The 71,815-nt window shown below is 45.9% G+C and overlaps 1 protein-coding gene across 1 annotated transcript; it reads right to left on the bottom strand.

Annotated features, from left to right (window-relative positions):
* Positions 1-5,184: 5,184 nt before the first annotated feature.
* GATA4 (GATA binding protein 4) lies at positions 5,185-29,002 on the bottom strand. Its single transcript, XM_088534349.1, has 6 exons — positions 28,477-29,002; positions 9,921-10,087; positions 8,145-8,270; positions 7,286-7,373; positions 6,843-6,985; positions 5,185-5,744 (listed from the first exon to the last, which is right to left on the bottom strand). The coding sequence occupies exons 1-6, from the start codon at positions 29,000-29,002 to the stop codon at positions 5,562-5,564; spliced, it is 1,233 nt and encodes a 410-aa protein (XP_088390475.1). The 3' UTR covers positions 5,185-5,561.
* Positions 29,003-71,815: the final 42,813 nt, after the last annotated feature.

Here is a 71,815-nt window from a genome sequence, read left to right on the forward strand (position 1 = left end):
TGGCTGGACGGCAGAGCTCAGAGGGTGGTGATCAGCGGTGCAGAGTCTAGTTGGAGGCCTGTAGCTAGTGGGGTCCCCCAGGGGTCAGTCCTTGGTCCAGTCCTGTTCAATGTATTCATCAATGACCTGGATGAAGGCACAGAGTGCTCCCTCAGCAAGTTTGCTGATGATACCAAACTGGGAGGAGTAGCCGATACCCCAGAGGGCTGCGCTGCCATCCAGAGGGACCTGGACAGACTGGACAACTGGGAGGTGAAAAACCTCATGCAATTCAACAAGGCCAAGTGCAAGATCCTCACCTGGGGAGGAATAACCCCAGACACCATTACAGGCTGGGGACTGACCTTCTGGAGAGCAGCTCTGCGGAGAAAGATGGTGGACGACAAGTTGCCCATGAGGCAGCAGTGTGCCCTCGTGGCCAAGAAGGCCAATGGGATCCTGGGGTGCATTAAGAAGAGCGTCTCCAGCAGGTCGAGGGAGGGGATCCTGCCCCTCTACTCAGCCCTGGTGAGGCCACATCTGGAGTATTGTGTCCAGTTCTGGGCTCCACAGGACAAGAGGGATGTGGAGCTGCTGGAGAGAGTCCAGCGCAGGGTCACAAGGATGATCAGGGGCCTGGAACATCTGCCCTGTGAGGAGAGGCTGAGGGAGCTGGGCCTGTTCAGCCTGGAGAAGAGAAGGCTGAGAGGGGACCTGAGCAGTGTCTAGAAGTACCTCAAGGGAGGCAGTGAGGAGGATGGGGCTGGCCTCTTTTCACTGGTGGCCACCAACAGAACTAGAGGAAATGGCCACAAACTGAAGCACCAAAAGTTCCACAGGAACTTAAGGAAAAATTTCTTGCCAGTGAGGGTGCCAGAGCACTGGAACAGGCTGCCCAGAGAGGTTGTGGAGTCTCCCTCTCTGGAGATCTCTAAAACCCGTTTGGATGCCACCGTCTGCCACGTGCTCTAGGTGACCCTGCGTGTGCAGGGGGGTTGGACTAGATGACCTCTACAGGTCCCTTCCAACCTTAAGCATTCTATGATTTTCTGGATGTGCTGAATATGTGCTCATTTACCATGAACCTACCCCAAGAAGCTCACCAGATCAGAGACAGACAGAAACCATCTGGTTTTATTATCATTGTTTTATTTCCATTAGTTCTAAAGGTGTAGAAGTTACGTGGATTGGTAGACATACTACTTCATAATATATATTTTTTACATCTTTAAATAATTACAGCTTGTTCAGTTGTTTGGTTGGTTTTGCCCTCTCCCTTACAAATAAGTGTTTGTTTGTGAGACTTTCCCAGCTGCTCTGGGAAGCTTCAAACTTTATATATGAAAAAAACAAAACAAAACACTACCCCTGACATAGTCACAGCTTCAGAGTTATATTAAGAAATGTTGATCGTTTTTAAAGCTCCCTTACAATATTCCTGAGCTCCTCCGGACTGGAGAGGGTCCAATCAGCCCATAAGATTGCAAGTGAAATATGCAACTCTGTTGATCAATTTTTATATAAATAACTGAAGCGATTCAAGATATTGCACTTTCGCAAAGAGGAAGGACATTTAGAAATGGTAAATTACCTTTCTGGCTCCCCATCTCACACTAGTGACTGCTGATCCATAGCAAAGGTTTGACATGACTGTTTGGACAATCAAGCCTTGTACTAAAAATCTTCAGGCATCAATGTGTGTGATTAATGGTGAGCTCTAAGGGAACAGCTCTGTCAAGGACATTTATATATGGGCTTAGGTGTTTTGCAGGACTGTCCCCTTCCCTCTGCTCAAAGGTAACCCCAAATTTTGCAAGGTGAGCCTCTGGGTAGAATGAGCTGAATACACTGAAAATGATAGCACTCCCATACCCTCACTTTGTCATATGTCCTGTGAGTATCCCCAGGTCTGTCACTTCTAGTATTTCTCATCCTGTGTTGGCCATTCCAGCTCCTACCTGCTCAAGGGGCTCTGTGTTACTCCTGATTTGCAGTCAACGTTCAGCATCCTGCAGTAAGGACTCATTATGTGGGATTCTGCAGCCTGAGCAATAAATTTCTCAATAGTTTTGCCTTTTGCTATTGACTGAAATGTATTGGGGAAAACATTTCTGCCATGAGGGTGGTCAAACACTGGAACAGGTACCTGGAGAGTTTCCATCCTTGGAGATATTCAAAACTTGACTTGAGATATTCAAAAACAACCTGATCTAGTCACTTCTGACCTAAATTGTTCTCTAATTCTGTAACTGTAAGCTCCCTAAGACAGGACCCATCTACTACGGTTTATTTGTATAGCACCAAGCACAGTGGTACCCCATCTGAGGTCAGTTTCTCGCCATCTTAATATCATTGTTGTCCAGAGTGTGGGTCAAAAGTTCTGGGTCAAAAATAGGCCTGCAACACTTTTGTGTGAATGAAAGGAATAGCAGAACCAGGAGTATCTGAACTTCTGTTGTACACAGTGGAAAAGGAGGGACAAAAGAGCTCATTTCTATCACTCAGGAGAACCAGACTGTCCTCAGAGCTCCAGTGTTTCAAAGCAGATGTCCGTCTCATAATCAGAATTCTTGTAAAAGCTCCTCACTCTTTTCCAAGAACCATTTTTAAGTCTACAAGGAAGGCTGAGAATCAGTTAATAAAGCTCTGCTGTTGTCTGGAGAACCTGAGGTGGCACAAGCCAGGCAATCACCAGGCTCATGTCCTTGCATTTCCAAAACACTTCCTCATGGCACCTCAGAGAGTGTGTTAAGGGCAGGATAAAATTTCTGCCAAGGCATTTGGCTTTGAGGGCTGTAGGAGGAGCACAGTAATAGGGCAAGGTAGACAGAGCATCTGGGACCATCGACACAGAAAGAGAGATGCTACATGTGTTTGGTCTGGATCTAAGCCCCTTCTCCCAGAGGTTACCTGTTTCCCTCCCTCTCAGATCGTCTGCAGCAGTGGTATCCCAAAATGCGAGCATTTAGCCAAGCGGCACCTGGGGGGAAATCCTGTCACAAACAGGAATTCCCAGCCAGATCCCCAAAACTGTAGTTGAAGGAGAAAGCTGGCTAAAAACCTGCATGCCTGGGAACAAATGCCAGTTATGCCTTCACCTCAAGTTTATATTCTTCGGTGGTGTTTCTCCCCACGTATTGAACTTGTAACTTCTCTGAAGTGAGTTTCTTTTCATTATCTTTCCCTTACTCTTGCTCTTAATTAAGTCTCCAAGGGCCTGATACAATAGTCACGCAAGTCAACAGAATGTTGAGTCATATCCTGGCTTCTTCTCAAAGGCCTACCAGGCCTCAGCAGCATCACAGCATTTCAGGATAGTATTTTATTCATGTTTTATTGTCTCTTTGTTATCTGTAGTAAGCACACTAATGGGGGTAGATCCCACCTTACCCTCAGTAAGACAGAACAGAAACTCTGTGGGCATCTTAGCAGGGAGGAATTGAAAAGCCTCCCAGATTTTGGAGTCCCGTAAGCCAGTGAAGGTCACTTGTTGCCAATGTTAGGATGGTGCTTCTACAGAGAAGCCCACCAGAAGACCTTCAAGGTGTAAACATTGTCCTACAAGGCCCATGGCATCACTGCCATGCTCTTCTCTGGGAAGCAGAGATTCCATCACCCCTCCAGAACCCTGTGAATCCGAGTTACTGCTCAGAGCAGAGATAATGTGAACGATCAAGTGTCTACTGTGATTCCACTCCATGTAGTCCTGGTCACCATCAAGGCAAGTCCAGCTGAATGCTTCTCTGTAAAAAAAGCATCTCTACCATCAGGAGAGAAAGGGAGAGCTCTGACAAAGACAATACAGTCCCATTCTTTTGCATCAATCGTGTGCATGGCTCTTCTCCCCAAGTCATGTGCCCAGGTACCTTGGTTGGGAACACACTTTCTAGAAATGTTCAGTAGAAAGAGAGGGAGGACTTCATATACTTCAGGACAATTCCTCTTCTAGATTTTCACCTCGTGGCTCCATACTCACGTTCTGAGTGCAGAGAGGAAAGAGAAGAGCTGAGAAAGCAAGAGGAAGCATAAGAGAGTCTGGACAGAAACAAGAATGGGGAATCATGCTTCGATGAGAAGTCTCCCCAAAATTCTCTGCCTAGAGAGGCAGGCCTGGCCCTCCTTGAAGATGTTGGTGAAAACATCCTAGCAAACATATAGAGAAGCACTGGGAAAGATTGCACAGGGGGCTGTGTCATTTGCATTGCTGGAGTTTGTTAAGCATGTGCTAGACCATAGCAACCAGGGATAGCTTAGGTAGGGTTGATCCCTTTGGGACAAGGGAATAAGCCAGTGACCTCTCAGCATCCCTTCCAACTCAATTTTCTAGGATTCTGTGGTTGTTGGGAGCATTATGAGCAAGAGGGAACACCGGTCTCTTGTTTAATACTCATTCATAAAATTAGTTGTGCTTCTTTTGTAGGCAAGCAAGTCTGAGCACATGTTTCAAAAAGAAAATGGTCCTTGCTTGCCTCCATTAGAGAGCTGAAGATCCCAAAGTTGAAGAATCATGTTGTTTGTTGTGGAAAGGGTTATACATGGGGAATGGTCATGGCCCAGTTGCTGGGAGCAAAATGGCACTCATAGTATGCCCAAAAATAAACAGCAATTGGATTTCATCAATGGCAACAAGAATAACAGAAAGGGATGAAAAATAGTTAAGTTAAATGTCTCTAAAACAAGGGCACAGCAGCATTAGAAGAGCAACTTGCACTTGCTGTGCTCTAGAGTAATCTCCAAGCCTGGCTTGTAGCTATCCCTAAAGCAAGAGTCAAACAATTTCCTTCAGGATTTGATAGGCAATGTTCTTCTACCTGCTTCCAGAAGGTTTTCTTTAAAAATCCTCAGACAGACAGACCTTCTCCAGGCTCATCTAATAACCTTTTGGAAACGCAGTTCAATGATTTTGTAATGATAAATAGGAAAGGAGTTATTATTAAATATGGGCATTCATTATGGTTTTGAAACCATTTAGGAAAATAAAGGCACACTCTAGACTTGTGAGTTCATTTTTTGGGGGCGGGGAGGAAGGTGGTGGTCTTTTTTTCTTGCCCTAGATTGTCTTATCAATTCCATTAAATCCGCCACAGCATGTCTAGTGAAGTCTGTGCAAGGAACTGGCTCCATTGGTGGAAGATCACTGAGTTTGGATAATAAGATGATAGTGTTTTCTTCTGGTCAGGAAACTAATGGATGGTGAGAGAAGAAAAAAAGTGTCTCTGTGCCACCACTGTCTGAATCATCAATGCCAGATGTTTTTAAATAAACAAAACCCAATAACTGTGTCCATCTTTGCTGCTGGCCATTTCATAATAGCTGGTGAGAGTCAAATAAAGAGAGGCTTGTTTAAAGGGAAAAAACTGCTTCAAATCCATTAGCTACGCTGAGATTTGAGTCTTCTCTGTTTTGTAAGAGCGCTCCTGCACCTCCGAGAAGTCCTCTTTACCTCTTTCCTGGAACATCTCACAAGGGGAGGGAGGTCAGGAGAGCAGGGGAGGCAAGAAACAACATCGACTTGATTATTACTTGGCATCTTCTTCGTCTCTCGAGCAGATCAGCCCAAAGTCCATGGGAGGAAGACCAGCTTATGCAGTTATGATGTCCCCATGGTTTTCAGCTAAGACCATGCTGTTCCAGGAGTCCTGTTTGGAGCTGGTCGGTGGAGACTGGGTGATGGCTGATTGGTAAGCCTGCGGGGAGAGCTTCAGGGCTGAAATCGCAGGGTGAATAGAGGATCCATGCCCAGACATAGCAGAGACTGAGAATGCCTGTGGAAAAATGGAAGATCCTATAAAAAACGAAGTTTCAAAACATAGAGGACCCTACAACTCCTTTAAGTGAGGCAGTGCTTTTCTAATAACTAGAGACTTGCGCACATAGCTGAGAAGTTGCTAAAGAGCCCCAAATTACAGTTAATATATGATGATTTAGACAGACACTTTCCTTCTATTCCTGCTCTTTCCTGTTACAGCTTAAGGAGGATATTGTTCTTTTCTAATGACAGAAGTGATCATTTTACCTCCAAAAGCCATACAAATGGCCTCCTGTAGATTTTAGGACATGTAACAATGGTGCAAAAGGGTGCAGGTGCAAGATCAGTCCAGCCCAACACTCAAACACTTATTTTTTCATCATGTGGCATGTTATTTGAACACTAGAATTCTGTGTTTGAATCCAAGAGGAGACAAACTTTCTTGCACCACTGCATCATCATCTTGCTGTGATATGGGGAGGCACAGTCAATAAAGCTGATCACACAGATCAGCTTCCAGACTTGGGTCTTGCTTAGCAGGAAATGCAGCTTGTGTGGATGCGGTGCTGGTCTCGAGACATCTAGTGGTGGATATGATACGGAGAATGTGTCTTTGCCCTGCTGCTGTCTTGCTGGCCTTGTTAACTCTGCAGGGACCCAGTCAGATTTGGGCTGTGTGACTTTATTTATCTACATACACACCACCTTACACATATAACCTTACACATGTCTAGCCTTTATTGTGAAAGCAGATGACAATGCCAAATTCTGCCTTGTCCAGGTCAAATCAAGTCATACAAAAGGAACCTGCATTTTTTTCTTATGTCGTGATTATATAGTTGCCCTGGTAGGACTTTCATGTTTTCAACAGGGTGGCTACTACTTGATGTTCATTTGGAACTACTGTAAAAGCCATACTGTGCTTGTAACACAAAATACATACTTTCATTCCATCACAGGGAATTCACAGGTCTCCTACTGTGAATTGCTAGATCCCTAGGTTGAAAGTTGGTAGCTGTTTGCTACGTAGCAGGTTTTGAGGATGTTCTCCTCACCATGTCTACCACAGTACTGCTCCCATCTTTGTCACATCTCCAGTATCTCCCCTCTGTACCTGAGAAATTGGGCTGGGGTGCCCATAATGAGATGAGAGCCCTGGTTCTGTTTTTATGGGGCGCATTTCCTCAGTGGTCGTGGCACTGCTGCTGCTACTAGCGGAGCTGGTGGTTGGGGTAAGACTCTCGCTGCTGGATGGACCTGTGAGAAAGAACGTGGTAATCCAGGCTCTCTCCAAAGAGCTTTTAGTACAAAACTGTACCCAACCACCCAAAGTTGGTGTAAGTAATAAATGAATAAGTAAAACAGTGAGCAGGGCTTTCTTACTGCTGATAGGCATTCAAAGACATTCCCCATTTTTGAAGAATCAGCCTGTTTTGTGTTATGGTGTCTGATTCATAGGGCACAAGTCCAAATTTCCTTTTAAATGGCCACATGGACAAGTGCACACACACACACACACACACACAAGCAAAATAAACTTTATTGTGCAACGCTTACCTGCTGGTGTCTTTGATTTGTTAAGGTTCTTTGGCTTACGCTTCCTTGTTTGAATACCTTCTTTTCTCATTGCTAAAGGCCTTGGGACCTGTGGAGCCAAATATAAAAGACGTTGTTTTCTGTATGTCTAAAAAGTCATCTAGGAGAACTGTTTTTGAGGCCAGGATGGAACAACAGCTCATCTGGCTTGTTTTCCTATGTAACTCAAAGCAGAAAATTTCTTGCTGGCTAAAGCCTGTTTTCTGGGAAGATATAAAGTCTATGTGGGAAGACATCCCTTCACCATTGATCCCAATGAGATAGTCACTCTCATAGTCCGAAGCATCCTGACATGACCAAAAGGAATTTGTTGGGTTATTTTTTCCCCTATCCACCTTCTCTTCCAGCATTGACCTGTCTCTCATGAATATTACTCCATATACTCTTGAAGCACTGGAAATCTTTATATATAATATGTATATGTATATATATGTCTTTATGTATATGATCTTCCCTAGGAGCTGCAATTCCCTAAGAGTAGCAATAGGAAGCAGAACTAGGACTTTGTTGACTACAGCCAGTTGTTAGCTGGGATCTGGCACCCCATTTGGAAAGGCTGAATTTAGCTGTGATGAATCTGGGCCTGATTTTTTGGGATATTAGGACTTTGATGGAAAGGGTATCAAGTCAGGAATGCCCTGCATACGTCACCTCTTGGAAGCATAAACATGACTTAATGCTAGGATGGGGGACACTAAAGCCCAGAGGGACAGAAGTAAAAGCAATTCCGGGAAAGCACACAAAAAAGTACAGCAAAGACAGTCACCAACTCATTTCTACCAAGAGCCCTGAATAGGAGTAAGGAAAATAAACACTTTACCCCATGGAGCTTCATGTAGAGTCCGCAGGCGTTACAGACTGGTTCTCCCTCGGCATTTCTGCGCCAGAGCGTGGTTGTCGTCGTGTGGCAGTTGGCACAAGAGAGGCCAACACGGCGGGAAGCTGACTGTGAGAAAAGACAGGACAAAAATGCATCAATCCTCCACTGCCACCACCAGCAGCATCTCAAAGCCCAAGGAGTCCAGCTCCAGGTCCCAGACGGTTGATGTGTCCCTCCTCTGCTACTCCTCACTTGTCTCTCTTCTTTTCTCATCCTACTGCAGTGTGTAGCACATCTGCCTTTTTTATTTTTCCTCTTGTCTTTCAGCTTCTGTGTCAGTGGTCCTAGCTTTCCATAGGCCCTGTGTCCCGCTTGCCAATCCTAAGCAGGTATTTCCACTATCCTGGGGCATCCCACACGGGTGGCTATAGAGCTTCAACAGGAGTGCCATGCACCATGCAATTCCCACCAAGATTTCCAGATCACCAACAGTCCGGCTAAAGGGCAAGAGTGCACGTCCAGATCCACGCAGCTCATGCACTTGTATTTTTCAAGGAATCTTTATTTTGCCACAGCTGTGCAGAATTAAAAACGTGTGTTGCTGCTTGCTATCAAACACCAGTTCTGATACCTAACGGGCAGTTCCTGACTACACAGATGTGCCCAGGCACAACAAGCACACCAGTAAATGAAATAAGGCAAGGACCTCGGTGCCGAAGTGCAGACGTTGACAGTGCTACTTTGCTCCTGGCCAGTCCAAAGTGCAGACGTTGAGAGTGCTACTGGCCAGTAATGTCATATATCCTGAAAAATTAATGAAGGCTATGAAGGAATTCAACTGTAAGGGTAACTCAGGCAGGTCAGCTTGGTCCAGTCGCAAACTGAACTAGGTAACCGGATTCAGTCAATAACCTGGCAGAGGTTTTCACAAGAGGGCGCTGGGTGACTGTGGCTGGTGGCAGCACTGAGACTAATGCTGTCATTTTTGGCACTTGCGTGGGGACAGCTGGGTCTGAGCACAGACTTGTCTGGGCTATGCGAAGAGCGGTGCAGGTTGGAAATGGAATATCAAGAAAGATGTAGCAAAGGGCTCCTTGCTGCCTAGGGATGGTGGCACTCATGACAGCCCTCTGTTCCTGGGGCATGGACACAGGTTTCAGAGACAGTCCCAGAAACCCTCAGCTGAAATAGTCTGAGAGAGGCAGGATATCAAAACTGAGCTATTCCTATCCCTCAATCTGAGCTCCCCATCTTGACCCCATAGGCCTTGGGACACCAGGAACTGCCCCATTGCCTTCTCCCACATGCCCTGTGCATCAGTTTGGCTGAGGCAACAAGACACAGGGTCTCCAGGAAAGGTGTGAAGTGAGATGGGTCACCCAGTGATGACCTGTGGGATGAGGACCCTGAAGGTAAGAGAAGAAAGGCTGCTTGTGTGGTGGAGCCAGGAAGGGTTTCCATTTGTTCTAATATCCTGAAGTGGTCCTAATGCAAAGACTGGCCTTTTGTGCAATGGATAGCATAGTAGTGCTCCTGTGTCCTACACATGCCTTACTCCACGTGACCCATCTGGACAATGCAAGGTCATGCAGTGTATCAAGCATAGCATCATCTGTCTTATTTTGGAGATCCAGACCAAAGCCATTTGGGTGGAGCAGATGGGAATAGTGAATCCTAGGAGATGAAAAACACATGGCACCTCCACCTACCCAAGCCCTTTTCACCTCCATCTTGCATGCAGCCTTGCCCCGCATGCACTGTGTGACCTTTACTTACCAGCCTCCTCTGAGGTTTGAACAAGGGTCGGTTGATGCCATTCATCTTGTGGTAGAGGCCACAGGCGTTGCAGAGGTAGTGCCCCGTGCCATCTCTCCTCCAGAGTGGGGTAGACATGGCCCCACAGTTGACACATTCTCGACCCTCTGAATAATCATCAAAAAATTCTGCTGCCATGATGGGAGAGAAGGAGGAATACTTGGTCAATTACAAGTCCATACATTTAATTTCTGCTCTGGTTCTTGATATATAGCCCCAGAAGTAATATCAAAATAAAGCATAAACATTCAGATTTTATAGGGTGTACAAAACACCTCTTCCCTGTGAAAGAAGAGCAGCACCCTCCATGATTATTGGGAATAGGAACCCCTTTTCCGGCCATACAGCATTGGATGGAAGGATTTATGTAGCAGCAGGTATGTTCTGGGACACAGATAAAAAGGAGACAGAAATAGAAACCTTCCCTTCTGCTCTGACGTTATCCAATTTTCAAGACTGGGCACAGCCAGGGCAAACAGATTGGGACAGGCAAATAACCATGTTTACAATTAAGACAAATTACCGGCAACCACAGACAAACACAAGTCTGGACCCACAGAACTGTCCAGAAATCAGACAGTTGCCCAAACTTCTCTTGCTGTAACTCAGGCAGGCGTGGGCAGAGAATAGGAGGGAAGCGTGTGTCTACCTGTGCATCATGCTCCCCATAAGGCAGGGTAGTCTTCCTCATCTGGTCTATGCCAATTGCCACCCAAATCCCTCTGCAGAGGGGAAAAAAAACATGGAGCCAAAGCACAGAGACATTAACATGTTTTCAGCCGATTTCCTACACAAGAAGCAGCCTCTGAACTGCAAGAATCCATGTATGCAACTCCAGCCCTATGCTGTCAGCTAACAGACATTGGCCTTGGGCATTTAGAGGACACTGCTCTTCCTGATGCAAATCTCTGTCTTTCTTGACGTCAGGCTCCAGGGCCTGTTCACCCTCCTTGACGTCACACTCCCTGTTCAGCTTCCATCAGGACCAAGTTGTGACATGACATGAGAACAGTTACTCTGGGCTGGGGCGGGCTGATCGTTCTGCTATGGAAGGTTCATATCATCTGCATGGTAGTGAAGAGCCAATACAAGATGTTGTGACTGCATCAGCATTTGGAGATACGCAGGTCGGTCACACTGCGTAGAAAACCCTCAAGAAGGCAAGGTCTAATTTAATATGGTGCACTTTGCCTTATAAAATTGGATCATCTGATATGGCCCTTGCTGAGATATAAATATAGCTGCCTGCAGTTGGCATGGATCTGGAAAAAACATATTTCTAATGCTAACCTCACCTAATAGATATCATCTACTGAGGTCAGTTTAAGGATGCATTTCTTATGATATACCAAATTCCTCTGTGTGGCTCCCCTCTGTACCCCAAAACAGAAACCAAGGCATGCACACATTCTGTTGTGGGCACCACAAAAGAAAGATCATATTATACAATAACTGTGGAAGCTAAGAAAAAGACCAATAACAACAAAGGACTCTGAAATTTTCCATAGGCTGGGAATAAAACAGGCTGCTGGATGTAGGCTGAGAATAAAACAGGCTGCTAGAAAAGCCTGATTCCCAGCACATTTGTAGCACACAGGAGACTTCCAGAGGATGGCACCAGAGCCTTGAGCCATTACAGAGCAGTGTAATCTTAGCTCTTAAAATATTAGTGCATATCTCAGCACATTTCATGCCTGTCCATCTTTGGCTGTACGAGAATCTCCACTTTCCCCTGGAAGTCAAGTAGTTTGCTAAACAGCAAGCCAACAATATTTGGCTTCCTGCAGATCTATGTCCCAAGGCTGTGTAGATTCTTTAATACTTGGTGTTCAAACATCAGTCTTATTTTCGCCCGGTTTTGTAGGAAATTGTAGGAAACTAGACATGAAACAAAGAGTTTAAAAAATGCTGAAGTGTTTTTGATAAATGAAGACTCAGAGAAATAGCTTCATGTGAGCTTAGTTTCCTCCAGAAAACCTTGCTAAAAATGGCAAGAGATTAGACCCTGTGGCGACAGGGAAATACTAGAAAACAGGAAATGAGTGCACCTAAAGGGCTCTGGAACCAAAAAAGGGAGGAATCCAGTATCTTCCTAGAAGCTTAGAAAAATCTCATTATGTTTGAGCAATTCTTAAAGTTGAGGCAGAATGGGAATCCCTCTAGGTGATATTTTTACATATGTGCTCAGTGACACTATAATCATCATACCTTACTTTCCTTTTTAAAATCAGCATTGAATTATAGCCAAAGTCTAGATCAAATAAACTTCCTTTGAAAAGAGAAGGAATTGGAATAGTTGATCAGGAAACAACTCATTTCCTTGAAAAATCTCAAGAAAGGAAAACATTTCACTATTTTTTAGAAGTCGTTGAAATATTTCATTAACTTTTTCCAAAAGACAAATGAAGTATTTTCAGAATAATGTACATGCTGTGAGAAAATCTCTTCTTTGAAAATAGTTTAGTAAAAGTTGTCAACATGATCTCAGAGAATTTAAGAGAGTAGAGTAAGTCCAAAGTTAACAGTTAAATCTCTCGACTAGTGTAAGTATTTTCAGTTACTAATTGCAGTCTCTCTGTTCAGGAGTATTTTCCACTAGAAAAACAAATCTTGAAAGTTTTTAAGCAACGAGCAAAGAAAAAAAAAATCATAGTAGACCATCAGAAATTGTAAAAGCTGGACTATCTGTTGAATATGAAAGTCCCTCAAATGGGTATAAGAAAAATGTCAGGTATGGAAATCTATTTTTTTTTAACCTAAGGGGAAAAGTATGTTGAGTTGAAACCGGATTTTTTTTTGTTTTCTGGCAAAAATCAGATTTGCTAGTACATACTGAATATTCTTTCTTAACAGCTTGTGTGAGACTCTGCTCCATTGTCCACACTCTCTTTAGTCTTGGCGTCTCCCTCATAAACTCCCATGCAAATCACCTTGAGACCCTCCTTCTTTGCCTTCTCATTCACTTGTATTTGTTCTCCGTATAACCCTCACTACTTTATTTTTCCTCTGTTTCCTTTTTATTTTTGGTTGCCAATGGTATATGAAGTAGAAATTTTCCCTTGACAGGCTTTGACTGACAACTTTCTACCAAAAAAATAACCAGAACAACTTTCTTGCTTCTATAGCACTAACATTTGTGTAATTTTACCCTCAAGGTATAGACAAAGGTTAACCAAGTGCACATTAATAAATAGGAATACCTGGTGAAGAACAGACTTTATTCCCAGGGCACACTGAGGCTTCTTACAGTGCGTGGCTCTACCTAATCATAGCCCATGTCAAGTGATACCAATTGGGTGTATCTCCTGTTTTACACCACCCAGTGCTGAGTCAGATATTAGAGGAGTGTAATCTCATAAAACACCAACCATTCCTAGAGCCCCGTCAGAGCAAAGCAAACTCCTTGGCCTCAAGTGATCTCACCTGAAGGAATAATTCTCTCCTGCTTCAGGGTGTGCTTGGTGATGGTAAATTCCTTTTAACAGGAATGTTCTCTAGAAGGACATGTCCCAGACACAGTAGTGCCTAAAGGAATTCTGAGAAGACAACTTAAGCTTAACATATTCCCATTACTGAATGAAAGGACCACTCATTTTGGCGCTAATGAAGAAATGAAAGGCTAGAAATCATATTTATTTCTAAAAAAAAAGAGCTGTAATTTCAAAGCATTGTTATATTTAGTTACCAAGAAGTCGTGAAGACACTTTCTGACTCAGTTGAGACAATCCCATCTGCTCTTGAAAAGTTTGAGGTCTATAAGATAATGAGAAAGTATCACCTAAACAACTGCAGCTTGGATTCACATCCTTTCACATCCCTGTCACATCTGCTTGTGCCCTACTTGGTGTAGCAGGGTGCTGCATCCATCTCCTCAGCTGCCCTCCAGTTTGATTCACCCCAACTCAAAGAACTTCAAGAGTCACAATTCTACTTTTGTGTCTGCTACAAGTTTCTGCCAATCTTTTCCAACAGACCTGAGCTTTAACCATTTAATTATTGAGTAACCATGCTTGAGATAACTAGGTAGGAGCAAAGTGAACAACCAGAATCTACAGAGCCATGTTAGGAATTGGGTAAGGGTCCCTTGAGCCATACGGAGTCTATGAAATGCAACATGGGCACAGCCAGTATTCGAGATCTAGGAAATCCAAATTCTGAAATACCCGCTCACGGTCGAAGATTTGTGCCATGGCCTGCCTTCTACTCCAGGGTTATAGCTGGGGCTGAGGCTACCTCCCCATGCCTGGGCACTCCTCAGAAGTTAGCAGCATCTCCAAGTTCGTGCCAAGACAAGTTAATTCCCAGTGCTAAGAGCCCACAGTAACCATGAACCACCAGCGCATTGAACTATACCAGGCAGGGAAGCTGTTGGGTTTCAAGTGCACTGTTTAATCTGTCCTTTTTGTTAATAACAGGGATTAAAGCATGGCTGGAGACTGGAGACTCCCCGGGAGCAGCAGCAAAGTGCTTTCTTGGCTTCTGTCTCAGGGCTGGAGCTCTAAATCCCAACATTATGAGATCCCTTGACACTTATTCTTTCCCTTACCTTGCAGTAGCAGCTGAGAAAGGAAACATTTATTCAGGCAGCAAATTGCCTGAACAGCTCCCTGCGGGACCCTGAACAATGGGAATGAAAGGAAAGGCTCCCCCAGCCGCACTCAGGGCAACAATTTCCGTTTCATGAGCCACAGGAGCCACTGCCTGATAATGGAGATTTATGGGTCCGTCCAGTGACCTCTCTAATAGCCTTTCGGCTGGAAGGTACATCAGGGAAGATTTACTCCTTCTCTCAAAACCAGGTATGGCCAGCACTAAGACAAGATTGAGGAAATTATAATGTTTGCCAGTTAGGCTAAGCAGGAAGCAGGCCCAAGGTTGGAGCAGGCTACTTCACCGCATGTACTAAATGGTCTATTGCTACTCTTTGAACGTACAGCTCTCCTGAGTGACTTTGCCCGGTCTTTATCTTAGATAGTATCAGTCTTTTGATCAGTCGTTCTTTTTATGGGTTGAGTCCCTGGGTCTGACACTGACTAATGCTAATGGCTTTCAACTTAGTGCTCCACAAGACCATACTCTTAAACCATTAGGTATCTCACGTGAGAACACATCATGAAGTCATGCTGAAGGTCTGTGGAGAAGGTAGTGTGAGTCCTGTCCATGTGCTGGCCAGCAGCTCACTATGTAAAAGGAGAGCTCTTTCCTCTCACAGCTACCGTTTACGTGGACTTCAAGGTCCCCAGGGCACGAAATGTCACTTGTGTGTTGCACAACAGTTTCCTAATCTTGGGTGAGGCCTTGAGCATGCTAATTTCAGAAATACTTTCCACAATGGGACATTCAGTCCCCAGGGAATCAGGAATGACTCCCAAAGGAGGCACTGGGACCTAATTGACAAAAAGAATTCTTAGATATGGCTCTTCGTGGCTTAGTCATTCAGAGTGGTCCTTTACATCATTGGCCAAGTCTACAGAGATCAACTGGGAAGAATAATCCAAGGTTCAACAAGCAAATGGATCTGAGGGCTACCAGTGAGCTCACACCTACTGACACACTTGCAGCATGGCCAGCATATGACAGCATCTATTTCCACAGGCATGGCCAGCCTCAAGCCTGGCTATCCTTGTCTTTCCAACAGGAAGGATCACAAAACACCTTGCAATCAGGTTAGCTGGAGGTCAGGAGGAGGTTAGATAGGGCCTGAGTCTGGAGGAAGACTTGAACTCCCTTCTTTGGGTCCTGCTAACATCCTCTTCCAACATCTCAGCAAACTGCAACTGGGCCAGCCTACCAGCCTATTGTGCACCCATTCCTAAGTCCAGATCTTCTACATTTCTTTGTGCTCTCTTTTAGTGATCTTAAATTGTTGAAGAGACCATCTTGAATGAATAAGTCCGAAGATTTGGGACCCATAAGCATGGTAACAGCAGAAGAACCTCTGATAGAGATATTGAGACCATCAGTTCAGAGCCAGCAATTTACAAGTTCTGTTCCCAAATCAATCTTTGGAAGGAGACAAAGAGCATTCCCTGCCCTGAACTGGGTCAAACCCAATTGTGTATGAGAAACAACAAGGTTGTCTCCCTTCTTCTGCCCTAGAGCCACCTTCTGCCTTAACCCCCTTCTCTCTATTTGCTAGACAGAAAGAGACTTCCATTAATACAGCACTGGAGTTTTGTTTACAGATGAAGGGATATTTAATATCAACATTTCCCCCTGCAGAAGTGTCTTCTCAACCCAGTGAAGGAACTCAACAAAGGAGAAGCTGTTCTTCAAACACATCTAGGCACTTATAGGCTCTAAACAGAGCTTGAGAGTAGTTCTCCCTGTGGAGAAACATTTCCTAAAACAATTTATTCTGATAAGAGGTGAGAGACACAATCGTGTGTATACACGAATCCCAGATGGACTCTCGGGGCACTCACAACTGAAGCAAAGGACATCAGACCCTCCAACATGTGGGCACTTCAAGGAGTGAGAAGGTCCCAATACCATCACCTCCTGCTTCAAGGAAGACCCAAGACAGAAGGGCAGGAGAATGAGATTTACTATTCCCAGCTGCTCAAGGTTCCCAAATCCCAAGATTGTCTCAAAAATCCCAAGGTAATAAAAAGTGACCTTGTAAACCCTTACTCTTCAAGCCTTCAGTGCCTTTTGTAAGCATTTTGCTGCAGCAACCAGAGCTGAAAGTCATATCCTATATTTCTTTTAAAATAGTTGAGATTATTCCATAAATTACATGATACCTGGACAGAAGCTTTAAGGTAAAACCCCCACCAAATACTGAAATATTTCTAGTCAAATCATAACAGTTGTAAGTGTTGGTTGTTCCAGTATTGTGGCAAAGCACGGCTGAACTGGAAAACATAACAGAAAGCACTGAAAAATGTGTAGAAGCACATAAATATGAAAAGCAGGAAAATAAAAGAGCCTAAATGTATGCCTTGAAAGATCTGCAGCCGGGTGAAAGTTGTCTGTGAGTCTTTCCTTTTTTTGATGGGGACATCATCGACTTGAAATGCACACTGGGATCACAAAGCCCATGCACCATATCTCACCCATCAGCTACTGGAGCTGAAAACATACTTGTAAAGACAAAATCCCTGTGCAGATTGTCCCTGTGCAAGGCAAAGAGAACATTGCGTCCTTCCCCTGCAAAGCTCCCTGCTCTGCCAGTAGCAATCCAAGGCCATGGTGCATGCCACTGCCAACAACCAAGCATACTCCTTGCCTTCCCGCATGTGTTTTCCCCAGGTTGAAGGACAGTGGAGGCGAAAGCAGCCAAGGAACCAGCTGAGATCATGGAAACAGGTGTGCAAGAGGAATGTGACAGGCAGATAGGTCAAATCCTGGCCCAGGATTTGAATTCAGTCTTGGATCTGCAATAAGCTTTCCTTGAGCAGGTCCTTTCATCCTCTTATGATGCCATTCTTGCCCCACAATCAGGAGAAGAAGGCTCTTCTGTGCTCACTGAAGGGAGACAGTAGGAAAACTTCCAAAGGTTTCAGTGATGTGTTCAGAGAGAAGCAGCAGACAGCAGAATTGTGGGTGGAAATGGGCTTGATTCTTCTAAAGCAAATTCAGATAAAGTGCATAAAAGTACCAAGGTGCTACCTTCCAGAAAAAAAAAAAAAAAAAAGAAAGAAAAAAAAGAAAAGAAGAGGTCCTTTTTTGCCAAGCGTCTTCCAGAGAGACCAACCTCAGAGCAGGGTGTTATGGGAGAACCTGAGCCCACCTAGCCACCGAAAGGGAAGGCAGAGAATGTTCAACCGAGGACCCTGGGAATACTTTAGTGTCTAATTCTAGGAAGTGGCAGGAGATGGTCTAGGGGGACTGGTCAACCTTGCCACTTGGAAATGCAAAGACAGCTATCCATAAAAACATAACCACCAAGCCCCAAACCATCAAGCCCGATGGTCGAACCAGAGTTGAGTGGAAAGATTGTCTACCTGCATGGGCCATAGACCACCTAGATGGCCATTGTCCACCTACATCAATCTACAAGTACCATAGTCTGCTGTAGAGGAGGCAGGACACACACACCCTCGAGGATGAACTTAAGGAAATTTTTTTTAACAGTGAGGGTGCCAGAGCACTGGAACAGGCTGCCCAGAGAGGTTGTGGAGTCTCCTTCTCTGTAGATCTTCCAAACCCGCTTGGACGCAGTCCTGTGCCATGTGCTCTAGGTGACCCTGCGTGTGCAGGGGGGGTTGGACTAGATGATCTCTAGAGGTCCCTTCCAACCTTAAGCATTCTATGATTCTATGATTCTGTGATTATGATGTAGGGCCAGTATCTTCACAAAGGTTGAGGATTTGACAAGCACTCTTCATGCTACTTTAGACACATGCCTTCCTTTTCTCAGCCCCCCACCAAGAAGGCCAGTCACACATAAGAAGCTACTCAAATACATATACTTGCAAATCAGGAGCTGTTATGATGACAAGCCGACTAGAGATACAGCAAGAGTCTTACATCCCAATTTCCTCATGTGGCACAACCCCAAGATAAAGTCAGAAGAGGCAGATCCCTCCTTGGACAGAGGCAATGGATCATCTCAGACACAAGCAGCCATGTTTGATGTACCCACCAGGGACCACGAGCAGATGTGCTATGGAGGGATGCCAATATTCCGCTCTGCAGCTGAGCCATGGGAACTGGCCTTATGGCCACTCATTAACAGGTGAATTGTCCATGCTAATGACTGCAGAGTGTGGTCTGGCAGGTTCCTGTGCCTGGGAGGTGGCACCGTTTTACTACCAAACATGATACATCCTTGGTGTGCTCTTGGCCCTCTCAATGCAGTTGATGGGCTGTAACTCCTTAAGCCACAGGAACCCAATGGTTTGTGTCCATATACCCAGATGTTCCCACAGCATCTGTCTGTCTGCCTAGAGACCTCTCCCTGGCATCTGTCCTTCTCTAGCTACACAGGGTTTCATACTCCTGCCCATCATGGGGACAATTCAAATGGAAAGATGAACTAAGATGTTTTGTGTGTCCAGTCTGGCCTGTAACCATCAAAGCAGAAGAGTAAGGTTGCAGACCCCTTGGCTATGTGCTCTCTGCAGGATGGAGAAGCCACTACCTAAAGGGACCAAAGCCAGTGCCAGTTCTGGGCTCAGGCAGCTGTGCTGTTTGGGATCACTTCAAAGACTTCAGGGAGAAGCTGACAAGATATATTTAGACAACAGATCCAAACCCTTCCTGGTGCCAGGAGGCAACATGGCAAGGGGCAACACCACAAACTGCAGCTTAGGCTTTAGGAAAAGCTTTTAGCTTGGGAGATGGTGCGACACCAAATTGGGTACCCAGAGAGATGGGGGAATCTCCATCCCTAGGAGTTTGAAACTCTAAGATGAATTTCAGCCATGGCCGACCTCATCTGGTGTTGGCAGTAGTCCTGTTCTGACCAGGAAGCTGTATTAGAGATCCACAGGTGTCCCTTGTAATCAGCAATATTTATGATTATTATTACCGTGTGTGTATATATGTGTGTGTGTGCCATATACATAAACATGTATGTACATATATATGCATATATCGTGTCCTTAATAAGGAATGGTATTTCACCAAGCTAAGATTCATCACAACTTTGCTTCTGCTATTAAAATCATTATTCTGTGGTTATACAGAACAGAACTGTATAGAATCTATATATGTAAATGCATAAATATATATTTATACACACACAAGTAACAGATATTCTTATGTAATATATATATGTGATTTTTTATAGGAACATTTTGGCTATATGTAGCTCCACATGCCTAAAAGCCATCTTTGAACCGGAGGGCATAGAATCATAGAATCACAGAATCATAATGGTTGGAAAAGACCTTTAAGATCATCAGATCCATAAAACAATATTGACAGTTATGTGCATATTCAAATCCCTATCCCGTTTTGCTTTTGTTCACTGATTCAGATATAATCTCTGAGTCCGGTTTTAGCAAACACCAAAGTTACGCCAAAGTAAGATAGGCCAAACTCTGGCTTGTGTACAAGAAAACAGCCAGAGACAAACAGAAAGGTGTTTACTCCAATGCACAATGTTACACGGGACAGTTGGTTTGTCTAACCCCTGGCAGTTCTTTTTTTCCTGTTTTATTGGTTATTCTGAACGATAAGTCAACTCAACCCCCAAGAGGGGCAGGAAGATAGAGTGATTCTCCCAGCCACTGATAAAGTATCTGAAAAGGTCAGTTCAGATTTCAACAAGCACAGAAACTGCACTCCAGGCCAATAAAGCGGCGAGTACCAAACTTATCAGGGCAACCTATAACTTGCAGTTTTTCTAACTCAATTGATTGGACTTTTTATCTAAAATAACTGACATTATAAGATAGGCGAAAGTCGAGATAAGGAGCAAAATTGAGTAGTCTTGAATCAGATCAGCTTGGGGACAGGTTCAAACTCCCACACCTGCCCTGGAGGAATCAATGAAAGTTTCTTGGCATTGTCCACTCATTTTGAAACGCTGCTCAGGTTGAGTGAACTTTGAGACGGCAGCGTTTATTCTGTGATTATAATTAACCTGCTCACCCGTTGTTATTGATTTCACATGAAGGGAGGTGACAGAGTCTGACTGGATGTCGGTTTAGAAATATAAATGGTTGGGAGGGGAGGCAAAGAGGCACGCAGAGAGCTCTGCTCTTCCCTGGCTGCAGCGAAAGAAAAGAGGGCACGACTGGTCACACTCCACCCAGGGGAGTTGCTCTGGCTTCTGCTTATGGTCCTGTTTTTGCTGGGAACAGGAAAAACCTTTTGGGACTGATTTTTGCATCCGCAGAGCCCGGGTAAACCTCAAGGCTGAAGATCAACCCCATCTCTCTCGAGACACGAGGGCTGAGAGCACGAGAAGCCTGAGAGAAAATCCTTGGTGCTGCTCGGGTTGCAGGGCAGCAGAGCATCCCCCCAGCCCCGGGGAGCACGAGGAAGATGAGCTCCCCCAGCCAGCTGCCTTCCTCCTGCTCCACCACGGCATGTCCCGACTCCGCCACGTTCCCGGCTGCACGTCCCCTGGGCAGCCAGCTCCCAGGACCGGCGCTCACTGCCTCAAATAATCTCAGGCATCTGGGGCCAAACATATCACCCGGAGGAGCCCCGATGTCTGGGGCTCACCTCCTGGACGGTTGTTACAGCTCCAACATAGCAGGCCCTGCACCGTCGCTCCCTTGCTTCCAAGAACTTGGCTTAGAACCTCACAGAATTTAAAATAATAAAAGATAGATTGTTTTTATGCCTCTCTTGGAGCTTGAACATTTAGGGATCAAATTTTCCCAGCTTTCCTCCTGTCCAGTAAAGCCTTTTCCCTCCTCTTCCAGCAAAAACAGAGGTGCATATATAATAACACGACTCCAGAAGCTGGAGCTTGAAGGAAACCAAGGCACACCAAAGCAAAAGGGCCAGCAGCAGCTGGAGGCAGACAGCTAAGGGATAGACATGGAGAAGATGCCTCCGGCACTGTTTGGAGATAAGCAGAGCCAGAACAGACAGCAACCCCCAAAGACCCATCTCCACTAGCCCAAAGGGCCACGGCACAGATTCAGCCACAGATCCATCCAAGGACTGTTCCCAAAGGGCAGCAGCGACAAGGCCACCAGCTCCTGGAGCGATGGAGATGCCACTTTGTCCCTATTACGCTTCCTATTACAGATGGAGCAGGCAAGCTCCATGCAAGCAGAAGCTATGAAAAATAAAGTACTGGCAAAATATTGCTCGTGGCGATGCCGTTGCCCACTCCACCTCTGTTCGATGTCTTTTCTGCCATACTCCTATTTTAACTTTTTAAAAGCACCTAATGGCTTGGCATTTGTGCAACAACAGACGCCTGGACACATACGCCAGAACACCATAAACACAGCGTTAAACATCCATGGGCTGTCCCGAAATCTCTCCCCTTATCGGGACAGCGAGACCACGAGCCGGCAGCCGCGTCCCGCTGCAGGACCTCTCCTGAAATGCTCCCCGGCAGACACCAGCCTAATTCCTGGGGATTAGGAGGGAGCATTTCCACCCTGCTCTTTCGTTATCCGGGATTCAGAAGCGTCTAGTACCAGTCGCTGGTGGAGACGGGAGAGCAGCCCCGACGGATTTTGGATCTGGCCGCCCTTTCCCAGCCTGTGCTCCCAGTGCAAAGCCGCTGCTGCTTTCCCTTTGCTTTCCATGAATTCTTTTTCCCTCCTCCACGCACAAATGGAGCTTCTGAATTTCCCCCGAAAACTGGTGCTAGCTATTCGCGCCCAGCTGGCTCCGATAAGGGGATCAGCAGCTTTAGAGGTCACTAAAAATAAAATAAAATTTAAATTTAAATAAATTAAATAAAATAACGCAAATCCCTTTGTGCGGCAACTGATAAACCCAGTGGCCACTTTCCAAAATAAGAAGGAAAAAAAATAATAATAATAACACTGGCTTTTGAGGGTTTTCTTCTCCAATGAGATATTCGCCTACAGAGGGAAGCTGTAGATCTCCAAATAGTTTTCAGGGGGCTGCACTTCTTCCCTACATATCTTCCGTGTCGAAGCTTCTTGTATGGGCCCGATCCTGAATTGGCTCCATTTTTTCCATCCAAAATGGAATTTTGCATGTGTATCCATTAATGGTTATTTCAGTACAAGGGAGATGTGAGAAGGACACAAAACTTTGTTTGCCTGGATGGTGAAATCCTACAGGAGCTTTAGGTGCACAAACTGGCCAAAGCTGATTAACCAAAAATATCTCTGTGCAGGCAAATAACTAACTAAAAAAAAAAAAAAAAAGGAAAAAATCACTGGGCACTTTTAGGAGAAAAAATATTTTTGCTGCTATTTGACACTATCCCAACTTGGCCTTAAAATCGAGTCCTTGTAAAAATCAGAAAGCTGAAACGTTTCAAAGCTGATGACAGGGTCAGATCTACATCCAACTTGGAAACTCTCTGCCCAGATCTTCTTTCCTAGCACGGCCGCTGGCTCTCCACTAGGGTCCAGCTGCCTGCGATTTTTTGGATGAGAAAAATCCAGCTCCATGTTATCATATTTAAAGAAAAATTATAACCAAGCTCACCGATTGTTTAAAAATAAAAGAAAGGGAAATAACAAGGGAAATACCATGAATTTGACTCTCTGCAAGGGCTCCTAATCCACATTAGTTTTCCAAAGAACACTATGCACGGCCCCGGTTTTCCAAGCAACAACTGACCTCATGAAATACTGCCCCACTGTGCAGAGAAGCCAAGTCCTGCTATCACGTAAGTTACAGCAAGTTCTAATAGTAGCAACTATGGGATTTTCTGAGTTTTTAATACCAATTGTAGTAATCACTGGGAAGACACAGATGGTTAATTTTTTTCTGACTGTTGTGACGCACATATAAGTGCCCATGTATAAAGATCCCACTGCTCTGGAATGGCAGATAATTGCTTTTAATTTGTCATTGCAGATATTTTTACCACTAGGACCAACAAATATGAGCAGTCATCTCGACTTGTTAACATTAGAGCCATTTTAGTGTTTTAGCACCTGCATGTTTAATATACAATTTTAATGTAAATTTGTCCCAAAGGGGGTTTTGGTTTTGTTTTCATCCCCCAAATAAGAAGATCTCCAACCAACATTATAATGAGGTTTGCTCTTATAATTTGCTTTAATTTTGGATTTTTTCCTCACAAATCTTCCTTGTTATTTAAGCAGTAATTCACAGTCACACGTAAAAGGCGTATTTACACCTTACTGCCAGACAGTCAGAAAACAACGTGAATTAAAGACCCATCTACAAAGACGAATATTTAGGAGACAGTGAATCTGGCATATCTAAATAGCAATTCAATGTGCATAATGCAATATATGTACCCCAAAACAACATCTCAGCCTTATTTTAACGAAAGGTGCCTTTGTTGGGGACCGCACGTCGCTGTAACGCTGCCCGACGTGGCCGACCCTGCAGAAATCGGCGTTTCTGGATCTGTCCTACAAACATGGGCAAAGCTGGCGAGTTTAAGGCTGTGGTCTATGCCACGGACACACGGCATCAGATGTGTTCTAGGGTAGATGTAACCCCGAAAGAAAAGGCAAAAATTTCCCATGGCTTTTTTATAAAGTGCCACAAAAAGCGCGTTCCACACGAAACCTTTGGCTGCTTCCGCCTTCCTCTCCTCAGTGCCCAAAGGGACCATTTCGAAGCGGGGAGAAATCCCCAATCCCCCAGAAAATCCCAGAAAAATCCCCCAGAAATCCCCAATCCCCCAGAAATCCTTAATAAGGAGATTGTAGGAAAGGAAGTCCGTTGTACCAGACTGGAACAAAATCTTGCTCGTCTTACTGCACCTCTGCTACTTTTTCACTCCATTTGAGGGTTTATTTCATTTTTTTTTTCTTTTTTGAATAGCGTCTGTTTTAAAACATCCTTAATTTTACAGCCTTCAAGAATCAGATGCCTGTTCAAAATAACCAGCTCCCTTCAGGATAACCAACTGAGCCAAGATTTCTCCATCATCAGAAGAGGACTGTGGCAGCAGGATCGGGTCCAATTTCCTTTGGTAAACACCACCAGATAAACACTCATCTCTTTCTACAGGTTTAGCTTCTTTCCCCAAAACCAATGGAAGTAAATACAGAGAAAACAAAATCTATGCTGTCCTCTCAAATTAAAAAAAAATAAATAAATGACGGTATTGTTATAGAAATGAAGACATGCATATGTATATAGGTGCAGAGAAGAAAAATATTTTATCCTTGCTTAATAACGCCTTAGATTGAATACCACTATCCATAGCTTTAAATATTAGCTTTAAAAAAAAAAGTCCATATATATTAGACCATGCCTGTTCTATGTAATATTTCACATTATGGTGGCTGATAGGGGATTAAGCACAGTCACCAGTAAAGGTATGGTATTATTAGTGATGATGATGTAGCCCCGTTGATCATATTTTTATTATTGTTGCTTTATATCTCATTTAAAATGCACCCTTTAGGGTCTCCCTAGGTAAAAAGCAGTTGTGTGTTTGAGCGAGCTCGTGCATTTCTGTGCCCAGGTTCGACGGGTTTTGCCCCCAAGCCCCACAGAGCCAGGATGGGGCCCCTCAGACCTCTCCATCCCAAGAGGGGGTGAGAAGGGGCAGGATGAGACCAACGGTGACAATTAAATTAGGCTTTACAGAAGGGCAGTTTGCAACCCATGGAGGGAACAAAGCCCCAGGCCAAGGCGAGTGCTTCCAAACCGGGTCTTGATGACTCTCTCGGAATGACCCGCGGAAAGCAGTGACGCACCAGACCTGGGGACAGGCCTCAGTAGTGCGACCTTCGATTCTCATTTTGGGAAAAGAGGGCTGCAAAACGTGTGTTTGCCCTAACGGCGCTTTGTGCACCCGGGAAACGGGAGCGTCCTGGGTCTCCTTTCTGGAGCCTGCACCCCTTAAGCGCACGTGCAAAACACACCTCGATCCTTCGGCCTCAACGCACTGAGAGCAGCCAGAGCAGAGGTGCCACGGGCCACCCAGAGATGCCTTTAGGACATTTCCCCATCTGTTTGCTCCAGGATGCAGATCCCTTTCCCTTAGGTGTGCGGGGAATGATATGGGGCTGCTCCGAGGGTAAAGGGATGTAACAGATGCTGATGAATCACCAGGAACGGCAGCCTGGGGATGCTACAGAGAAAATCTCTTAGCATCCCTATGGGAAACCTTCAGATCTGGTTCAAAATCTCTCTCCCCTCACTACACAGCAGTAGAGAAAACATTTTCCTACGGAGTCTGCTCAGGGCTTTGATCCAGGCGCCTTTGCAGGGGGTCGTAAGTGGCGACGGGCTCGGGCTGGGGGCAAAATCCCCCCTCCTGAGCCCGGCTGCATTCCCGCAATCTCCCACCTGGGAAGGAAGTTCGGCCGCGTCGCACGCGCACAGGTTTTGGGGACGGAGGCGGATTTTGGGAATGGCAGGGAGGGCTCCCGGCAGGAGCCTTTATGGAGCAGCTCCTCTCATGCCTCATTAGCCCAGGGATTCCTTACGAGGCTGCCTGAGCCTCGCAGCAAGTTCACGGCCCCCATACGAAATCATCCCCCAGCCTTTTACCTTGAAAAAAAGCCCAGATGAGGCATTTTGAATGGAAAGAAGCTTTTCAAGCAGGCCTACATTATTTACGCACCCATCTTCTCCAGAATTTTATACCACAAAGCTAAATTTGGCAATTTTTACCCAGGCCAAAATTCCCATCATTTGCATGATAAGCAAGAAATATATAAAATATATTTTAGCCTCATTTGCTAATCACCTCTGGAAACAGATTGCTTCAGTTTCATTCCCAGAGGGGTATTTTTGGTGGAAAATAAATGCTATCCACGACTGCTGAAACTACATATCTTTGTCTAGACACCTGCCCAGACCTGATCTTCATTATTTAAAAATAATATTTTTAATATTGCAGTGGTCCTAACAATGCTCCAGAATTAGCACTTTAGAAAGGTGGGAGTGTGTCCAGGAGGAAAAAAATAATTGAGGAAGATGAAAACCCTGCAAAAGCCCTAGGACTTCACAGGAGAGGCTTTTTCTACCCAGAGATTCCTCATCATGGAGTTATAAAAATCTCTCTTTTTTTTTGACCCAAATCCCACTGACAAAATTTGCGGGGGAAAGGAGAACAGGGCAGGTTTGGGCCCTAAATACCTGAGCTTCCTTTATAAAGAAATTCCCATTAATGGGAATATTAATATTAAATGGTTCCACTTTCAGCTGGCTTCTTCTTCTTTTTTCCTGTTTTGAGCACTTTATAATTAAAACCTAAGTGTTGTTTCCACGTTCAGGGTGGAAATCAGATCCCCCAAAACAAAACCCACGGCGCTGGGAGCAGACAGGATGCAACACCTTGAATTCAGCCACGGAATCGGGATGTCGTTTTAGAAAAGGTCCTGACAAGTAGCAAAAAACAGCCCCTGAATTGGCTCAATGCATCTGATCTACCTGCTGCTATAAAAAAAAACCCAGGAGAGGAAAGATCTTTGGCACCAAAGCCACAATCTGACTGAGGGACCTCAGTAAAAACCACTGCTTAACGCGGGTCTTGAAACACCAAAATCCCTGTGTAAAACAGCCTAGGCCTTAAAAGCCGCTGAGTATTTCTGTAGACAAAATTCCTCATTTGCAATATTTTATTTTCAGGCATTTTTGTTATTAAGGGTCCATATGATACCCTAGCAAAATGACTATATTTATATACATTTTTCCCCAAGGAAAAGATTATACGTTAGCTAAATTCAAAATTACGATCTCTTTCTCGATAATATCCAATAATTACCGTTTCTCTTACATATTCTGCCTTTGCAATGCTTCTCCAAAACATCGCCTGGTGGTCCCAAGCTTATTCCTTAACGTCAGTCTCTGCCCCATGTTAAGGAAATTCTAAAGCCCATGGAAAAGCAAAGGGCACGGTGAGGACCAGACTTTCACCAATACCCAACTTTCATTTCTGCAACTTGGTTAAATAATGATAAAGGTAAAGAAAAAAGAAGGGAAAAAATACATGCCAAAATGCAAGATAAAAAGTGGCATCTTAAAATACATTTGCTGATAAATCAAAGTCATTTTCTTTTGGTGTGTTTTATTTTTTAACTCCGACCCTGAAGCGAGCGCAAATACATCCATAGAAAGAGCGTGTGGAGCAAAAAAACGATTTGGGAAACTGCAAATCGCCGCATTTCTCTCCCCCACAACACCTCTATTCACCCTACTTCTTCCTTTCCCCTCTGTACAAAATACAGAGCAACATTTTAACCCTTTTGGGACAGTTTCTGGGCGGAGAACCAGAAGAGCTTGATTAAATCAGTGCGTCGGCTCTGAGAGCTGGAGCAGCACCACAGTGTTCGGGGTTGAGAATTGGGGCAAAGAGAGGCAAAAATTCAAGACCTGCATGTTCAAACGTGCTCAAACACTTGTGAGTCCCCCCAAAAGTCAAAATTCGGCCAGTTCTCTCATGCAGGACATTGTGATAAATAAGAATCCATTTATTTTTTGCTTTCGCTACTGCCTCTTCCCCATTTCCCTTCGCTTTCCTGTGCTCCTATCCTGTCTTGCCTGACCAATCTTTCCAAAAGTAAAAGGACGAAAAGGACGTAAAACAACCCAAACACAAGTCCACGGGACGGACTTCCCTTGTGCCTTGGACCCCTTCTGAGCCCTTTTTACCCCTCGAGTGACTCTGGGAAGGGGAGACCTACGGAACATCGTCCTTAAACACACCACAGTCATTCCCGTTGCGGTCCCTAAATGTCGGAGCTATTTCCCCGGCTGGCTCCCACCCGGAGCAGGGCCTTATATGGGCGTTGGGCGCGAGATTTCTAGCTAGAATCTTTTGAAATTGGGGCATTTTTGACGGAAACAGCCCCAGCGCTGCTCCATGGGCCTAGAAGAGCATGCAGGGAGTGCGAAACGTGCTGTGAGGACGCGCGGCACGGGTCTTGCAAAAACGGTCCCATCCTCACCCAGTTTTAACCAAAAAAAAAAAGGAGGGGGGTCTCCACAAGACCCGTTGGCCATCACTCACCGATGTTGGCATGCCTGGCGGCGCCGGGCGTCCCTCTGCTCTGCAGGTTGTGCAGCATGGGGCTGTCGAAGGGCGAGGAAGTCCAGGTGGTGGCCATTTCGGGGCTCACGTACGCCGGGTACGGGCTGGAGTAGGAGGCGCCGAAGCCCCGGCCGTACTGCTCCCTCCCGTTCGCAGAAAGGCTCAGGGAGCTGCTGTAAGCGGCCGCGGCCTCGCGGGACGAGGTGGCCGGGATGGGGGTGCTGGTGGAGAAGGAGAAGCGAGGTGACACGGGCGGGTGGGAAGATCCCGCGTTGTAAGCGGCGCTCTCGGCTCCCGGCTGAGTCCAGATGGAGTGGCTGGAGACGGGGCTGCCTTGCTGCGACGAGCCGCTGCTCTGGAGGTAAGGCAGGCTGGGCAGCATCGAGGTGACCCTCGTGGTGGGCACGTAGACGGGGGACGCTGCGGCCGCGCTGTGCATGAAGCCACCTGCGCCCTCGTAGGCCGGCGGGCCCGGGTTAGCGGCCATGGCTAAACTCTGGTACATCTCGCGACGGACCCCCCAGAACCTCCAGCCGGAGCCCCGGGCACAATCCAAGCCGGGCTTCGCGTTGGGTGGCAAACCCGGGGAAGATGCGACTTTTTTTTTTTTTTTTTTTTTGCTGTTGTTCTTATCCTTTTTCCTCCGCCACCCTCCCCTATCCCCGCCGCCCTCCTTCCCCACCTTCAGCGCCTCCGGCCACGCAAGAAGTCCGCGGTCCCTTCGCAGGAGATTAAAAAAAAAAAAAAAAAAAAAAAAAGGAAGAAAAAAACCAACAAGTTTTAGCTCCCGCCTTGAATCAGCTTCTCCCAGCGGGCTCCATCCGTCGGCGGCTCCCCCCCCCTCCCGCCCCCCACCTCGAGTGGGGCTGGGCTGCTTAAAAACCTCGGCGAGTCTCCTCCCCTCCTCCTGCCCTATCCCCCCCCCTTTCTTTTCTTTCAATCCACCCCCCCCGGTCCAACAGCACCTCCCGGGGAGGCGGAAAGGGGGGAGATGCTGCTGGGGATGCAGGGGCTGGGAGCGCAGCTCGGGGCGAGGGAGATAAGGAGGTTAGAGCAGGGCTGGAGGGGCGGGAGGTGTCGGGCCCTTTTTTTGGCGGGGGGGAGGTCGGGAAAGGTGCGAGACACCGAGGCTCTGTTCGCCTCGCGCCCCCGAGCCAAACCTTTGTCCCGCAGGTAGGGCCGGTCCTTTAAGTTGCTAATGGGCCCCGAGGTCGCCTTTTGATCTGGGCGGGCGTCGGGGCCGCATAGGAGGCGACCCGGAGTCTGAAGCTGCGGGGTGCGGGGGGTGGTGGTGGTGCGGGGGTGGAAAGGAGAAAGGGGAGAAATTAAATTAAGCGCACAATGAGGGGGGAGGAGGAGGAGGAGGAGGAAGGCCCGGCCCCGCACACGCCCCACGCGTGTCGACACGCAGTGGGGGGGGGATGCAGCCCTGGTGAAGGCAGAGCGTGTCGGGAGCAAAACGTCCCCTCGGCTTTTTCCCCCTAGCCCGGGTGTTTTTTAACAGCCCTTGATGTCACGGTGCGGATAATAAACTTAGAAAGGGTGGATGTGCGACGGGCCGGGGAACCAGGCAGCGTTTCTGGAGCACCGGGTGCCCGCGGTGGTTCTTCTCGGTCTCCTGCTCTGGGCTCCTTCGCTGGTGCCAGCTCCAGGCCTCGGTTTACGGGGATTTGGGTTTTTTAAAGCATTTTGCAGCCCACAGGCCACGGGCAGGGGCCTACGAGAGAGGGAGATCGCTGAAAATGCTTGTTGGATGGGCTCGGAGGGAAATACCCCACCCGGGGATAAAATGATCCGAACTGCTGTTTTCTCTGCAAATCCTTGGGAGATCCTAGAAAACAGCCTCAGAGACGGGAAAAGTTGGACATGGCGTGGGGAATTACAGCCGGCGAAATAACTCCCGGGACTGATTTCGATTTGACAAGCAGATTCCCCAGGCCGGGCTGAATTTAGCAGCCTCAGAGATAAGGGGCAGATAAGGGTTGATCCCCCGGGGGGGCAGCGGGAGCCCGGCAGGCGGCCGAGGGAAGGGGGAAGCCGGAGGCAGAATCCCGGATCCAAGGGATAAGGGTGGGAACGAACCGGGAAGCAGAAGCGGGGTGTGGGGATACGTGCCCCTCCAGCCGGGAAGCCCCGGACACGGAGGCACCCGCGTGCGTGGACAGCCCAGGACGGAGCCTTTCCATGGGATTCTCCCAAAAGGAGAGGGCAGAAAGAGAGGAGGGCAAGTGGATTCTCCCCTCCGGTCGGTGAGCACCCTAAAAATTACAATAATATATATATATGAACATATGTATATATATATATAAAAAAGGTGAGGATATAAAAGGATTATATATATAAGGATATATAAAAGGATAGGATTTCCCTATAAAGGGAAATCGAGGCAGTTTTCAAGACGGATAATACATATATTTTTAAAAAAGCTTATAAAGGGAAATGGAGGCAGTTTTCAAAGTGGGAAATACATATATGTGTATGTGCGTGTATGTATATATATATTTAAAGCCTCTAAAAGGAAATGGAGGCAGTTTTCAAGCCGGGACAACTTTCGGGAAGGGGCTCGCTCGGGCCCTCGCGGCGAGGGCGGGCGGGAGGAGAGCGGCGGGGAAGCGCTACCCACCTTCGCTGCTGGGGAGGACCGGGGGTCGTGGGGCAGGGTCCCCCCGGCTCCGTGGGGAGGGCGGCAGGGCTGAGCCCACCCCGCACCCAGCCCCGGGCTCCCTCCTGATCCTGCTCCGTGCAGGGGGGGAGCGCAGGGGGCAACGGGGCTCCCCCCGGCAGCTCCCCGGTGCCACCGGGCTCCCCAGCCCCACTCGCTGACTGGTTTCCCCACGTCACGTGGAAGTGGGCGGCGATGGGGCGAAAAGCGAGGCGGGGGGACACGCAAGCACACGCGCTGGTATCTGTTGCACCATCAGCCGGGCGCCAGGTTTCATTGCCAGGCAGGAAGATAAATAAATAAATAAATAGCGGATAATTAAATAAATAAAATAATAAAATTAAGCCGGCACACGGTGCGCGCACACGCGGCCGCGCGGCAGGCAAAGTCCAGCCGCGCAGCCCTGCTCTGCACCTCCTCCGCGCACACCTGAAGGGACACCCGTGTCCATGCAAATTAAATAACAAAAAGAGATATATATATACGATTTTTGTGTGTTTTCAGCAGGGAGGTAGCCGCTGCCTTTTGGTGGCAGCCCCCCTTCCCTAGGGAGATGGCAGAATCTGCAAAATCAGGGGACATCCCAGCCCCCCCCCCTTTCCATCCACTTTTTTAGGGGTGCTGCTCCCCCCCCTCAGGGAAGGCACCCGTGTCTTGGCCCTCATCCACGCGATGCAAAGGGCCACTGGGTCTAAACGTTAATAGAGTCACGCAGAAAGAGACCCCGCTTTGCAGAGACCAGGACTTCGCTGCTGGAGGGTCCTTGCCAGCTCCCCTAATGGAACCTCCCAGTCCCAATGTGTCTCTGCCCCCAAATTCCCCTTTCCCTCTCTCCTGTGTTGGGAGTCACATTTCGCTCCGAAGTGATTTCAAATTCTCCTTCTCTGAAGGTCTGCGGAGCCGGGGGAGTTCCCACACCAAGGAACTGTTCTGCAGCCCCTCTTTTATTCCCGCAGGAATAATGCTCGTTAATAACGCTAGTAATAAGGTTAATAACGTTAATAACTCTCCCCTTCTCCTCGAAATTGGGCACATCCAGGATCTTACCCATCTCTCGGGTTTGGTAGTCCACGGAGACCTGGGAGTCCGACTTGGACTGGGGAGGGAAGAGGCAGGTAGGACAGGGAAGAGCGGCTGCAGTTTTCTGGCCCCGAAAGGAAAAACTCCGATGAAATTAGAAATCTCTGGCCGAAGGTGTTTTTTTTTCTCACAGTTTAAAGTAATCTGCGAGGTTTAGGGAGCAGAGAAAATATAATTATAATTATCATTATAATTATAATAGATTTATTGAGGGAGGACGAAGGCTGAGCTCGGCGCTGAGCCGCTCCTCGTAGGACACGGGCTTGTCTCATCTTCGTCCCCCACAGACTTTTTCCCTTTTCCAGGCGACATTTCGGGAGCACCCGGGGATGAGCAGGGAGTTTGTAGGCGGGAAGCCCCAGTCAGAGGGATCACGTCCCCGGCCGGCGCTAAAAAATAATAATAATTTTAAAAAAAAAAGTTAAAAAAAAAGAAGGCAAAAAAGCCACTCAAAATAAATCGGGGCAACTATACAAATGTAGGCATGTATGTAGCTATAGTTATGCTTTGTAGCTATAGGTATGGGTATACACACATAGGCACAGATACACATATACACACACGGGTGCATAAATACATCCCATATATAAATATAAGCAACGGCAGCACTATATGTGTGGCATCTATACTTTAAACACACGTTGTGCATAATCTGAATGTAATTACATTTCAGCCACGTAAATAGTTATAAACACACAAATACAAATATTGCACGTAGATGGAATATAACGCATAGCAGACACACACCAGGATGTGTATTATGTATATGCATATAAGTTTATATATGCCCCTATATAAAAATACGCAGTGTAATTTATAACGCTTTATGTGTGCTGTAAATACACATGTTAATACAGGGCTATCGACATGCAGGGGAGGAAGGAAGAGTTAAAGATATCGTTGTCTTTTTTTTTTTTTTTTTTAAGCAGCTGTGTATCCAGATGCACCGCAGTTCCAGAGGACAAACATATTGACATATTGCTCCCCGCTTCTTTGAAAAATCTCTGAGTATTCTTTTTTCTGCCAAAGAAGTTAAATCGGATTTTTTTTTCTCTGATGTTTGTTGAATTTCGACAGAAAATCAGCGCTTTCTCAAAAACGAAAAGCAAGGGAAAAGCAAACATTTAATTAAATCCGTTTCCAAAAAGTCCAGGCAGCCTCTGTCTTCGTTATCGTTGCCAGGAGAGGAGAAAATTTCAAGGACCTGCCTTGATGGCGCAGCCTTTTTTTTTTTTTTTTTTCTTTTTTTTTTCGGGAGTCCTGATGCGACGGGCGGGAGGATTCCAGGAATAATCGTCAAATTCCCGCGGCAGGTTTGGCGGGTGGGGGCCGAATCCAGCCGCTTTCTGCAGGGAAATGCGGGACCCCGTGGCAAAGCCCGGCCGTAGAGCCCGGACACGAGCCCCGCCGTGATGCGAATTAACAGACCGGAGGGAACCGATGCATCTCGGACACGTTTGTTATTGGTGGTGGCGCTTTTTTCTCCTTCTTTCATGCGGAAAAAAATAGGAAAAAATCCAAACCAAACAAAAAAAGGCAAAAAAAAAGAGAAAGAAATCAATGCTCTCCGCTTAGAGAACCTCTTCCCTGTGAGTCCCAAATACACTTTCCTGAAACCCAAACCAGCTAACGAAATCGAGTTAAACAAATCTCGCCCTTTCCTCTCTGCTTTCCAGTTCCCCCCTGCCCCGCGCCACGAGGAAGGAAATACATCGATACGATGCTTTTTATTTATTTATTTACTTATGTTTACCGTGCATCCAAATTAACCTACTAAATTGATTTAGGGTTAAATTTAGAAACAGTTGCGCTCGCGAGAGGCAGGAGAAAAAAAAAAGAGGAATTGGCGGTGGAGGGAGGGAGAGAGAAAAGAGAGAAAAAAGCATATTAGCCTATTTACATGTTTCTTCACAGAACAGTGCTGAGAATCTGAGAAATGAAAGAAAACAACAGTAAAAGAAAGAAAAAATGAAAACAGAAAAAGAGAGAAAATGTTAAAATAAAGTGGCAAGAAAGTGCCACTTTAGCAAAGAGAAAATGATGAATTAGGTTTCCGCGTTTGTGGGATTTCACTGTTGTTTCATTGCGGAGGCTCCATGTGCGTCTCCACGCGTGGAGCAAAGATGGGTTTGCTTCCAGGCAGGCGGTATATATCTATGGGGGACAGGGATTATTGGAGTCGATTATCGTCATTATTAGGGATTATTATTATTTTGGACCAGTGAGGTTCGCGTTCAAACTCGTTTGGGAGCCAAGGGTTCCCCAGGTCAGTCAAGGGCAGGCTCGAAAGCCCGAAAGCTGCTCGGAGGATTATTACTGTTGCTATTGCTATTGCTGTTACAATTACTATTGCTATTTCTCTTTAACCGGTAGGATCGCCTGGTTTCAGCCCGAGCCCCCTCGCTCCGCCGGGCCCGGCCGCCCCATGGAGCGGGGGGTCCGGCGGGGGCGGCCGCAGCTCGGGCCGTCCCGGACCGGACCGGGCCGGGCTGGGGGCGGCCCCGGCGCGGGAGGAGGCGCCCGGCGAGCCCGGGAGATGTCTCGGGGAGGCACCGGCCGCTCCTCCCGGCTCCGCAGGCGGCTGCGCGGGGCGAACCCGCCTCCCGGCCCTTCCTTTCTTTCTTTATTTACTTATTTATTTGGGGTGGGCGGGGAGGATTTGGGGGTACAACCTCCCCTGCATAAACCCCACCGAGCACAACCCCCTCCACTCCACGGAGCACAACCCCCCAGCACGGCCCGTGTACCCTCACTAGCCCCTCGGAGGAGTATTTCCAGTTTGGACATGCTCCTTTACCCTCATATCCCAGGATCTGATCCTCTTTGGGATCGGGGAGAGGCAAAGACACCCTGTTTTATCCTCCCGCCCCCCTGCAGTCCTCGCTCCGGCAATCCGTTGCACTCAGGGCCCCTCTTGCACCCCTGCTCACACACACGTGTTTATCGCCTGATTAAAGTCCACGCGTGTCTGTGTCCACCCTACACTTAGGGGGAATCGGAGGGGGAAGCCCCAAAAATCCCCCAACGAACGGAGGGACCGCGTGGGTAGGAAGGTGCCACGGCTGGAGGGGGCCCCGGTTTAGTGGAAGTGCTACTCCCGCACACGCACTTATCAGGGTCTCTTGTCACACCTTCAGAGACACTTTCCTAAACAAACGTCACGACTGTTTACACGCCCACAGCGCTCTTAAAATGTTCCCCATCTTCCCAGCCTCTCCCCCACTCTCCACTCTGCTCCAGGTACAAGCGCTTTAGATGCCCAAGGGGCATCATGATTGAGAGGGACATACTTTAATCCTCCTTATTTTCGTCGACACCCGTTCTCTTCAAAAGTTGTGTTTTTGCATTTTCCCTAAGGGCAACAAATACTGAAGACTCTCTCGGAGGGCAAAGCAGTGAGTCCCGAGCAGAGGATGAGTGTGGAGCCGCATTTCGTGCTCCGTAGCAGCAGGAGGGGAGTGGGGTTAAGGGCGGGAGGGACAGAGCCTGGATGGTTTAGGGGCAATGGGGATCAGGAATTCACTCAGAGCTGCGACTTTTCCAACGGGCGTTATTCCCAAGCCGGGAGGGAAGCAGGGGTTGCAGGATGGGGATGCGCATGTCGGGATCGCTGTTCAGGGACTCTGTGCTGCGGCTGCCCCAGGCGGGGACATTTCTGTCCTTTTTTACGGTCAAAATCAGGTGAAGCGAGTCCTGGACTCTGTGGGCTCTGCATTTCAGGGCCCAGCACCCTCTCGCCTGCGCTTCCCGCGGTCCGTCCAAGTTGTGGGGAGCCGCAAAAGGCGACGGGGAGCGGGTCCCCCCCGAGGTCTGGGGGACTCCGGTGGGCTCGGGTTATGAATGAAGCTCCTGGAAACCAGCGGGGCGACGACACAGGGATCCCCCAGGACACGAAAGGGCCCAAGTTACAGCGCGGGGGAGGGGGGAAGCCAGCAGAGCCCCCCGCGTGGGGTGCGTGGGGCTGACCCGGGGGGTCCCGCCGAGGCTCCCCGTGACGGTGGCGTCGGCAGCCGGGGGCGCCGCCACTTGCTCTTACTGTCAAATGATTTGAATACCACAAATATAGTGTACATAAAACACAGATAGTAATGAAATATTAACTAAACTGGAGACATCACTTTTTTTCTTTTTTTTTTTTTTTGAGAGGGTAAGGGGGCTTTAGAAAGCGGTTAAGTGGTTCACAGCCCAGGCTTGTAGTACCGCTATTGCTGTGAGATGGTGTGATTTATAGGTATTAACAATAATAGTAATAGTAATTATGATAGTAATAATAACAATAATAATAGTAATAAAAAGCCACTTCTCATGTTGGAGAGTCCAGAATAATCTTCTAGCTTCAAGGAGCAGACTGAGCTGCCTGGGAATTTGCAGGCTAGAGCACCCGCAGTGCAAAGCCCTACACAATATCTATATATTTATTTTTTTTCCAAATATCTTTCTAGCTATTTCTGTCTACTTGCATGCGTGCTTAAGTCTGTCTACCAGCCTGCGGGTAGACTTTTTTTTTATAACTGCGGGCATGTGGCACTGCCTCTACCTTTGGGCCCATGGGGCTGCCTGTACCCCCTAACCCACACGACTGCCCTCACCTCAGCCCATGGGGCTGCCTGCACCCAGCGCCTATGGGGCTACCTGCACCTCAGCCTTGAGACTGCCCGTACCTGGCACCTATAGATAAACCTATGGGCCTGCACCCCAATGCGAGGGCTGACGGCACTTATGGGGTTGCCTGCATGACAGCACCGGGGTTACCTGCACCCCAGACCTATGGGGCTGCCTGCATCCTGCACCTATGGGCAGCCCAACTCCAGGGTTGCCTTCACCCAGCACCTGTGGGGCTAACTGCATCCCAGACCTGTGGGGCTACCTGCACCTATAGGGCTATCTGCAGCCTGCCCCCAGGACTGTCTGTGCTCCAACCCGTGGACCAGGCACCTCTGGGGTTGCCGGATGCCCGCGCCCCGATGCCTCCAGGCCGGGCCGGGCCGGACCGGGCCGGGCCGCGGTGCTGTCGGCGGCCGCGCTGTCAGCGCAGCCCCTATGGATGAGGTGCGGGATGACGGCGGCTCCGCTCCAGACTCCCCGGCGCTGGGGTCAGCGCCCCGGGCCGCCCCGTCGCCGGGAAGGGCCGGGCCCGCCGGGGCACCGGGCGCCGCGGGGCCAGCGCGGGGCTCCGGCGGGGGAGCCGCGTTCGGCTGCTGCCAGACACGGCCAAACCTCGCCCAAACCCGCCGTGTTGCAGCGGGGAGGCAGTATCGCAAGGGATGCTTCAGAGCTGATTTTCTTCTGGGCCGAATAATCATCTTTTTTTGCACGGGCAAATTTTGGAATCGCAAGGGTTTGAACCAACCCACCTATTCTGCTAAAGGTGGCTTCTTTTTTCTTTTTCTTTTTTTCTTCTTCTTTTTCTTTTTCTTTTTCTTTTTCTTTTCTTTTTTTCTTTTTCTTCTTTTTTCTTTTTCTTTTTCTTTTTCTTTTTCTTTTTCTTTTTCTTTTTCTTTTTCTTTTTCTTTTTCTTTTTCTTTTTCTTTTTCTTTTTCTTTTTCTTTTTCTTTTTCTTCTTTTTTTCTTCTTCTTTTTTCTTTTTTTTTCGTTTTCTTCTTCTTCTTCTTCTTCTTCTTCTTCTTCTTCTTCTTCTTCTTCTTCTTCTTCTTCTTCTTCTTCTTCTTCTTCTTCTTCATTTTCTTCTTCATTTTCTTCCCTTTTTTCTTCTTTTTCTTGTTCTTTTTCTTCTTCTTTTTTTTTAAAACTACTCCTAAGGCCGATCATTACTTTTCCATACTCATGCTCCGTGCCCAATGCCTGAGCCCGCAAATGCCAAACCCCACAAAACATTCCTGCCTCAGCAAAGAATGAGCGAGGTTACACGTGCACAGCGCTGGCAGGGCTGAGTGGTAACGCTGAAGGTTGGGTTGACCTTGGGGTGGAGCGACCAGCAGTCAAAAAATCCAAATGTTTACAACATTAAAACATAACGGGAACAAAAAATAGCATTAAAAAGTTTAGTCTTTTCCAGTAAGGAAAAAAATCCTCTGCAAAGTTACTCTGTGATCTGACACTGACTGTGTCCTCCAGCTAGGGACAGTGTCAAGCAGCCGGGAGTTTCCTGGGAATTTTCCTCCTTCAACTTGGATCTGCCATGAACCGGTTCCCCAAGACACAGGGCACAGGGCAGATGTTCACATAGGCTCCCTTCAGCCCTCAAACATTGTGAGGGCTGCTACGACACCTGGACCTGGAAAGGAATCAGCTCCTTTAAATAAGAGGCTTGATAAGCAGAGCTGGTGCCAATAAAATATTTTCTAAGTTCCTGCCAGGGCTCCTTTGAATTACATTAATTTGCATGTGATCTACACAGTGATTTCTGGAGTCAAGGTGGTGTCACGGGCATTTTCCTCCTTGCTTCCTAATTACGGGTCCATTTAGCTTTCTACAAATATGCCACAGAAAACACCCAGTGCCGCTACTCACCCTCCCCCCACTCAACCTGGTGCTGCTGTTTTCCAGCCAAAAGAACACTGCAAACTTCTCCAGATTAGCTCATCTCAGCAGGAATTCCGAATATGCTATGGAGATTCCTATAGCTGTACAAATAAAGCTTCAAACTTGCATTTCAGAGCAGGAGGAGCTGGGGCCTCTTGTCTCTCCCGATGCCCCCCCTGTTACTATAGCCAATGTGTTGGCATTACTTGAGAGCAGCAGAGCTGACAACCCCTTAACTCTGCTGAAACACAGGGCTAGTTTTGGCAGGGTTTTGTGGCACATACACACACACATACACAGAGTTTCCAGACCCTGTCTGGACGCCCGTGTTGCTCCAATCTCAGCATACCAGTGTCAGGCTCACATCAACCTGGGAGAGCTGCATAGGCTGGAAAAATCTGGGGTGAAGACAACCTTTTGTCATCTGAGGCCTCGTAGTGGGGAAAAGCTGAAAATATGCAGCGCCCTGTGATTACAAAAGGTAACATAAGGCCATTTTCATAGGCCATTATCATAAGGTCATTTTCAGCGTGAAATGATATGGTTATTGTTGGGCACAAGTCCTGTTTCATGGAAGAAATGCTCAGGTATGTTGACAAACATAAGTCATAGAATCATAGAATGCTTTAGGTTGGAAGGGACCTCTAGAGATCATCTAGTCCAACCCCCTGCACATGCAGGGTCACCTAGAGCACGTGGCACAGGACTGCATCCAAGCGGGTTTGAAGATCTCCAGAGAAGGAGACTCCACAACCTCTCTGGGCAGCCTGTTTCAGTGCTCTGTCACCCTCAAGTCTAATCAGCCTGCATAATTATAGCACTATCACAATACTAAAGTGATCAATAAATAGCAATATCTGTTAGGCAACACATTTGGAGATGGATGCACCCCTGATTTCAGCAGCGTTTTCTCTAGAAACACACAAGTCAAGAGAAACATTGCTGAGTCCTTGGGACTGTCAGTGCAGGAGGAAGCGGACAGGGGGACTGTTTCTGTGGTTCTATCTATCCAACTGGATCTCAAACAGTGCATGAACAGGCCTTGCAGCAGCAAGGTCTCCTCGTGGGCTGCAAAAGCCCAGGTCACTCCAAGATCACTCTTAGTGGCACCCAAAAGGGGTAAATGCCAGACAGCTCCTGTGCTTTGCAGTGGTACCTGCAGAGAGGCATCTAACACCAATGGCCATTGTGATCTTGTGCCTGCCTGTGTCACTCAGCTATAACTTAATTCCTTGGAAGTCTATTCCTGTCCATGTGAGAGCAGTATCAGGATCTCTTCTCTTCTCTTCTCTTCTCTTCTCTTCTCTTCTCTTCTCTTCTCTTCTCTTCTCTTCTCTTCTCTTCTCTTCTCTTCTCTTCTCTTCTCTTCTCTTCTCTTCTCTTCTCTTCTCTTCTCTTCTCTTCTCTTCTCTTCTCTTCTCTTCTCTTCCCCTTCCCTTCCCTTCCCTTCCCTTCCCTTCCCTTCCCTTCCCTTCCCTTCCTTCCCTTCCCTTCCTTCCCTTCCCTTCCCTTCCCTTCCTTCCCTTCCCTTCCTTCCTTCCCTTCCCTTCCCTTCCCTTCCCTTCCTCTCTCTCTTTTTCTCTCTTTCTTTCTCTCTTTCTCTCTCTCTTTCTCTCTCTGTCTCTTTTTCTCTCTGTCTCTTTCTCTCTCTGTCTCTTTCTCTCTGTCTCTTTCTTTTTCTCTCTTTCTCTCTCTCTCCTTTTTTTCATTTTTTATTTTATTTTTTTTTCTCTTCTACAGCTCCTTCCATCTATCCTTCCGTAAGGATCCCTGAGCACTTCATAAAGATTATCAAGTTAAGCCTCACAACAACACTGTGGGGTAGGTAGATCTTATTATCTGGGAATACAAGGCAAGAAAGATTAAAAGGCTTGTGGGGGATAGCAGATCCGGCACAGGACCCATCTCTCACAGAGCACTTAGCCTTGTGCCTTAATATGAGGCTATTTCTTTTTTAGCAGGACAGATGTGAAGTCTCACTCTATTCCAGGGGGACACTGGAGCCATCTGAACCCATTCCAGTTGTTGACATCCAAGGGTTCGCAAACCCCCATGGAGCCTTAGCTGTGTGTGCATCCTCAGAGGATTCCTCCTCAAAATCTATTATTTTGACTTACTGTCTTCTCCCGATGAGCGGAGAGAACATTTTTCAGCACCTTTCTCTGTGGGCTGCTGTAGAGCTGTAGCTCTGATGGTCATCCCAGAAAAATGCATGTGTTAGAGCTGAGTAGGAAATTCACTTTCCAGCTCAGGGGAAACTCCCCCCTCCAAGAAGGAAGAAAAAACTGATTTTGTTATTGGTCTGGAAGATGAAGAAACCATAGAATCAGCAAATGTGAAAATTCAACATTTATTGTTTCTGGCTGAACAAAGCTCCAAAGTGCAATATTTTGGTTCACTTTTCAGCCTTCTTTTTCAACAGCCTTGGATTTTTTTGTCTTTTTTGTTTTGTTTTTGTTTTTTACAAAGAAGATTTGAAGACATTTCTGAATGAACTGCTGTTTGAACCCTACTATAAAGAGCTTTGTTTGAGCTGGTATAAGCAAGGAGCTTAAACAATTTTAATTATTTTCAACTACGTTTAGGGTTGGGTTTTCTTTTTGAAAGAACAACATAGCATGACCATGAATTCAGACACACTTTGGTGTCACTGACAAGGTAATTTTAGCTGAGCAAGTTTTGAAATACTTTTCTTAGCTTGCTGTAAAAACTTCATCTTTCTTTCAAAAGCCTTCACTTTTGGGGTTTCATGGGGAGAATAGAACATTTTTTAATCTATGTCTTCTTATTGCATGCCCTGCAGTTGAAAAAGCCTTGGCAGTTTAACAGCCTGCATTGGGAGAAACACAGAATAGGCAAAAATAGTTACATTTTCTGTCGCTTCATGCAAAACGAACAGCAGGGCCATTGCTGACTTTAACTCTTTGTTTTCTTGCTTCTCATCTGCCAGGGAAAATGTTATTGAAAATATGAGAGTGAAAGCTCTCCTCCACTAGCACCCAGGGAAGTTTTAACAGAGAAATTGCCATTTTTTCGCCCACTCTTGCACTGGATTCACTTTGCTATTCTCTCTCCTTGCAGAGTTTTTTTTTTTGGTGCCCATCTATTCTTGGAGCAATTCTCATTTTTGTCCCAGCTCCATCATTGCAGGATCCCATTATCCTTGGCCTCAAGGTTTAGGCAAGATGCACTTAGGGATGAGGGTTTTGCTTTGTTCTGCACATCCTCATATGCTGACTGGTGTAAAATACAGGTTTAATTTGAAAACACTCTAAAATGTTTCATTTCCCATTGACCAGCTGTTCAAAAAAGGGCCTCTAAGTCTTACTTTAAGTGTCTTTTTTCCTGCCTTCTCTATCCTTAAGGTCTCATCCCCAAATCAGAGAAGACTTGTGTTAATATGCCATGTTTTAAGCTGTAGGGAGAGGGGTCAGGAACAGTTATGCATCTTACCAAACTGCTCCTGGAGGTGCTGTCATCCATGAGACAAATGGGATAGAAACAATCAATGGACTGAGCCCGACCATGGTCGTGCATTGGAGTGGGGTGAATGGATTTGGGTTGCTATTGATAAAACCTTTATGAGTATTTTAAAAGGTGCCCAGAAAAGCAGAGATGTGGCTTAGAAAGCAGCACAACCTTAATGCTGGTTGAACATCTGAGCAAGTTTGCTCCTGGTTTGGCAAAAACAAGCTCTGCAGCTGGTGGGGAAAAAGACTGGCTCCTACTGTTACTGCTCTGCTCCTCTGGCCTTCAAGGGTATGAGAAAATTCAAGGGAAATTTGTAACCATGAGGATCTTATCTCTAATCCACTCCCTTCTTCTGCTGGCCAGACATCTCCTATGAAGTGCAGAACTGAGGGTCCAGTTTCATCCTTCACCAAGATCAAATCCACCTACACATGCACCATGTCTCCTGCAGTCATGGGCGTAGATGCAGCCAGTGGGAGCAAGACCTGGGTCAGGTCTCTTTATCTTCTGCAGTTAGTCCTTTCCCTGTTTCCGAAAGTCCATAGACTGTAGCTTCTTTCCGATATTAACTAAAATGCCAAAGGTTTCCTGCTGGGTTTCGAGGCAGCATCTCTTCTCATAGGTTTAGTCATGGTAGGGCACAGGTTGGACATCAGCTGTAGGGCCAGCAAGACAGATGTGTCCCAAACTGACTGTGGGAGCACACTGAGACCATGGAGTCCTTTTGGTGTTTCATAGTATGGATGTAGCCAGTTTCAGAGAACAAGCCTTGGCTTACTGTTATAACTTTCTGTTGTGGACGTAGTTGAGGATGCTGGGGCCAGTTCTCTGCCACAAGCTCCCTGGGGGCTTTGGGCAAATCGTTTGGGTCTATATTCCTCTGCAGTCATTGTGGAGCGATGGGTGTCTCTTGGATGGAGGTGCTGTCCCTCTCTTTGAGTTATGGATCATGGTTTAGACACCACGGGGAAGCATGGGGTGTTAGGTGGGTCTAGCTGAGTCTCTGCTCTCAGCTCCTTGCAAACCCCTTGTAAAATGGGCTTAATTTATTTCTCTTGTACAAAGTTGTCCTCTGATGTTAAAACACATGGCAGAGAGGGAAGACAGCATTTGTTGATTGTTTTGTTTGCTTTCTTTTTAATTCCTTGCCAGTTTCCAATGTTTCATGTTAAAAAAAAAAAGAAAAAAAAAAGAAAGAAAAAGGAGAAGGTGAAAAGATTTTCCTCGTTTTTCTTCAGGTTTCTTTTTTTTTTTTTCTTTCTTTCTCCACTCCATTTTTTCTCTACTGCTGATTCAGTGCTGGAGCCCAATGTGTTATACTGTTATTTTTGAAAGTGAGGTGTGTTTGGGGAAGAACTTTGCCCTTCAGACTTGGCCTGTTTTGGAGCCTGGACTATCAATTAACCTTCCCTTTTACTTTTTTTCTTCCCTTGGTCCTATTTTTTTTTTCTCCACTAATTTCCCATCCTGTTGGATTAATCATGATCTCACAGAGATCTCTGCATGTGCTTATCTTTGCTCCATTGACTGGAAGAGAATCGCTAGGTAAATAAAGCTAAGCAAATGCTCATGTCTTCAAAAGATACCGCAGCTTTGCATGGGAAGGCGTCTCGTGCTGAGACTCCGTGTTTGGCTGCTAATTCAGTAATGCTCTAATTTGACCAGACTCAATAGCATTGTTGGAGGGGAAGGATGTCCTGGGCATTGCTGATGGATCAAGCAACCTTATCTCTCTATTTTCCTGAGACCTAGGAGAGGCCGCCGCATGTCCATGGGGACTTCTCCTAAAATAGGGGCATTGTCAATCCCATCCTCAAGCACTTGTGGAGCCCCAGATAATGAAAAAAACGAGTTGCTGAGGGTACAACATGATGGAGTTGTTTGGGAGACAGCGCTGGCAAAGGAAGCTGCAAGGAAGGCAGAGGTTTGGACTCTCTTACCAAAGGCATTAACCTGCTGCCTTTAAATCATCAGTTCTCAGCCCAAATTTGTGTAAATTTGGGTTTTGGAAAACAGGCTTAGGGTTAGTTGTGTGTCCATAGCCTGCTCTTCTAAAATGAAACTCTGCAGCATGCTTATCTGAATAGCATTTAATTTTACTGATTAGTTTGAGCCAGATTTGGCAGAGAAGATCTTTAAGTAAAAGGAGGCATGAGCATTTTGTGCCCGTGAAGGGGCATCTCCTGCTCATCTATGAGAAGCAGCCTTAGCATTTCCTTGCAGGAGGATAAGTGGTTTCTCAGATGGCTGGAGAGGAAAGGCTGTAACCTGCCCATTAGAATAATGTCTCCAGGGATAGCAAAGACACCATTCAAAACCAGGACTAGGAGTCCAGGCTAATCCAGGTTTTACATAATTTTTACTTGGAGTTACTTATTTAATTATCCATATTGCCTCTCAGGAAGTTTCTTTCAAGAACCAGATTTTATATATATATGTATATATATATATGCACACACACACACATATATGTAAATATGAAATGACTATATATATTCATATATATATATGACTATATACATATACATGTATATATATATATTTATATAATGACTAGGCACTGAAATTGCTCTTGCAAAGGACACCTGAATGGGAAGAAGACTTCATAAGCGGTCAGAATCAGTGAAAACCAGAAATATGCAGCTAGGATATACTTTTTTTCCCAGTAGAAGTGTTTGTCTGATGCAAACACATATCTCGTGCTGCAGTATTTGCATCCTGCATATTCCATCCTGCTGCTAGACCGAACTACAGCACAGGGACCCTGATTAGGAGCAGTGCTGAGCCAGGACCTGCTTGCACATTTGGGCTGAGGACAGGTTGCAAGACCATGTAAAAGCAGAAAAGATGGTCTGGTCTGTGGAAAGTCATGCCTTTTTTTTTTTTTCCCTCTCCAAAACAACAACAAAAAAGCCACTTTATGACTTTACCATAAAGCAAAATCTGTCTTCACGAGGTCAAATTTTGTGAGACTCTGTTTGCACCCAGTTACTCGGGGGAGCTCTGAGCTCTCAGGCAGCTCCTGCACAGTTCACACATTTAAACGTTTCCATCAAAGCAAGATGAATGTGCAGAAACTTGGCTGTAATTGGATCATGAGGCGCAAGCTCCCATGATTAGATCAGGGGCACTCTGCCTGGATTATGCTAAACCAAAAGAAATAATCAGACAGCTTAAAAAAATAAAAAAAAAGGAGCAGCTCTTCATTCAAACCACATTGATTTCCTGGCGAGGCTGCAGAGACCACAAATTACCACACTTAAAGATGAGGAGGTTCATCCTAATGAGTATGGGCTCTGGCTACAGCAAGAAAATGTCTCAAATTCTGTCCAAAGAGAAGGAGCAAAGTTCGTGATCCTGTTTTCACCAGCACCAAGGAGCAATTCGCTCTACCTAAAGAAAAGAAGGTTGAAGGCTTTGACTATGTCTGGTCGGATCAGGTGCATGCAAGGAGTAATGGGACAACATATTATTTAATTACTCTTATTGTTTTATTTTTAATGGGATCACCGAGGTTGCTTGGAGAAGTTTGGGAACTCTCCTATTGCTCTGGAGGCCTCTCACACTTGTTTATGGGGGGTGTGCTAACAAACACCCAATATCCACAGGTTAGCTGCAGTCACTTTTTTTTTGCTGATGGTCACTTGTTCACATTTTCACCTAAGCAAAGGAAGCCCTGAGGTTTTACCATCAGTCTTACATCTTTGGGATAAGGGCAATACTCTTTATATTTATCAGAGCCCTCCTAACCAGACCTCTGCAAGGCTTGGTTTGAGATGAATTTTTCAGCTGATTTCTCTCACTCCGCCAAATAAACTCCCTGGATTCATGTAGAAGGACCCAAAGGGGTGAACACTCATGGGGAGGTCTAGATGTGGCAGGTATCAACAGGGGATGCTATTAGATATGTGTCTCCTGGCAGTGTGCGAGCAAGTGGTCAGTCTCGGGTAGACATATGCCGTGCCAAGGTTTATGATATAGAGAGGCAGAGCTTGCTGGAAAAGTGTTGTGACCCCATGCTGACAGTACACCCTCTCCATGGCTATGTTCAGTCCTCAGTCCTTCCCTACAACCTGATTCAGACTTTCTTTAAGATTATAAATATTCCCCAGACTGGGGAAATGCATTTCTCTAACTTACACCTTAGATTCCTTGTTTGTATAGCGATCTTTTGATCCCTAAATGTTATGGAAAAGCACTGCTATTCTTTTGCTAAAATAATTATCTTTCTGCTCACAGTTTAGGGTATAGTCCCAAGAACGTGGTGCTGTGATCACGCTAGAATCAGTCAGGTTAATATTTCTCAGAAGAACAAGGCAGAGGTTTATCCTGGCTAATCTCCCAGCGGTACAAGTTTGATCTGCTAGCACAAAACCACACTTTGGTTGCATTAGCCAGGGTACGCTCGGTCTGATTCAGCATAGCTCTAAAGAGGCCCAGGCACTCGGTTCCTGATTTAGTCAGGGAGGTGCAGGGATGTTGGCTTCAGACCAGGGATCCTAAGGTTGTGCTTATCATAGCCCAAATTTGCCCCGTGTTTGAAGGACTGGGCATCCCTGGGAGCAGGAGACTCCAGAATTGTTCTGGGCTGCAACTGCTCTGCCTGGCATAACTTTCTCAAATGGATACTTTGGTTTTTAGCCAGATATTCTCAGGGCCATAGCAGCAACTAAACACATTTTCTACTCTGAGATTTTTTTTTTCCTAACAGAAAATCCCAGGGTAAAAAAAAAAAAAAAAAGAAAAAAGAATTTTGATCTGAAAGCAAAAAGCTAGGGAGTTGCTGTCAGCAGACTGTTCATTCATCTTAAAAGAAAGACATTCCAGCCAAATTAAATAATAAAAAAGAGGTGATAAATCCCACCTGCTTTTTAACTCAGGGTTTCTGTTTCTTTTTAAATCAGATCAATGTATTAAAGATATTTACCCTGGTATTTTTTTTTCTGTTGAGTAATTGGATTAGGTCTGTAACTGTTCAAATGAGAAGAGGAATATATTGTTACGATCATAATCATTGTATTGTATTATATATCACTTTTCATCAACAGATCTGAGAGGATGCAAATGTTTCACAAACCGGAAAACTCTGATTTACAGATGAGGAAATCAAAGCAGGTGGCACAAAGTTCCCCAGAGGGCTAAGGACAGAGCTGGGGCTACATGCAGGACTGTGCCCCTCTCCTGGTTACAGAGGGCTGGTTGGATCTGGCTGACTTTGCATTGGCATGGATGAGGAAAACGGTGGCAAGAAAAAGAGGAAAGCAGTAGGAACCAGAACATGGTCTCTTCAGAGTGCTGAGCTGTAGGTAGCCTGTGGATACCCCAAAGGAACCTGCATGTGAGTAGGTAGGACTTGTAGGACTTATTGTGTAGGACACAGTAATGCTGCAAATACCATAAATAGATCTGGCCTGAGAAGGGCAGCTCTTGGCACATTAACTCAGGTGCTAAGTTTGGGACCACCAAACCAAAGGCTTGGATGGGGCTAATCCCTTAAGCTATGGGAGGACTTGGAGATAACCTGGATAAAGAGATAGACAACCTGGTCCAAGCTGTTGAAAAAAAAAAAAAAGGATTAAAGAGGTTTCCTAGTCAAGGGCTACCTAATTAGGTATGAGTATGGATCTTACCATGTTCTGAAGAGCTCTCGAGGCAGCAGTTTGCAAACTCAAGCAGGCTTTGTCATTTCTGGTGCTTCTATCTGTCCTCTGAAGCTATGGCCACACGGGGAAATTAAATAACCTGAGACTAGTCTAACTGATTTAACAGCATTGGGTGTTTTTTTGAAAGGTATTTGCATGTCCCTCAAACTTCGTAGGAATTTGCAAGGTACCCAAGACCAAGGGCTCAACACCTCCTGGAATGGAAGCGCAGCAGAACCAGAGAGGATGCTCAGCCCATTCACAAGCTGGATTTAGTCAGAAGAACCATCCTACCTGGGAGCAACCCGGGAGGGAATTGAGCTCCCTCAGCCCCCTGGAAGAACAAGATCTGTAGCAAACTGATCTACTCTGTGGCTGTCTCATTTCTGTTGTCCCTGTATGGCTGGGCTGGTTTTTAATAGATCTTCCTGGGCATTCGGTGCAGCCTGGGAAGCTGTAAAATGGTATGCCTTGGCTTGCTCTCAGCTCCCAGCCTTCCCCCAGAGTAAGATAACAGGAGCAACAGATAAGAGCAAAAGTGGTTCTTTAATTCAGCCAGAATTTCACTTAGTGTGAAGGAAAATGTCTAGTGAGAGAATTAGACTAAGCCAGGAAATATCCTCTTAAACCGCAGCCCTCCTGTGCTAAATGTATATTTAGCATTTTATATGTATGCATATCTGTATATTTGCCACTCTATATACCACCATAAAATCCTTGTCTTCTGACAGCGCGTTGACCAAGAAATTCTTTTAAACTTATAAAACCAAGTCAATGCAATGCAGCCTTTTCATCTCCTTAGACTGGGGCATTTTTCATGTCTGTTCCAGCATCAAATATTCTCTGCATCTTGTTGGCTGACCATCTCCCAGATCCTTTGTGGGCAGCCTGGAGAGATCCTTGCAGTCCTGTGTTGCTGCCCATGGCATTGCAGTTCCTATTCTAGACCCAGGGTGTTTTATGGGACCCTAGCTTAGGAAGGCGAAACCATGAAACCTTGTGGGTTGATATTAAAACTCAGGATAAAGGCAGAAGTGATCATCTGTTGATAATGACCTATTTCTAGGATTCGTCTCCACTTCAGCTTCCAGGGCTTAGCTCTTCTAAAGACATCAGGCAGAAGGAGAGCCAACACTGGGCAGCTCCTGGGGATATTTCTTATCCTAAAGGAGCATTTTGGCTAGCAATTTGCATCTCATTTCTGCAATCTTTTGACCCTCAGAAAGTGCAAGTTGGAGGTTCATGCTGTTCACTGTCATTCCCTCTATATTCTTCTGTTTCCAGAAATTGTGTGTGTTGGAAGACCAGGTGCTCTTCTTCTGTTAGAAGTACAGGGAGCAGTAGCAGGTGTCTCTTGGGACAGCAGTATATGATTAAAAGTTGCATGGGTCAAGGCAGGAGGCCTCTTCCCATAAGTCCCCTTGCATGGCAGTCATCTTTTCCTTTACCCTAATCCTTTTCTGTTTGTTTTCTGTTGCAAGCTTGCCAGGTTTGGGGCTCTCCTAGTGCTTTTATCATGTAGTGAAGTGAGATTTTAATGTGGTGAGGCTCACAAATTGCTTCAGTCATACACAGAGCAGAGGTAGTTTTATTTCATATTCTAAGTGTGAAATGATGCACACTCATATGATTAATTATAGCAGCAAGATGAGCATATGGGAGTACTTCTTTGCTCGACTCTGTAGACTACAGCAGTCTGAGGCCAAGGATTGTGCCGGACCTCGGATGGTGATTTGGGAATTCAATGAAGATTTTATTTCTGCAATTTTTTTCTGTCATTGTTTGAAGGTACATTTACTTTTAGTGTCCACAGATTTCTTGGTCTGCTCTAATGGACTGGAGAAAGAAGATTCTTCCAAGCATTTCCTCAGCTTTGTGGCGATGCTGATGCGCCAACACACAACCAAGAGACATTCTCTTTGCACCTAGCAAGGAAAGGTAAAGCCAAGCAAGGCCAGTGAACTGATGCCGAGATAGTAGTCCAGTATCTAAACAGGTAACACCCAATTACAACAGAACTGTGTTGACTTACACTTTCCTTTATCAGAAGAATCAGGTATTCATGTAAATCACAAAAGAGTTTGATGGATGCCAGTTCACAGTGAGTCCCAAACCAAGGAACAAGAGCCTAGTTAAACAAAATGTATGTTCCGCTTATCTTTAAGCTGTGACTATTGGTATGAAATAAAAAACTATAAAAGAAAGTGCCTTATTAAGGGGGCTATAATTCTTTAATGTTCACTAGTGGTTGAGTCTGTGTTGGAAACAGACCCTTGGGACCACTTCCCAAGCCCCACTGAAGTAATTTTTTTGCAGACAGATGATCTTTCCTTATCAGGCGTTGTCCTGGCAATAAAAAAGTCTCTTGCTTGAGATGCATGTTTAGACTAAGCCTGGTTAAAAAAAAAAAAAAAAGAAAGAAAAGAAGAGGAAGCTAAATTGGTTTTAATTCTGATGCTTGCTTAAATGTAAACAATGAAGTACAGGAACAATCTTCATTAGACCCTCCTAGGCCTGGAAGTGTGGTGTGGAGCACATGTTTTAAGTAGCTGGACTGGAGACTGATCTTAATGCTGTGGCTAATCAGACTCTCTTATCACATTTACTGGGAGATGGGTGATGCCAATAAAACCAAGTCAGACTGAGTGCACTTAGTGGAGCCAAAAAGCTAATTGTTAATAGATGCTCCGGAAAGCCAGCTGGCCTCCTCTGCTTGCCTACCTTAGTCCCCACGGCACCCGGGAGCATCTCATCCAGGGGACTTCCATGGGCAACGGGGCAGGTTGCCGTCCTCCTGGAAGTCTTGGGCAGAGAAATGCTCATCACGGCTGGTCTCCTTTCAAATACAGGTTACTAACAGGTTTCCTTCCTGACTCTGAAGGTCCTGAACCATGTCAAAGCCAATGAGCTGGACAAATACCATTCTGTAGGTAGTTATTTAGATTATGGGGAGGTAAATACCATAGCTTCCCATATGGTGCTCTAATCAAGGTGAAGATACTCTAATCAAGATCAAGATTAATGTGGCAGTGGTCCAGCCACCCTGGTGTCTCATACGTCTAGAGAGACAACAAATTCAAGATGGTCCTTTGCACTAAGGGAATGCCAATCCTTGTGATTTTCCCAGAAATGGAAAACTCAAATGCATAGTTTTTCACAGTGATGGACTGCATTTATGTCTCCTTCCCCTGTCTGAAAACAAAAACTGACTGCAAATACCTGTGGAAAATGGTGACTGTGGGTTGAACTTGCAGTGATTTTTCCCTGGAACTAGAAATCTGCAGTCTTCATTATACAACATATTTTCCTCAGGGAAGGCCTGTGTATCTAAAGGCTTGACAGCTTCTTCCAGCTCTATCCAGTTGTCTAATAAAGATGCTATATTGCACTGCAAAGCTTGCCTCCTCTAGGACAGAGGTATATCTTGGAGAATTTGCAGCTGAAATAAATGCATATCATTCTATCTTTTGGTGATTTCAACTAGATTGACAACTAGATTGATCAATACATAGATTAAAAGGTCCTTAAAAATCTACAGGACCCAAGTGCAAGTGGTAAGTACGGTTTGTTAGGGGCATGATCTCTTTTCTTGAGCATAGCATTGGGGACTGCGGACTCCAGAAGAAGTCTCCATCATCTTCATAGCAACCAGCCCCTCTGCCCATTTCCATGAGAGTCTTTAACATCAGGTCATTGGTCCTGCAGCGTTGAAGGCCTTGCTGTGCCTGTGCAAACTACCTCCCTGAAGCTCATCATTCATTTGTATGCAATGGAGCCATGACATGAAAAAGCCTTTTCTTCTCTGGTTGTTGCTCTTTCAATGGAAGTGCCATGGTCTTAGCAGAGATCTCCATTTCCCTGAGCAGCCTTGAGCACCCAGCACACAGGAAAAGGACTCTGATTTTTAGTGACAATTGCCTTGCATTTTCCATAGCTGCCATATCCTTGTCTTGCTGATGCTCCCCAAGGCATTTTCTCATGAATGTGAGATATTTACCTCCCAGCTTGCTCTTTTATTCAGTATGACCTATTGATGGGCAAACTAACCAAACATTGTCTGCCTTTTAAACGCCTGGAAAATTTCACCCACCCCAGCAGTGAAAGAGGCATTTCTGTGCAATTAGGAGGTAAACTGGGTGCAGATGAGATCCCAGGTGGTATTGAGGGCCTCATTTATTGGAGAACTGGATAGCACTCTGAACATCCCTCCCGCTTCTCTCCAAAACCACATCCAAAATCTGGTACGCAAACGCAGAGACTGGTAAGCTGAAGATATCTGTCTGCTAAAAGGGTCCAGAAAAGGAGAGAGGCAAAGAGGTAAGTGGGTGGTGAGTGTAGGGCGGTTGGTGTGGGGGATGCTGCTGCAGGTGTGCAAATACAATGGGTCACAGGCATCTGCTGGGAAAGCAGCAGCACAGGGAGCCCTCACCTTTATCTCCTGACCTCTTGCTCCCCTGCCCTGGACACCCAAATGCCACAGCTCCGAGAGCAGTGGAAATGGCCAGGATGGGTCCTCATGTGGCATGGAATAGCCATTATCAAGGAGCAAGCAGAAGATCCCTTGAGGGATCCTTATGAGTCCTTATCCTCAAGGGTCGGATACTGTCTCTGAAAGGCCTCTTTGTTCCCAAACTCAAAGATGTTTGGTTTTATGGATCCTTCTCCACCTACTACAATGTCTTATGCCAGCACATTGCTGTCACTTGGGCTTGCTGGACAGTTTTAACTGCCACCATGCACAGGGCGTAAACTTCATCCCAGGTCACACAGCCATGGTTTAGATGCCATTAAACCATGGTCTAAGATGCCCCAGGAATCTTCCACCATCCTCTATTTGTTCTAATCATCCCTCGCTGCTTCACTGGCCCAGGGGGTTTCCCTCTGCAGTGTTTGCCAGCTGCATCCAATATATCATTCAGTAGTCAAGGAAATAACAGCAACTCAGGGCCCTCTCTTGCTGATTCCCTACTGTTCATGTCACTTCTCTGTCCGGCATGGTTTATTTTTTTGGCAAAAGAGCCAAAAATAGCTTGCGTGAAAATTATTTATTTTTTATTAATAGCTTGGAGTCAAAGCCTCAGCAGACACTTGGAATAAACAGGATCACTGAAAATACAGTTGTTTGAAATCAGAGCTTTTCTCTGACCTCGAGGTTTCTAACCAAAGCCAGAAAAATTGTATATATAGAATCCCTTAATATTTTTCCCTGTTAATCCACAGTGCAACAAACCTTGGTTATAGCCAGAGGACCTTGACCAGAATGATTAAACCAACATTTCATTTACACAGTCGCACGTGCGGTTGTATAGGTGGTCGAGATGTGAAATAATCCTCCATATCTGACTAATAACCCCCTTTGCACTTCCAACATAATTTGTATTCAAGTGCTTCCAACTTCTCCACAGTCACTCTTTTCCTGTCATCATTTTCCCACTCAAAAGTGTAGTTTTTCAGTAGAGATAGTTGTTAAGTGAAAAAATGCATTTTGTAAAAAATTCTCTGGACTTCTTTCCTTGAGAAAAGAAGAAAATAACAAAATTGTTTTTGTTTTTCCTTCCTCTTTCTTTTGTTTTCATTTACTCCCTATCCTGCACAGTCAGTTTTCCAGCCAGATAAAAGGATGAAAAAAGGAGAAATAAAACAAGTGAGCTTACATTTTTCTTTCTTCACCATGGATTTCCTCTCTTCTCATTCTTTTTTCCAGTATATAGAAATATTCCCACTAAGAATTAGAGCATCTCAGCTCATTTTGACTTTTCTGCATGTAATAGCTCATTTGTTAATGAAATCACCTCTTTTTGCACGGTTACCTCCATGTTATTGATGGATTAAGACAAAAAATGGGGGAATAGTCTACCTGGGGCTCACTGCAGTCTCCTGCAGACTGTGGGAAACCTGGATTTGAGTCCCCAAGCTGCTTCTCTGACTCTGAATAATCTGTTAAGCTCCTCTTTTCCTTTGTGAAATGAGGGGTAGCCCCAGACCCATGGCTTTTCCCCTGGGACCACATTATGCAGGGTCTTGCATGGTGACGGTGGATGCGAGGGACAATTTCAGAGGAGGAAGAGGCCACCATGCAAGGATACTCCTAGAGCAGCTACAACAAGGACGTCCTACCTCTCCCCATTGCAAAGCCTCCCTATTTCAGCTTCGGAACATGGATTAAAAATTGCTTTACAGCAATGAGCGTTGGCTTTGCTGGGTGCTTTTTGGCTGTGTGTGCCCATCAGGACATCTCCCAGGTCTCCGTTTCGGGATCTGCACGCGCCAGCTCCTCCACTCCAAAGCATCCCGGAGGAGACAGGACGGCGTCCAGCCCGCTGAGCCTTCACACTTGTTACGGCTCTTGGAAGGTCTCAGCCGGCTGTTAAATCACACGTTGTTCCCGGGTGCTGCCTCGTAGCTTGCAGCACTTGGAAAATGTCAAATGTGGGAGTCCAGCAGCCCTAGGGTAGAGTAAAAAAAAAACCTCCCAAACATATTTGGAGGGCTGCCAGCACTTTGCAAGCCTCCGCAAACCCAGATAAGGGGCGACCTTGCAGCCGGCAGGCTGGGCCAGGAGTTTATAAACCCTCCGTTTGCTTGGGTTGAGCTTTCTCAATATTGTGACCATCCCGTCCCTTTTTGAACGTGGGCTGGTGCCCTCGGGCTGGGAAAGCGGCGCGCGGGAACGCGGGCTGCTGGCGCCGGTGACCTTCGCCGGGCGCCGCGGGACACGCCGTTTCCATGCAGGAATTGTCCACGGTGCAGCGTGACATCCAGGGCAGCCGAGGAAAGGACTCGGCGTCACGCCGGGGCCGGATCTGTCACCACGGGCTCATGAGCAAACCCAGCGACCGGGTTTGTTTGAGCTAAGCGGCTCCGGAGGTTACGGATCCCGGCCCCAAATCATGTGGGTCCGACGATGGGGAAGGATGGCAACGGTGCCTCGCGAGGAGGGGGAGGACGGAGCTTCGTTTTGCACTGTAACGAAATCTAAACATTTTGAAATTCTTCCCCAAATGACAAATAATGTCAAATAGTGAGATAGCACCGGGCTGGATTTGAGCTACGAGGCACCTTCTTATATTCCCAAGTTCTGATAAAAAAAAAAAAAAAAAAAAAAAATGGAACGCAGTCAGGGAAACCTTCCTTCCCTCATTACTTTTCTTTTTATTAAAAAAAAATTAAACAAATACACAACCTCAGTGAAATCATCAAGGTCTTGTGAAGCCTTCCAGTTTGGATGAAAGAGCTTTTTTTTTTTTTTTTTTTTTTTTTTTTTAAAGCAGCAGAAAATATTTCCCTCCAGGTTTTCCTGGCCAACTCCATCCGATAGCACGTCCACGACACTGTGCCATGGGGCCAGAGCTGGAAATCCTAGCTCACACCCACAGCGGGATTGGCCCTGGGCATCAGTCTGGGATTGGACAGAGAGCCCCAAAACCAGCTCTGGGTGACCTGGTACTTCTGTGCAATGCAGCATGGAGAAACCCGTCCAAATCCCAGGGGCAGGAAGGCAGTTAATTAGCAGGGTTAATTAGCTCGGAGGCAGCATGGGGTGGCTTGATGGATGACGTAGGTCATTGAGGCAGATGTGACAATTTGGGTTTTTGCTTGTTTGCTTGTTTAGTTTAGTTTTGTTTTCTCCCTTCTCCTTCACTTTAGAGATTTTCCAGTAATTAACTTTTGCAAGCCAGGGGTGAAGGGATATCCAGCACTTGCACATTGCTAATCTGTGCATAATTTGCAAGCTCTCTCCACCTGTATCCACACTACACTTCATATTTCTGGCTAAATATAAATAACTAAATAATAACTAAATTATAAATATAATAAATATTATATAATATTATATAATATTATATAATATATAAATATAATAAATAATATAATAAAAATATATAAATATAATAAATAATATAATAAAAAACTAAATATAAATAACTATATAATAACTAAAATAACTTCATATATACTGGCTAAATTACTTCTTGCCCATGCATCACCTAGTGAATTCAAGTTCTTTTGGGGCCTGTTTGCAGTTTGCTCACAGATCACGCTTCCTTACGGCAAACATATTTGTTTTCTCTCTTGGTCAAACAGCCGTGTGAAAATGTCAATCTGTGAATTAGCTGTGAACTATTTACTCCCACTCCCTGCCAGAGACCCTCTGGGATTCCCAGTGTCACCTATACACCGCAGTGTTGCCTGAAATACCACAGTAGCTTTGGGATAATGTGGGTTGAACTGCATGAAAAATGTCCAGGTAGACCTGTTTGCTCTCATATCCGTAAGAAATTTGTGTTTTCCTGGACAAATGTTTGTTCCTGCTGCCTTGACAAATTTATTGTTCCCAAATCTAACCTGGCTCATCGTTTTTAAAGCTATTTGCAGGTGCCTTTCTGAGCTGATGGAAAAGCCGGACTTCCCTTACCTCTTTTCAGTGTCTAAAGGGTGAATCTCAGTAGTAGATTTTTTCTTTGTTCACCTTCCAAATTTGGAGAAAAAAATCCTCATTTTTTTATGTCTTGAAACTTCTGTTCCTTTTTTTTTTTTTTTTCTTCCCAATTTCCTAAGCATGGTTCTGTATCTCAGCCCCTTTCTGGGCAAAGTGCATGTCCCCAACCTGCTCACAGCTGCAATAACATGTTGGTTGTCATGATGTGGAAACGAAACCTCAGCTGGGATTTCCCTTGGGAAAGTTAATGAATATGAATGGTACTATCAAGTACAAGATAGATCTATCTATCTATCTATTTATCTATCTATATCTATGTCTCTTTCTATACATTTTTTTTGACTTGATGGAGGGTCCTGAGCTCCATCCCACCACTTGGGCAATGCAGAACAGTGCTCCAGAAATACATTGCAAACACCTGCTCCTTCCTTCTGAACAAATGAGCCTAACTTGAGATTTTATTTACTTTTTCCCCGCATTTTTCACACCTTCCTTTCTTTCCTAAAGCACCAGGTCTGTTGGCTCCTCTCAGGGCAGCCTTTAGCAGTTCACATCCTCCTGCCTCCAATTGTGCTTTAAGAGGTGTAGCGCTTGATAAGCCCCATTTAACTTGGCTGTATTACATTGTTTAAATAATTCAAATACAGATTGGCCCTTTAGAAGGATTTCTGCTCTATTGACCCTGCTGGTCATGAGTTACCAGGAAGTCAGGGAGGGGCCCAGCCTGACGGCTGCTGGGGCTGAAAGCCTGAAAATCAATTCCAGCTCTTTAGTGCCCCAATCACACCCCATTATTCCTGGCTAATTGCAGACCTGTTAACTCTTCGGGAACAATGTGGCCTTTGACTGGAAGAGGAAAACCAAAGGGAGTTTTCTTCTCCAAGTGGGATCCCAAATCCACACGGACAGTGCTTATCCCTTGGGTTCAGATGAGTAATAATTTACAGGTGGAAGTGTCAAATTTATTAATTCCCCCCACCTTCTTTTGCAATACCTGTTTTGCTGCAGGGTGGTTGGATTGGGACATTAATATTGCATTTTTTTCTATCACTATCTCTCTCTGTGTATTGATTTGTGAGGAATATGGAATGGCAGGTGATAATACGGTAAGTCCTTATTAGTGCTTATCTGTCATGCGACTGTGCCACGAAAGACATGCTGGATCCTTTGTCAGCTGGAAGGGTTTGCACCTGAAAATGAAAGCTAAACAATGACCTTTGTCTTCAGCATCATCCATAACAGAGGAAAGCGGCTTCAATGAGCAAGGTGATGACGTCCTGGAGCCTGTGACCCAAGCGAGGGAGCTTTTGTGAATTAAACCAGGAGCCAAATGCAGGTAAAAATGCCCCAAATCCCACTTCTAGGATGTTGCTTTTTCTCATCATTCAAATGCCTTCTTCAGTCCATGCTGCCCCGATGGTCATGAGGCAGGATTGTTGCCTTCTGAAGGCACAAGAGGCGCAAAAATCTCCCCTTTTCCTTTTTGATATGTTAAGACTAAAGGTCACCTGCTCAGTCATCCAGTCTGATATACAGCCCAACAAGCCACAGCCTCACCCTGCCACTCTGCTCTAGCCCAGGGCTGCTGGCTGAACTAGGGGAGGAGATGCCAGTTGGGATGGAAAAACATCAGATCCCTGGGATTTCACCTCACTTCTCCAAAGTCACTGAATCCCCACCCTTTTTACAAATGGGCACCTTATCTCCAGCCACTATTTATCCAGGAACACAGAGCAGAGGGCAGGGAGGAGCAGCATCAACCTCCACCCCAGGTCAACCCACCAGAACCTAGTCAGACTCCATGTCTAAACGAGGTGGGTTTTTCATCCCATCTGCTCCTCCTGGGAAACTGTTCCAGAGCCTCGCTGCTCGGGAGGTAAGGAGACACCTGTGATTTCCAGGTGATGTTCACCTGGGCCCACCTTGGACCCTGCAGCACTGGAACATCCCTGTTGGCTTCCCAAAGGGTCCCTTTGCTGTCTGCATTTGATGGACATGTTGATTCAGTTTGAGGATCAACAGCCCTTCTGAGATGTTGACAAGGATGAAGTGACTTCTCAGGGCCTGTGTATGCTGGCCAACTTGCCACATTTAATTTGGCAGCTGAAGTTTTGCTAGGGTCTCTCTGTCTTCAGCAGCAGGGTCATCCAGGGGATGATACAGAGCAGGAGTTGAATAGTCCTCTGGAAGTGCCACTGCCTCTTCCTTCACCATGGAGAGGCTACAGAGACTTTCTGGTTAATTTAGCTGGCTAAGTGAATGCTAACATGTCAGTAGCCTCAAAACTTCCCTCATTTTTACATTTCAAGTCAGGAACCCATTCTGCTTCATACTACTCCATTGCATAGCACTAAATTGCAAAGCACGAAGCACCAGCAAAGCTGATCTGCCTGCACAGACACATCTACGCATCATGTTTTGCTTTTGCACATCATGTCTTATATCCCCAGATGAAATCTGAGGAGAAGGAATTGATAGGGTAAGTTCTGTGATTTCATTGTGAATATTGCCCAGTTACAGACATGTACAGGAGCTTGCACAGAGAAACCCTAGCCTTGGGCCCCAGGAGGAAACTATAACAATCACTATTGTGCGACTGCAAACAATACCTGAGCAGGAGGGAAGAGGAAGAAAATTCGGTGATAATTTTTGTGGGGCAATGACAGGGATTTCCAAGGAGTTTAAGGAGCTTAGATGCTTAGCTCCTACTGGAATGCCTTGAGACGCGAGTACCAAAATTCCCTGAGCATTTTGAAAGAAGTCGAAATCTTTTCAGAAAAGACATCCTTGGAGTCAGAGGAGATGGAGTTAACGCAAAGTCTTAACTGAGATCCACGGGAGACTCTTCTCCATCTCCAGTGGCTCTAAAGAGACTCTGGGGACCCTGAATTTAGGCAAAGCAGTGCTGTGCTCACCTCCTGCCCCCCTTTTTCTGACCTGCAAAGGGTTAAAGGGTGGGGGAGCTGTTTGATTAATAGATGTCGTGTGAACATGCACATTTGCCTATGACTGCATTCCTGGGGCTTTCGGCTCCGTGATAAGCAGCGACCAAAGTCCTGCGGCTCCGGGCAAGGAGAGCAAACAGGGCCCCAATGGAGCGGTTATTAATGCCAGCCCCACACCTCTCAGCACTGTCTCTCAGCAACGAGGCTCCTGAGAGGCCTTTCACACACCAATCGATACCCATCGCCTCTGCCCCGGCCACCGGACCCACGCTGGAGGCGACACGGGACACGTCTCCTTGTATTTGCTAATCCTTCTGCTCCAGGGTCTGCAGCAACTGGACCTCTTCCTATGACCATGGTGGGCTGGAGAGGATTCCCATGGAGGTGACAGGAACATGCCCCAACATCCAAGCTGTTGTTGCTACTGCCCCATCCAGCTGTGGTCCTATGATGATGGACTTGGGACAGTGAGAGAGGAACATTTTGGACCAACATGAATTCTGCAGAGATGTCTGTATGGAACAGGTCTGTTCTCCTGCAGCCACAGAAGGATGCACTTTGAGAACTAGTGCTTTTCCTGGAGTAAATTTACAAAACGAACAAGCAAACACACCCAATTTAGAATTTCTTTGACTACAAAATTTCACTTTACCTCAGGGAAACCTCAAAATGATTGAAGTCAACATTTTTTTTTTTTGACTCCAAACTTCTATGTAAGCATGTTGATTAAAAATGAAATATCTTTCTATCCCTGAAACACAAAACAAAACAAAACAAATGGAATCTTTTGGCTTATTTATCTTCAGATGGGACACTGCCACATTTGCAAGCAGGTTTTTGCAAAGCTGTGTTGTCAGTGGCAACGATTGCCAAATGAAAGTCTTCTACTGTCCCTAACTTAGGGCTTTGAGTGCATCAGGATAAGTCATATTCTGGTTGTTTTCATGTCCCTCCTAACTGTACAGCTGCTTTCAGGGCATTTAGGGTGGGAGTGCTCAGACTGGGAGACATCTATAGTAGGACGATCAATTTCTTGAGAATGGCCAAGATTTTCAGCAAATATTTTGGGAAGATTTGACTCCAGTCGCTTTACAGGGCTTGAATTTCACCTCAGGGCAGGAGGAAGTACTTGAGGTTGTATGAAAATCTGATGTTTTTAGGATATGCCAAGCTGATAACCTCTAGAAGGAAGACAAAATATGTTTAAAGTCATTTACAAATATCTTATCTTCTTTTCCATAAAGAAAGTAATCCTGGATTCTGTAAGTAATATTAAAATCTTCAGCATCACAGGGCATAAAGGATGCTACAATCACACGTAGGCAGGCAGAAGTCATAGAAAGACACCACCTGCAAGAGACTCCATCTATGCTAATTGAAACTGCTCTGTAGAAGACTTTCCATTGACTTTGACAGAAATTGGACCTGTCACCTGAGAATACCGAGAAGGATGCAGGTAAAAAGTAAGTTTTTTTACCAAGCTGGGAGAAACATTACATAGTTGAAGGGTATCTGAACCAAATTTAATTTAACTAAACTAAATGTAATGCTTGGAGGATAGCAGCTGGGATCATGCTCCAGTTTGTGCTCCAAGTCATAGCTGTATTCCTTTCCCATGACTCCTTCAGAAATCATGGCACTGCATAGGATGTCCAGGACTATGAGAGTTTGTACATTTAGAGAGGGAATGCATTTCCCTTTTTATTGTATTTTATTTCCAAGCAGAAAAGAACAGGAGTCTCACTGCCATGCAGAACTGTGAAATCTTGACAATTTTCAGAATAAGAAGCTATTCTCTGCACATTCATCCCCAAAGGGGTACCCATTGGGGCTGGCCCTGCTCTGTCATTAAAAAACATTGAAATGAACCATTCAAAGAGTAAAAGCTGATCTCTGTGCCTACAGACTGAGAATTAAATCCCTCATTTGAACTATAAAGTTCTTTAAACCCCTCATGTAAACTCTAAAATTCTTCAGATCTTTAAAATGAGAAATTTGTTTTTTTTTTTAGCAGAAATTCCATCCAAACTGGGAATTCTAACATGATTCATTTAAACAAGCATATTGCCTAAGAAAAGTGTCAGCTCAATAAGTTTGCATTATTAATCAATCAATCAATAGAATTGTTTTGTCCAAAAAAACCTAGGTGGCTCAGGTTAGGCCTGTATCTGTTATGACAGATTTGAAAAAGACGTTCTGAGGTAATTTAATCCAGGGGTCGGAAACTCTTTAAAGGTTTAGTGTCAGACCATATTTTAATTCCACGGCAGAAATTCAGGAGTTCCTCTCTCTCTTGATAAAGGATAGGGAGACATTGATGAGTTGATGGATGAGGTCCTGGCTCTCAGGATCTAAACCATCTGCAACAGCATAAGTGCCCTTTCCAGAATTTTCCTTCATCCACATACCCATCTACCTGCTCTTTTCACAGAATGTGCACGATTTAGGTGGTTTGGGAGCTAACTTCAAAATGAGACCCAGAAGTGGGTTTCTTTCGTGTAAACTGACTGCACAAGGGCAAGCCATCATTCTCCTCCCATGTAGGTGATGGTCTGACATCTTTGGTTCCCTCAAGCCTTGTGCTGATGCAAAGCACACTCTGCAGCCACACATGTGTGGGGTTGGGTTAGAGGAAAAGGAGAAAGCCAAACCTTTGGCCAGATTTGTGATGTCCCCACTTACTCCCCAGTTGCTTGACCAGAAGGACATGTGTCAAGAAACCTGTTCAGGTTTCTTGGCTCCTCTAGCACATCTTATCCAAGCCCTAAACTTAGGTGCCTGAATCTGAGAGCTGAATCCCATTCAAAATCTTAGGAGAAGAATAATTTCTATGCATTTCATTGTAGATAGAGAAGATGTTCCTGTGGGTTCTGTAGGGTGGGAGGTAAAAGAAGGTCAGGGAAGGTATGTGTGAAACAGGGTTTCTAACTAGAGCACTGTCTCACATTCATAATAATTGGCTTCAGAAGATCTTTGAGGAACTGGTCTGCATTTTGTTTCATAATTGTTTCTACTGAAGTACTTCCAAAACACAGCACCAGAAATCTGCAAGAAGCCCAGGCCAGACCCAGTCTGTTCTGTTTCCTGAAATCCAGAATTTACACCACATCCTCAATGCTTAGGTCTCTCAAACTCTGTTCCACACTCCTCAAACATGACTGCAGCTAGCACAACACAGTTTCTGTCTCTCAAAGCCAGTCCCAAGAGCTCGTGAGGTCTGAGGAGGGAAACAGCTCAGCACTGAAGTCATTTCACATGTATTTTGAGCCTTCAGGCTGTCTTGATCTTTTCAACAGAGAAACGTGGTGCAGGGAAACAGCTTTCTCTTTCTCTGGGCTGCAGCTCAACACTATGGAGCCCCACTTCATCAAGTGACCTGGAGTCAAAGGTGGCATGGTTTCATCTGGAAAGTAGCAGTAGTTATAGAGACTGTGTTGCCAGGAGGGTGATGCTTTTAATTGTGTGGAACGGTCCTTCCTTCATGGAAAACTTCTTGCAGAAATCTGCCAAAATCTGTAGCCATTAAAACTTTTCCCATGGGATCATAGGTGTTAGTCCACTGCCGTGGTGGTGTTCCATCACAGGTAATGAATTACTTATGTGAACATTTAATTGTTTTTCTGTACAGACTTCTTCTGATATCACTTCTGCTGCTCTGTCCTGTGAGTGACCAATGGTGACATGACCTAAGCTATGCCAATGCATGTAAACTGTACCTCACATTTGCCTCAGCCAGTGGTAGACAAAAATGGGGAATCTATGGGAAGATACAGAGATCTCAGGGAGCATGGGTGGCCCTCTAAAATACCATATTGTCTTGACTGTCTCAGGAGTCTTAGAATTTCAGAAGCATCTGGAAAAATGTCTTGGCCCAAGGTAAGCCTACCTGACATAACCATGGTGCCATATGGTGCCCCCAGTAGTTCTACAGAGCAGCATGAGGCTAAGGCTCCATCCCACACATCCTCCAAATGGAGAGGATCTTGTGCATACTGACAGCAAAGCCAAAGTACTCTCCTTCCAGCTGGTATCAGAAGCCAAGTTTAACGGGGATCCTTCCACACTCACAAGAGTTTGCAATAGGACTGGTGTGGAGGGCACCTTTAGTTGGTCAGTGATACTTTACTGAATTAAAGTCAGTATAAGGTTAAGATGCACAAATCAGGTCTCAGTCCACAGGGTCTCCTCCACCATCTTCCACCTTCAACAGCTTTGCCTGGCCATAATGACTTTTTCCCCATCATTTAGGCCATGATGGCTTTTTCTCTACCTGTCCTCCTTTTGTGGAACTTTAAAACACTCTGGGGCCTGTTGCTACCTGGGATTGCAGGGAATGAGTCTCTCAGTGTCTGCATGGGGAAAAAAAAATCAAAAGTCTGGGGAGAAGACATGTGTTTTCTAAACATGTCCTGGCCATTACGTGGCTGAACCAGATTTTCACTGGGTCACAAGAGTTTTGCAGCATCCCCATCATGGGTTTCTTAGGACCAAAGCAGGCCCTCACTTAATCTGACCAATGAGTGCAGCACTGGCTCTAAAAATGACCTTACAACTTAAAGCCAGCCCAGCACGTCCGCTGGAAAAATGACATAACCCTGTCTCATAATCTTGAGTTCCTCAACAGGGGCAGCCTCGCAGGCTGGGGCCACACGAGAGGAGATCAAAGAGCCGCACAGGAAAAAGCGAGCAAGCCTAGAGAGGGAAAAACACCCTCGCCCATCAGCTGGGGGACTAATCACGGCCCTCGGTGGGTTTGGGAGTTCCCGTTCACAGGAGGGATGGAGACAGACATCCTCTTCTGGCTCCAGGCACGCGGGTGTGTGTGGGCAGAGCGTCTTTCTGGACGCCTCTCCCACCTTATCGTTTGGATCGGGGAGACAGTGTGGAGTCGAGACCAAGTCCCTGTTGTGCCTGGTGCCTTTCAAGCTCATAGGAAAGGATGTTCTTGACCCAAAAGAGCTCAAGAGCACAGTCAGCATCTCATCTCCCACCGTTCCTGACTTCAGACGATGCAGAGAAAATGCACAGAGAAGGGTGGAGTGGTTGGAAGGAGGTGTAACACCCAAAAAAAAAAAAAAAAAAAAAAAAAAAGCATTGGGGGCCATTCCAGGATCGAATATTTCTAGGTTTATGAGTTGAGTACTTCCCTCTATGGGTGCAAACTTGCATGCTGGACCCATGCAGTCCTTCGGCCTCACTCCTCATCTCTGCAGGATTTGCCTTCATCCGCATGCCCAGCGTCCTCCTTCCACCCCAGCTTTGCCTGCCCGTGTGCCTGGCCTGTGCCCACACAGGGAATCTGCGCTGCCCAGGCTGGTTTCTGACCCCTGACTTGCCTGTTGCCACTGGAATTCCCTATCGCTCTGTGACTCAGCTGACAGAAAGGGAGACAATGGCATTTTACATCAGCCCAGGCTATCAGGAGCCGGCCTTATCGGAGCTGTGTTTTTCTATTAGTCTAACACTCCATTGTGCATCCCTTTATCAGCTGAAATGTTGATGTAATGCTGGCTTGGAAGTGGTTTCTGCATCCTAGCACTGAGACAGCTCACTTTTATTTCAAGGGGAGGAGGGGAGGGCACGAGAGGAGGGTTTATCGGGATTCTCAGGAGATAGGAGCCCTTCTCCAGCATGGAGCAGGGAGGGAAAGCTGGCTGGGTGGTGGAGGGGGGCTACCAGGCAGAGCCCAACAACTATTTGCACCCTGCACTTTATTGAATATAATTTCTTTCCCCTCCCCTTCTGCACATCCTTAGATATTTTTAACTGATGTGCTTGCTTGTCAGGATATATCTCCTCCCTGCTCCATTCTGCAAGACCCAGAAGGTGCCAACTTGGCTTTCCGCAGCTGGCCTGGCCAGGCTCCTGTCTGTAGGGGTGTGAGCCCAGACTGATGTTTGTCCTGCCGTGTGGGTCATCCCTAACAGCACTTTTCTGGGTGGCTCATGTTCTAGTTTAGTTCCTGCTGTGGCTTTTCCCCTAGTCCCTTTCACATGTCTCGACATCTGCTTTCACAAAACACCAGGATACTTAGTAACTTTGAACGCCCATGGTCCAATAGGTTAAGAAAAATGATGGAGTTGGATGGGATGGATGAACAAAAGGTGCCTACACAAAGTAATAACTTGATAAGGTGACCTCAAAGGCCCTGTTTCCTGAGGCCTCAGGACACAGCTCGATTACTCTAAAATGCATGGTCAGGTTCACTTCAGCTGCTACATGAGGACAGACAGGCACATTTGTGTAAATACAACAATATGAGATACCTGGGTAGATAGACCCATTAGAACTCACCTACTCAGCAATAACATTAGCAGTAATGAGGCCATCAATGCAAGATGAAAGTCCTCTGGGCCTATACCTGTACCAGGAAACTTCTTCCCTGTTCTTCATGATTACCCTGCCCATCACGTTTACACCAGCCCATGGAGCAACCAAGCTGCGTGACCATCCCTCAGCCAAGTCACCATACCAGGATTTTTCAAGCTTATGGGCCTTGTGGTTTGTCACAGGCTGCCTATTGTAACTCCTGTTGGAGCAGTTTTGGAGGAACTGATGGGATTTTGCGCTCATCCTTTCTCTCTGAACCCATGGATGCATGTATGATCAGAAGGTATTTGCAGGCAGATGTGTTGGCCCAGGTTTTCACTGCTTACAATGAATTTTCTCACTTCCTATTTCTTAGCTCAAGCCCAGTAGCCTGGTAAAGTATCCCCAACCAGGATATGTCCTCATAAAGTGTGTGTATCTAGTAGTCAATTATAGGAGCCATAACATAATTAATGGGTTATTAATAAGAATCCGATATGAATATTGCTTACATCGGCTGTTTCACGGGTGCCTGGTTCACAGCATGATCAAGCAGAAGATGGGAACGATGTTTGCAGTGCAGTTACTGGGTGACTCACCCAGGGAGAGGGCATTTGACTGTTCACAGATAGCTGTCCCCTGCACACCCATCACTCCGGCTGCTCACCAGGAAGGATGTGGAAGGATAAGCAGTCACATGTCTTGCAACAGACCCCTAAGCTCTCATTTTCAGACCTGAGGCCTTACCATGATGCATAGGAAGAGTTTGTGGATCTCCAGAAAGTGGTCTTGAGTAGACCCACTTGCCTCCTTACAGACTGTACCCCTAGGAATAAGAGGAACTCACGGTGGATTGCAAATACCAAGCTCAGGGCCAGCTCTCTGCACGTGCATGAGCTTCATTTTCTGGGGTACTGGCTAAGCTGTGAGGACTTAGATGTCCAGCTACAGGAGACAGGAGTAATCACACAGGCTTCAGCCTGAGAATCTGGCACTTGCAGTACTACATCTGTGTTTGCATATCCAGGATGCCTACATGTGCCTTTTGACCACTAGAGATATATGAAGACTGCAGCATGTTCTACTTGAAGTGGGGAAGCCAAAACAGATCTTTCTGAGAAGACCTTTAGGGTTAGTTTGGTTTATTGCTCCTTTATACAGGATGGCACCCATCAGATTAGTGGAAGTCCACTGTGACAGGGAATGGGTTTAAACAGAGTGCTCAGGAGTCCAAGGTCTGAAGTGCTGAGAAAGAGAAAACAAGTGTAAGAACTGTAATGGGCAGAAAGACCCAGGGTATTTTTTTTTTCCATCCCAAGACATATTTACTGCTTGCATTTGATTTTGTGTCTCCAGATCCCTATCAAAAACATCCCAGAGCCATGCTGGCTGGTTCTGAAACAACAAATAGACTCCGGACACAGTGGAAAGGAGTTCCCAGGAGATGGAAGGACTCATGCAATGGCACACAGCGTGCTTGGCATGGAGGTCCTACCTGGACCAGACCTCACTGTGGAGGGCAGCTCATGCAGCAAACCATTTAGAGCTCTGTCTGCTTCCTCTCCAGGCTATGCTGCCTGCAGCGGAGGCCGACTGCTCTCTGTGCCTGGTGAGTGGCCGAGGTTTTGTCTCAGTCATCATTTCTATTGTTATCTGCTCATTATCTGATCCTCTTCCAGCTTGGGCCAGGAAACAACCTTCTGTCTCTGTCTTCGACGGCGCTCCATCCTCTTCCTCCTTCAAGAAGACAAAAGCAAAACAAGCGCACAATGAATCAGACATTTCCCTTTTCACCTTGCCCCTTACTTCCCCCTCTCATTTTTTATGCGGACCAATTTCTGTCTTTTTCCTCCTGTTTATTGGAAGTGTGGCCTCAACTGTTCTCCTTCCTTCAGCATCCCGGGGAGTCTGGCTGGCTCCTTTTGGTGTCAGTGTGAGTTCAGCTGTGGATAAGGCTGATAGGGCTCCTCTGGCCTCATTGGCGTCTTCCATCTCACTCCTGTGAGATGCTTGGCCTTGTGACACCAGGGCAAAGGATCAAACCCAGCAATCTGAACTCGAGCCCAGCTAAAGGTTCACATGGGTTCAGAAAGCAACTGGACAGATGAATGGAAGTTAAATAGCCTACTGCGGCCAATTAAATATTAAATGACCACATTCAGCTCGGGCGACTGGAAGAGAGCCTTGGGGACGTATTGCTATGTCTTTCTCCAGCTCTTGTGTTCTTCTGCTGGCATCTGCTGTTGGTCACTGCTAGAGATGGGAAGTGACTCTCTATTTTCTGTAGTGCATGGTTTTTGCTTTGGAAGCAGAAAAGGATGGTGCAAAGCTCTGCCCATGAAACTCATCTCTCCTTGCCCTTTGTATGTCTTTTGCATTTGATGAATCCCAAGATAATGCCAGATCCTCCTTCCAAAATCCTGTAGGATTCCCATTGCTTTAAAGCCATGGTGGCTCTGTTTCGCCCTGAACCTGGTCATGGCAACTGTATTAAAAGGGTCTGCAAAGATAGCCATGCTCATAAGGCATCATGGTTCACCTACTACACCCCAACAGCTGCAGTTTGAGACAGCACTCTTCTGCCTCTCCTTCACATCTCTCTGTTACCCAGCAATACTTCAATTTAGCTCTTTTGTCAATTAGGCAACTCTAGGGGTGGACAGAAGGCAGGAGAATGGTTAGAAGTTCCTGCTGTTCAGGGTCAATAAGGCTGTGGATGAAGAATCCTTGTTTGTGTAGATCGTGTCTTCCGGGTAAGACACTGGGAAGCTCAGTAGAGTGCATGGGGTGTTCAGACTAAAACAATGCCATAAAAACAGGGAAATGCAGCTGACTTGTCATCTCTCTTTTGCAAGGACATTAGTGAATGATGACAGGATTTCCATGCTCCTGTGAAATACAGTTTTCTGACTCACTAAAGCACAAAGGATTTATCTGGATGGGATGAGCAGAACTGAAGGAAAATGTTCAGCAGAGCATGAACAGTCTGGGAGGAGCAGATAGAGCCAAACCTGCAGATGTTACACCTCTGCTAATGAAGGAAATAGCACCACGGCTCACTCCCTAGCTCCAAGGCTAACCAACCTGGTGCTGCCAAGTCCTTGCTATTAAACTCTTTCATCCAGCAGAATAGGGTGGCTGCACCCCAGATGTCAGGAATATGCCAGGAATAGTCCCTGGCCCATGACAACTCTTGTGCTATGCCCAGACACAGTCTGGGTGACTGATAGTTGATGCAAGGCAAAAGCTATTGCAAGAACTCCACTCATAACAGTGTGGGTGACTGGAGGCCAGTGCCTGCAAATCTTCCCCAGCTCCATTTCATGGGCTGGTAGAGCTATAATCTCACAATCCTGCTCCACATTGCTTGGGGCAATTGCAGCAGAAATCCAAAGCAGACATGGATGTGAGGTTATGGCCCTGAGTATATTCTCAAGTGGATAAACTCTCCCTCAAACAATTTTCATGTGTGGGGATAGCTTTTTAAAATCTGAGTGACAGTTTGCCAATAGAAGCCTTTTCCTAGATTAAAAGAAAAAAAAATGAAGGAGATTTTCCCACTTCTTAAAATTTACAATTCTTTTAAGAAAAGGAATGTGAAATCCTTGCAGGTATGAATTTTCCCAAACACAGATTCTGTAGTCACAATGTTATTGTGATTTTTTTCACTGGAAGTAGGAAAGAGCAAATGAAAATGTAGAAAAGTAAAAATAAAAATACTCTAATTTCCTCACCTTTCTAAAACTTCGTTGTTCTTCTCCTATCTGTTCTAACCAGACTATATAGTTTAGGTCAGAGGTGCCTTCTGTCTGTGCCTGTAGAGATAGGTTGTAACAAGACACTGGGAAAGTCATATTGCTGCTTTAAAGAAGATGCTGAAAATTAGAAAGGGCATCAAAAAAGGATGCTACAGAAATTATCTGAAGACTGGAGAAAAACCCTTAATGTGACAGGCTCAGAAAGCTTGTTCTGGTCAGCTTATCAGAAAAGGAGATGGAGAGGTGACTGGAGAAGAATTGCTTGGACAGAAAAATGCCTGATGCAAAAGGTCTCTCTAATCTAGGAAGAAATGGCCTCCCCATGGCTGCAGAGCAGAGCCAAACCACCCAGACTTGTGGTTACCGCTTAGGGTAATTAGTCAGAGGATTACCCAGGTTTCTCATCCCTGGATACCTTTAAATTAAAACCAGATGTCTTGCTGTAATATGTTTTAGCCAAATGCAAGTTGCTGGTTTATATATGGCTGGAGGAGCCATATATAAATATAATATTTATGGAATACAACGATGAAATATAATGGGTTGTGTTATATAGGAAATGAGACCATGGTAGCTTTGAATGCTGTGATTCATAAAAAGTGAAGGGGGATTTAAGAAAAGGATGTGGGCAGGTTCATTTTCTTGCCCAGCTGATGGATGGGGATTCCATCTGGATTCGTTTCAGCATGCAAGGAAGAAAGAATTAGGAGGTCTCCCTTAAACTGCTGGGGGAGGTTTGTCCCCTATTCACTGGCTAGTTCAGTAAAGGATTATGAAGGTTGCAAGATATCTTCCTGGTTTGTGCGGACAGCCTTTATTCATGGTCATGGACTTTCTGCTAAAGGGCTGTTAAATGGCTCAGCAAATCAAAGTGATGGAGAAACCAGAGTGAGAATTCTTACCAGGAAAGCTTGGAGTAATCCAGGAAATGTTTTCTTGCACTTTTATGCTAGTGTTAATAGAAAGGCTGTGTGATGTACTTCCGACCCCCTCAAAAGTCTCATTCTTATTCATTTTGCTCTTTACTTTTATTTTTTAATGCCTTTAAAGGCAGATATTGCTCCCATATCCTTAGTTATTAATGTGCAGTTCTCCAGGCAAGATCTGCACGAGAGACCTTCAGAGTGTGTAGTTTGGAAATGCTTTCCCTGAGCTCTTCCCAGGAAGAAAGCCACTGCTGAATCTTCATTGGAGAGACCTGCCAGCAGCCAAATGTGCTCTAAAAAAACAGTTCGCAAAATACGCACAACATGAAAACCCTGACTATGGGCATGCTGCTGTTTAGGTCCTTCCAAAGAACAGAGCACACCCAGCATGTTTGAAGGTTCACCAGCTGAAAAGGATGCAGCCCGTTCCCCAGTGTAATGGTGCCAGAAGCAGTCCGTCATAGAATCATAGAATCATAGAATGCTTAAGGTTGGAAGGGACCTCTAGAGATCATCTAGTCCAACCCCCCTGCACACGCAGGGTCACCTAGAGCACGTGGCGCAGGACTGCGTCCAAGCGGGTTTGGAAGATCTCCAGAGAAGGAGACTCCACAACTTCTCTGGGCAGCCTGTTCCAGGGCTCTGTCACCCTCACTGTTAAAAATGTTTTCCTTAAGTTCCTGTGGAACTTTTGGTGCTTCAGTTTGAGGCCATTACCTCTAGTTCTGTCAGTGGCCACCACTGAAAAGAGGCCAGCCCCATCCTCCTCACTGCCCCTTGAGGTACTTCTAGACACTGCTCAGGTCCCCTCTCAGCCTTCTCTTCTCCAGGCTGAACAGGCCCAGCTCCCTCAGCCTCTCCTCGTAAGGCAGATGTTCCACTTGATAATGTAGGTATTGCAGCTTTCCCTCTCACTCTCACCTCATGTTTGCAGAGGACTTTGAGGTCATGGGCTAAAAGGGATGAACATTACAAGGGACTCTTGAGTAAATCTTCAGAAACTACACAATAAAAGGAGACCAGGACTGAAACATGTTGCAGCACGAAGGGTCCTTAAAAACTCAGCGCTCCTCCCTTGGTAGGATTACCCTCCATAGCCTTTCCTCCATGTACCGACTGTACCACGTGTACCAGTGGGGGGACCTCATTCTCTCCCTAGCTGGTTACGTAAATGAGGCACATATCACATTTACCCTTTGTCCTACCTTTTTTTTTTTTTTTTCCTTCTTCGTATTTTTTTTGAGTTAAATAGCCCATATTCTCTGTTTTCTGCTCATCGCTGTCTTCTGCAATCCCTCCAGTTGCTCCCATGTTCCCATGTGATGCTTCCACCTGGACACTGTGCTCTGACCATCCCATATCTGAGGTTATACCCCAATTTATACCTCCAATGTGGAGTTATCATCTTTTGCAACAGCTGATTCATGCTCAGCTTCCAATGTGCAATGCAGATCCTTTCCTCCTGCTGTCACCTTGTGGATTGGCCTCCATCAATACAGTCTGGTTGAGTGTAGGATCTCTTAATCACATCCTCCATCTACCCTGACCCTACAATCCACGTACATCATTCTGAATTCTAGCAAACGCCACTGAAATACTTGG

The sequence above is a fragment of the Tinamus guttatus genome, unplaced genomic scaffold (assembly GCF_059628265.1).
Source record: "Tinamus guttatus ecotype Peru unplaced genomic scaffold, ASM5962826v1 Tinamus_guttatus_pri_ptg000548l, whole genome shotgun sequence".
Classification (NCBI taxonomy): Eukaryota; Metazoa; Chordata; class Aves; order Tinamiformes; family Tinamidae; genus Tinamus; species Tinamus guttatus.

Excerpts from the sequence above, each read along its gene's own strand:
- GATA4 (XM_088534349.1), bottom strand. The coding sequence starts at position 29,002 with ATGTACCAGAGTTTAGCCATGGCCGCTAACCCGGGCCCGCCGGCCTAC. Across the intron at positions 10,088-28,476 it reads CGCCAGGCATGCCAACATCG|AATTTTTTGATGATTATTCA; the intron begins GTGAGTGATGGC and ends TCATGGCAGCAG. Across the intron at positions 7,374-8,144 it reads TCTACATGAAGCTCCATGGG|GTCCCAAGGCCTTTAGCAAT; the intron begins GTAAAGTGTTTA and ends TTGGCTCCACAG.